Source organism: Prunus mume, linkage group LG6 (genome assembly GCF_029339155.1).
Source record: "Prunus mume cultivar Tortuosa linkage group LG6, ASM2933915v1, whole genome shotgun sequence".
In the NCBI taxonomy this organism is placed as follows: Eukaryota; Viridiplantae; Streptophyta; class Magnoliopsida; order Rosales; family Rosaceae; genus Prunus; species Prunus mume.
In genome coordinates this window covers 16,593,567-16,660,344 of record NC_142703.1, presented here as the reverse complement: position 1 = coordinate 16,660,344, position 66,778 = coordinate 16,593,567, and the positions used below count along the sequence as shown (strand labels likewise).

At 37.0% G+C, this 66,778-nt stretch overlaps 9 protein-coding genes, 1 non-coding gene and 1 pseudogene across 16 annotated transcripts; 5 read left to right on the top strand and 6 right to left on the bottom strand.

The window, feature by feature from the left end:
- Nucleotides 1-8,827: 8,827 nt before the first annotated feature.
- On the bottom strand, nt 8,828-9,693 carry LOC103335998 (uncharacterized protein At2g29880-like; annotated as a pseudogene).
- Nucleotides 9,694-12,105: 2,412 nt separating this feature from the next.
- LOC103335453 (2-oxoglutarate-dependent dioxygenase 19-like) lies at nt 12,106-13,611 on the top strand. The gene is made up of 3 exons (XM_008238457.3): nt 12,106-12,442; nt 12,530-13,096; nt 13,171-13,611. The coding sequence occupies exons 1-3, from the start codon at nt 12,182-12,184 to the stop codon at nt 13,414-13,416; spliced, it is 1,074 nt and encodes a 357-aa protein (XP_008236679.2). The 5' UTR covers nt 12,106-12,181; the 3' UTR covers nt 13,417-13,611.
- Nucleotides 13,612-13,631: 20 nt separating this feature from the next.
- Nucleotides 13,632-32,215, bottom strand: LOC103335454 (uncharacterized). Of its 2 annotated transcripts, none has more exons than XM_089053877.1 (16): nt 31,767-32,215; nt 26,212-31,183; nt 25,918-26,106; nt 25,497-25,611; nt 24,169-25,225; nt 23,057-23,504; nt 22,652-22,705; nt 19,690-22,558; nt 19,480-19,593; nt 19,191-19,321; nt 18,365-18,457; nt 17,954-18,223; nt 17,203-17,854; nt 15,825-15,900; nt 15,020-15,746; nt 13,632-14,889 (listed from the first exon to the last, which is right to left on the bottom strand). In XM_089053877.1, the coding sequence occupies exons 1-15, from the start codon at nt 32,003-32,005 to the stop codon at nt 15,647-15,649; spliced, it is 11,379 nt and encodes a 3,792-aa protein (XP_088910003.1). In that variant the 5' UTR covers nt 32,006-32,215; the 3' UTR covers nt 13,632-14,889; nt 15,020-15,646. The 2 variants fall into 2 exon arrangements, with proteins under 2 accessions (XP_088910003.1, XP_008236680.2); XM_008238458.3 differs by having other exon boundaries at nt 13,632-14,874.
- A 1,475-nt stretch (nt 32,216-33,690) lies between these two features.
- Nucleotides 33,691-36,277, top strand: LOC103335455 (diphthamide biosynthesis protein 3-like). Of its 3 annotated transcripts, XM_089053919.1 has the most exons (3): nt 33,691-33,796; nt 33,897-34,183; nt 36,018-36,277. In XM_089053919.1, exon 2 carries the CDS (start codon nt 33,908-33,910, stop codon nt 34,154-34,156), a length of 249 nt encoding a protein of 82 aa, XP_088910045.1. In that variant the 5' UTR covers nt 33,691-33,796; nt 33,897-33,907; the 3' UTR covers nt 34,157-34,183; nt 36,018-36,277. The 3 variants fall into 3 exon arrangements, with proteins under 3 accessions (XP_088910045.1, XP_008236682.2, XP_008236681.2); XM_008238460.3 differs by having other exon boundaries at nt 33,718-34,164; XM_008238459.3 differs by having other exon boundaries at nt 33,725-34,183.
- Nucleotides 36,278-42,863: 6,586 nt separating this feature from the next.
- On the top strand, nt 42,864-44,208 carry LOC103335457 (transmembrane epididymal protein (DUF716)). The gene has a single exon (XM_008238461.3). It carries the CDS (start codon nt 43,153-43,155, stop codon nt 44,038-44,040), a length of 888 nt encoding a protein of 295 aa, XP_008236683.1. The 5' UTR covers nt 42,864-43,152; the 3' UTR covers nt 44,041-44,208.
- Nucleotides 44,209-44,950: 742 nt separating this feature from the next.
- Nucleotides 44,951-45,772, bottom strand: LOC103335458 (cytochrome b6f complex subunit (petM)). Its single transcript, XM_008238462.3, has 2 exons — nt 45,575-45,772; nt 44,951-45,453 (listed from the first exon to the last, which is right to left on the bottom strand). The coding sequence occupies exon 2, from the start codon at nt 45,442-45,444 to the stop codon at nt 45,064-45,066; it is 381 nt and encodes a 126-aa protein (XP_008236684.2). The 5' UTR covers nt 45,445-45,453; nt 45,575-45,772; the 3' UTR covers nt 44,951-45,063.
- Nucleotides 45,773-46,595: 823 nt separating this feature from the next.
- On the top strand, nt 46,596-46,667 carry TRNAD-GUC (transfer RNA aspartic acid (anticodon GUC)). The gene has a single exon. It is a non-coding gene; the product is annotated as a tRNA-Asp (tRNA).
- Nucleotides 46,668-48,842: 2,175 nt separating this feature from the next.
- Nucleotides 48,843-52,163, bottom strand: LOC103335459 (B3 domain-containing transcription factor VRN1). 4 transcript variants are annotated; one of them, XM_008238468.2, is made up of 5 exons: nt 51,853-52,160; nt 49,888-50,428; nt 49,744-49,800; nt 49,463-49,662; nt 48,843-49,375 (listed from the first exon to the last, which is right to left on the bottom strand). In XM_008238468.2, the coding sequence occupies exons 1-5, from the start codon at nt 51,919-51,921 to the stop codon at nt 49,067-49,069; spliced, it is 1,176 nt and encodes a 391-aa protein (XP_008236690.1). In that variant the 5' UTR covers nt 51,922-52,160; the 3' UTR covers nt 48,843-49,066. The 4 variants fall into 4 exon arrangements, with proteins under 4 accessions (XP_008236690.1, XP_016650771.1, XP_008236689.1 ...); XM_016795285.2 differs by having other exon boundaries at nt 49,463-49,659; nt 51,853-52,159; XM_008238467.2 differs by having other exon boundaries at nt 49,463-49,659; nt 49,744-50,428; nt 51,853-52,163.
- A 3,447-nt stretch (nt 52,164-55,610) lies between these two features.
- Nucleotides 55,611-59,016, bottom strand: LOC103335460 (B3 domain-containing protein Os01g0723500-like). The gene is made up of 5 exons (XM_008238469.2): nt 58,840-59,016; nt 58,241-58,352; nt 57,631-58,093; nt 57,356-57,519; nt 55,611-56,074 (listed from the first exon to the last, which is right to left on the bottom strand). The coding sequence occupies exons 2-5, from the start codon at nt 58,319-58,321 to the stop codon at nt 55,832-55,834; spliced, it is 951 nt and encodes a 316-aa protein (XP_008236691.2). The 5' UTR covers nt 58,322-58,352; nt 58,840-59,016; the 3' UTR covers nt 55,611-55,831.
- A 1,521-nt stretch (nt 59,017-60,537) lies between these two features.
- Nucleotides 60,538-62,760, top strand: LOC103335461 (uncharacterized). The gene is made up of 4 exons (XM_008238470.3): nt 60,538-60,805; nt 61,208-61,545; nt 61,833-61,940; nt 62,040-62,760. Exons 2-4 carry the CDS (start codon nt 61,231-61,233, stop codon nt 62,316-62,318), a joined length of 702 nt encoding a protein of 233 aa, XP_008236692.1. The 5' UTR covers nt 60,538-60,805; nt 61,208-61,230; the 3' UTR covers nt 62,319-62,760.
- Nucleotides 62,761-62,919: 159 nt separating this feature from the next.
- Nucleotides 62,920-66,330, bottom strand: LOC103335481 (uncharacterized). Its single transcript, XM_008238491.3, has 5 exons — nt 65,776-66,330; nt 65,409-65,648; nt 64,180-64,263; nt 63,816-63,945; nt 62,920-63,509 (listed from the first exon to the last, which is right to left on the bottom strand). Exons 1-5 carry the CDS (start codon nt 66,051-66,053, stop codon nt 63,132-63,134), a joined length of 1,110 nt encoding a protein of 369 aa, XP_008236713.3. The 5' UTR covers nt 66,054-66,330; the 3' UTR covers nt 62,920-63,131.
- Nucleotides 66,331-66,778: the final 448 nt, after the last annotated feature.

The window sequence follows — 66,778 nt, the reverse complement described above, 5'->3', positions numbered from 1 at the left end:
AGCTGCAGTCATTCTGTCACAAAAACAAGTTGATGTATTTTGTTTTTGTTTGTTCGTTTGTTAAAAATAGTTTATGGTTTAATGCTCTGTTCTGTTAAGGGAAAGCTTGGTTGCAATAATTAAACTTTTGGTTTATATATAATTTCTTTAAATCCAAATTCAAGAACCATTAATCCAAACTTTTGGTTTATATATAATTAAACTCTTGGTTGCAAGCTAATAGCTTGCAAAAATATGATTCAAATGGAAAAGCAAAAAACAAATACACATCAAATTAATAGTACATTTATATCTATATGCAAGATTAGACTAATATTTAAACATGTTTACAAGGTGTCACCAAGGCACAAAACGGTCCATAAGCAAACAGACTGTGGCCTCTGAAAGCGTAGAGGAATCCAAGTCCTTCTGAATCTGAGCCATTCTGCTGCTCTCTTTTCTTGCTTCTTTCAACACTTGTTGTTCCTCAACCTCATCATCACCCTCTCCTTGTTTGCCCTTTGATGAAAACACCATTCGTCTCTTAGCTCCTACCTTGTCTTTCAGCTTTGCAAACTCGCTCATCCAAACCTCCACCACTGCAGACATACTTGAACTACTTGAAAACTTGAAATTCTTGCTTGGTCTTGACTCTTGAGTTTGTTCAAGGATGATGAGGAGAGCTGGCAATTATGCTTGTTGGGTTATATAGAAGAGAGAGAGAGAGAGAGAGAGAGAGAGAGAGAGAGAGAGGGGCTTGCCCTTCATGTGGTTTGGATTGGATGAAAAGTCACAGCCGTTGGATATAGGCTCGCACACAGGATTTAGTTTTAGGAATATTCGTTGGAGAGAGAGAGAGAGACTAGAAGTGGGGTATGAGTTTTGTGGAGTGAATGAAAAGCTTCCCCGTGGGCACACGGAACTCTCTTCTTTAGATTGTGGGCGACTTGGCATATTACTATTCAACAATAATATTCCATCGCATCTTAGTTTTTCTTTTGTCTGATTCCAACATTGCATTTCTCCGAAAGGCTGTTTGGGGAATTGTATTGGTAAAATTGGGGATCCACAATTTGGTCATTTTTGATGTGAGAATCGAAGGAAGTTGGACCTGCTCAGCTCCAAAATGTTAATTTACCCCTCCTCCACGTGTTTATCATGTGAAAACATCAAATTCCTTTGTTGATTTAAAGAATTGCTTAATTGAAATCTTAAGCAATTTCCAAAATTAACTATTTAAGTCCTTTTTATACAAAACTTAAGTCCTTTGAGTTTTTCTACTCTTGTAATAGTCTTTTGTGATTTGGGTCGAACTCTTTTCTTAATCGTTGGTATGTGTGATACTCTTATTCTAGAGTTTGTCTCAAGTGGTTTTCCTAAGAATGTTCTAATGAAACTACTGTATTCATATCTGTCTTTCTATGCTTTTTAGCTTATGAATGTAATCTTCTTAAAATTTAAAAATAATAATAATAATAATAATAATTAATTAAAAAAAGAAGTTCTTTGGGTACATAAAAGATCTCCAATTTGACAAAAGAGGATATTTTCAATGATATTTTCACTACAATCCAGTGAAATTTTCCTTTGGCTCCCCATACCTGTTCGTGAAAGCTTCTTTAAATAATTTCGCAGTCACCTGGACCAATGTTGACGTCATAAACACATGGTTTTGGGGCCTCTGTATGTGGGGCAAATATTTGGCATATGTGATTGTAAATCAATGGCATTGCTAGCCATCTTGCTCATTCCATAATAGCTTCAAGTGACCTTAGTCGTAGCTTCAAGTTATGAAGAAACTTAGATTATATGCACATTATCATTTACGAGCAATAAAATAAAATAAAAAACTCATCTTGCTCATCTCTTACTCCATAGGTCCACCAGCAATAAGAGATAAGACTAAATATCTTTTGCACCAATAAGAAGTCAAAAGTGTAGAGCAAAGAAAGAACTCTTCAACAACTCCAAGTGTGTGAAATTGAGGGGGATATTTTGAAGCTTAATTGGATATTTAGGAAGATATATAGAAACTTGGTAGGGTCTAAAGACTATATATATAAACAATAAAGTAAAGCAAATAGTGTTGGAAGTTTGAATGAAATACAAGACATCTTTTGTCCTATAATGGTAGAATAGAGAAAGAGATTGGTTCTTATAATTCTGGAATGTCCACACTTGGTAGATGGACAGTAGACCTAAAAGAAGTAATTTGAGCTTCACATTGGGTATGGACTTTAAATATTATGATTAATTATAATTTTTTGTCACTGGGGTTTGCCTCGAAATCAAATTTGGTCACCGTGATTTTAATTTTTCCAATTTGATCACCGTACTTGGAATTTTATTTGGCTTTTGGTTATGGAATGTAATAATATCAATGATACCCATTTGTTATTTAAAATGTTTTATATTTGGGCATTCTAGGGTTCACTCCTCAAGAATTAGAACGGAGCCCCATGTTTTTTGAAAATGCGAAAAACACATGTAAAGTCGTTTTCAATTTTACTACAATTTAACACCTTGTGATGTTTAAAAAAAAAAAATAACAATATCCTGTGTTTTCTAAAGCCAACGCACCAAATAGATATATGCATGCTCTTTTTCTCAGAAAACAAAAAACACATTTGAAAAATGATATGGAACAGGCCCTAATATATCCTTTTTGAATTAGTCTCTTGTAATTGTATTGCATGAAGGTGCCATTATTAGTGCTATTATTAATGGCCTAATAGAAAAATGAATTTATTATAAGATGCGCTTCAAATAAACTGATTTCCAATCAAACTATTGTGCTCTAAGTGACGAACTGGCTCAAATTGGTTCTTTTCTATGCCTCAATACAATTAAGGACTTTATTATTTTCCTAGTACAAAAACTAAAATAAAAAGAAAGCAAAATAAAGCAACAAAAGCGTGCCAAAACAAAGGGATATGGCTGGAATCAAGACTATCACCACTTTAACTCGCCTCAGATCGCCTAGAAGCTCGTCAGAATGCCCGGAAAGTTCAAAGTTGGAGAACTTGATGATAGTTTGTCAGGACTCGAAAGTTAGTCAACAAGATAACTACAATTTGGGCAAGAAATGAAAACAATCACAACTTGAATGTCACGCTAGTTGGAAGTAGCACCACCATTTGGCATAGAAACAAAAATAACATGTGGGAAATTTCCTAGGAGTTGTCAATTCGAGATTTTTAAAAACTACGGGAATCTTTGAAATATTGTAGATGTTGTGTTTAGAGAAAGTTGGTATATCCAGTCAAAGTCGTTGCTCATTGGGTTACTTTCGTTCTGTTTCCAAACACCCACGGGACTAGAACTTGTAGAAGGTGCCAAGTCAATGTTTGTGTTTTTAAAATAGCTAGTTGGGAGCAAAAGGCAGAGCAAAAGGTATAGAAAGCTTGATCAATAGTGTTGGGGAGAAAGGCAGCTAAAGGTAATTTCTGTCTGCTTTTATATTAGGCTTACGTGCTACCGTGTCTCTTGAAATATTGATTAATTTCCATAGTACTCTCTTAAAGTTAAATGACCCACTTTGCTATTTTGACTAATGTTTTGTATCTCGCTATACCCCTCACACTCAAGTCTGTTAAAAATTCCGTTAAAAATATTGATGTGGCACCAATAGGACCCATTATTTTGCTAAACTAAGTGTCATGTGTGAAGAAAAAAATAAACAATACAAAATGGAAAAAGTAAAAATAAAAAATATATCTTCTTTTCCACTCCCTAGAAGCCTTCGTCACTCTCTGTTGCGTCTCTCCCTCTTCATTTCTCCACCATCTGATAGCACCCTATCCCTAGCCCCACCCCTACCCCTAGCCATGACCCACCCCCAACCCATCCCTACCGACAACCCAACACTAGCGCACTGACCCCCTTCATCTCTCTCTCTCTCTCTCCGATTTGGCCTTTCACCTCACCCCACCACAGCCGCTAATCATCCCTCCATCTCACCCCACCACAACCGCTAATCATCCCTCCACCACCATCATAACCTAAAACTAGATATTCTCCAATATACAACTTTGTTCATCAATCGATTTTTAATAACTTGGAGATAGTTATAGATTTTACCGTTCCCAACTTCAAGTTCTGTTTCTCACAAATACCATCAAATAAGCCATAATAAGTGAAAATAAAATAATTGAAATAGGTCTTGGTGGGTGGGCTGGATTGGAGCGATTTTTTTTTTATTTTTTTGCAGATCTATTTTCCATAATATAATAAATTATGAGCAATGTGGTCTTTTGCTTGCACTGAATTTTGGGGCTGGACTTGAGACAGAGAGAGACAGAGAGATAGAGAGATAGGTGGGTGTCTTGGGAAGTTTTGTGGTGAGAGGGTGGTAAGGGTTGGTTGCTGGGTGGTGATATTGGGCAGTGGCTTGTTAGATGGTGGTTATGGTGGGAGGGGGAGGGCACGAGAGTTAAAAAGGAATGAATTTTTTGTTATTTATTATTAGTTTTGTCATTTTGTATTTGTTATTTTAAAAAGAATGAATTTTTTAATTTTTAATTTTTTTTTCTTCACACATGGCACTTAGTTGAGCAAAATAGTGTGTCCCATTCGTGCCAAAACAGCATTTTTAACGGAATTTTTAACATACTTGACGGTGAGGGGCAAAGTGAAATACAAAATATCGGTCGATGGAGAAAGTAGGTCACTTTAACTTTAAGGAGTCTGTGCGAATTGACCAAAATTTCAGGGGGCACCGTTGCAATTAAGCCTTTATATTCTTGCCTCAAAGTTTGATCAATAGCCTTGTTTTCTCAAAGTTGTCATACTAAATAATGAAAGATACAATCCCACGTTCCTCACCCCTTCTTCCCAATAACTAAAATCATCCTCCTTCCCTGCAATATTTTTGAATGATTTTTAGTTGTTGGGCACTAAATTCGTTTTGGGAAGGTAGCAATGATGTCATGTGACTCACTAATTTTTATTGCCCTCCAGCCCATGTGAGGGACCCTGCTAGGCTTAACATTAGCTTTAAGCCCTAATAATTTGGGCCGGCCCATTGATGACTCCTAAATGAATTAATTAATCCAAACCACATCATCATCTACTAGAGAGAGAGAGAAGTAAACACAAGAAAAATGGACATTTGCACCATATTTTATGCTTATTTAGTTATATTTAAATATGTACATGCTCATTGAAAATCTAATATTCTTTACGAATGCCAAACCCTAACCCTAGCCCCATTTCTATCAAAAATTTCTCTTAGGACCGTTGTCATTTTGAGGAGGGAGGAAGTCATTGTTCTTTTTTTCATCTCCTCTATTATTTTCCTCCCTCTATTCTTCCTTCATTTTCAAAGACAAAAGGTTTTCGTCTTCGTTTTGTTATCTCATCGTCGGATCTCCACCTGCACTTCGGCGTGCATCTTTTTTGCTGTTTCTTTATATTCGGAATAAGTCATAGAGACTCTTTGGATTCTCTGTGTAGTTTTCACCTCTCGTTTTGTGAGATCTTTTCATTTCTCTTTTGTGAGACATTTTCATGTTTCCTTTGTAAGAGTTTTATTTGTATTATTATGACTTTGTTTTTTAGTGCTACTATTTCCACCCCAGTGTCCTATTTTTTCACCCACCTTATCTTTTCACCCACCATATAAATTTGAAAAAACATAATCATATCTTGCCACCATTATTCCTAAAATACCCTTTAATTATTAATTTAAACAATTAAAAAATAAAAAATTGAAAAGAAAAAGAACCATCAACCACCGCCCACCAACCCTCCATCTTCCTCTTTGTTTCTCTTCTTTTTCTCTCTCCCTCTCTCTCTCTCTTTAGAAAACAAGGAATGTATAAGTTGATTGTGAATCTACCATAAGTTGACTAAGGTTCAGTTGGACCAGCGATCCATATCCCACCAGAAAGTCTTATTTGCAAATCCCATCCGCTCATATAATTGACGAATTCGTGGTGGGAGGCGTCGACCAGGAGAGGTAGTGATTGGTTCGTGATGGCTGGTGGTTTCTGTACAATCTTTTTTTTTTCTTTTAATTTTGAGGAAGATGGAGATGACCCATATGAAAAGATTGAAGGATTGAGATTAAGATCATGTTGTTGATGTTAGGGAAGAAAAGGACAAAATTTGAAAACGAACAACATATGTTAAATAAGATTGTTCTTTGTGCATGAAAGAGAGATGGAGGAAGGAATAGAAACAAAGAGGGAGGCGGCAACAGCAACCATGAAAGGGAATTTGCCATGGGGGAGGGGGGGTGGGAGGGTTCTTTTTTTTTTTTTTTTTACTTTTCGTTTTTAAAATTTTATTCTAAAGGGGAATTGCCATAAGTTGATGAATGGTGAGTTCATCGCATTGTTCCTTGATGTTGCAGTTGTGCAGGTTTGCATATGCGATTGTTTTCTCCTATCTTGCAAGTTTCCTGAGCGTGCCTTCTTTTCTTTTTTTCCTTTTTTTTTAAAACTAATATATTGTTTGTGAAAAAAATAAATTTACTTTATATGAAGTTTTTAAATTTTTTTTTCAAGTCCTTAGAAGTAATTTTACAAAAGGATAAATTTGTCCTGAAAATTTTGAAAATAAAGTTGGTGGAAAAATAGGACAGGTGGGTGGAAATAGCAACACTCTTGTTTTTTCAAGCTTTTTCTCTTTTTGATTATTTTGTTAGGCCATCTCCAATTTGTTGGCTGCGCAAATCTCATGGTCTGGTGCTCTGGGCCGAGGGGATGTGCGTTAACACGTGACGTCCTTCTTTTGGATGCGGTGCGGTTGTGCGCGGGCATGCTAGCACGGTCTACCATGTGTCGAGATGGTGATGAGCTTAAGGTAGAAGATGGTTAAATGATGCGCCTGTTTTGAGTTCGACTCCTAATCAAACGATTGTGACCGAGAGAGGAACGATATCGGCCGTCAGGTTCACGGCCCTGAGTTATAAGGCCGTTTAGTAGTGGTGTTGGTGACGGGTTTTAGGCGTGCTCCAGCGCGTTGCTCAGAGAGCGACGGTCGTATGATATATGGGGTGAATGAGATGATAACAGAGATGGTGCTCCGGCGCCTTGAAAATCAAGGGTCGTATGATATATTGATGAATAGATTTTCTTTACAATCTACCACTACTCCTAGGAAAGCAAATAAAGGTATTGAAAGTGCATTACAGGAAAATATAATTTGCTCCGTGGAAGGCTTTTGGTTTGGTGTTTGAATCCTTTGAATGTAGTCTTGAGCTTAGTATTTATAAGGGGAGTCCTGGAGGGACAATCGAGGCTGAAAATATCTACGTGGTGGAGCCTGATCGGGGCAAGTGGGTAGTCAAATCAGCATTTGGGATCGTGAAGCATGGTGGTGTGACCCCCATAAATCCCGGTAAATCTCGGCCACCGCCCTGATCGTGGGTTCTGCCCCCTTGGCCGTGGGAACGCATTTAATGCCCTAGTCTGGTGGTTGGTGATCTAACCTCAAGTTGTAAGAATACTTGTGAGAATGTTTGCGCCTAACCACTCTGATTTCCATCACCAAATCCTAACTTCAGTCACTTCCCATCTTCCCTCGTGCATTAAATGCTTCTTGCAACTAGTGGGTTTGCTGCGCTAGTCAGAGGATTTACTTCATTAAATGGGGCGTGGGACCCTGAGGCCACGTGACGATTTGACCACAGTATCTTCGGCCATGTCTTTTACGGCCTTCGGCTTCGGTCTATAATACCGCGGTCGGGAGGCCGAGAGGATTCTGCCTTTGCAGCTTTTTTTTTGTTTTCGAAAGCAAAATGCCTAACGAAATGTGACCGTTTCAGTTCATGAGTAGGTGCTAGGGCCGAGAGGAAGTTCCTTCAGTCAGTTTATGACCGTGATTTATCAGGCACAAACACAGTCATAAGACTAAGGGAGGTGTATTAAATTAAGATTTTAAAAGAGTTAAATGGAGTTCTAAAGTTCATAGAGTTAAACATATTTTAATTGATTTCTACAAACTCCACATAGAGTTTGATTGAATTCCTAAATTGATTTTAATGGTGTTTGTTAGAGTTTTATCATAGATTTTAAAAGAGTTTATTAGAGTTCTAAAATGTTTTTTTCTTTTTTTTCTTTTCCTTTTGGGGCTGTTTTTTGTTTTTCTTCCTCGATTTCTTCATTCCATAGTACTGCATCTACTTCGTCCTACTTCTTCCTACGGTCTTGATCTCTGGTTTATTGGTGATTGCTACACTAATTATTGATTTCTTTGCTGAAATGATGACTAGTTTTTGTCTTAGAGAATGTATTTTGTATCTATGTTATGCTGTTCGTTTGTTTTGATGTGGTTAGAGATAATGCTAGTGAATGAAACGGATGTTTTCAGCCATTGTTAGTACTTTTATTCTGGCCCAAAATTGTAAATAACTATATAGGTTAAAATAAAATACCATTAATGAAAAGACAAAACTGAAAAAGCATAAAGGCACATAAAACACGAGCAATACTCATAAGTAACACACATAAACATAACCCAAATAATTAATTCTAAACCAAAGTTCAACCAATTCCAAACTAATAAAGTCTTAACACTTTTCCAAAATGGTAAATACTTCCAAACCAAAGTCTTAAAAATATACCAACATGATAAAAATAGTTTAAACCAAAGTTTTAACCTAATCTAAAATGGTAAACATAATCTCAAAGAACCACACTCATTCCATATTGTATAGTATCCACTTTGAGCGCTCTTCAAGTAACATTTTCAGGAATGCATTTTTCATTCCCAACTTATGAACCAGCCCAAGTGCTTTGTAACGAGTACGATTATCCAAGTTCGGAGTCTCCTTGATGGCATCCCAAACATTGTTAGTTTTCTCTCTCTCTTTCTCTCTTTTCTCCATTAGGCTATGCATTCCTCAAATTTCAATGGTAATTGCAGCAATTGAATCCATGCCTGCATAAACTTTTTCTACCAGTTCAACTCGAGTTATGGTCTCAACTGAATTATTATTTGCTTTAGACTCAGTTTTAGGTTTCTTTCTTTGAGGGAGCTTTTCTAATGGAGCCTCCAAATTTGTGTCCATAAAATGTGATGAAGTAAAATTACCAGACAACAAAGATTGGTATGATGTTCCATTTTGACTTGGTACAAATGCCTCATTGGAATCCTGCAATCTGGTAGGTTTACTTTCTCCAACTTCATACGCTCTAGCATCAGTATTATCACCAAGGCCAATTGAGTTTTTCCTAGCAGCTGTTCCATTGCCAATTGCAGTTACCAAATCCTCATAGTCTGCAAATGTATCTCTTTGAAGATGCACTTGACTTGGAGGAGACTAGCAAAAACCAATAATAAAATAATAAAAAATAAAAACATGCATAAAGTACGAAAGTGAAAGTTATCATTATAAAGTAATATTTAACAAAATTGAAATCTTACCTTAAAGTAATCTTGCCATACTTCTTCAGTAGTTGTGAATTTCTTTGAGATGGAGTCCCACCCAAATCCAGAACTATGAAGCATAAGCTGAGTAAAACTATGATATCTTGTCTTAAACCATTTCATACGGCTCTAATATTGATGAGAAGTTTTTTGGCATCCAAGTTTTGCATTAAGAACAGGAAGTATCTTGCTTTCTACTATTTGCTTGCTTAGTAAACCATTAGAATCACGCCATTCGCAGTTGGCAGCATCAACCATTAGTTCTAACAGCATATTGCTTTCTTTCGAGGTCCATGGGTTATAAGGTATTTTTTCTTTTCCTTGTTGTGAATCTCCCATTTATAATGTTACTAGATAATACATGAAATCTTTAATTAGTTCATAAGAAAAAAATTATCTAAAAAAATTATATACGAAGATAATTTTTTTCCTTTTTGTTTTGGCATGGACTAGATATACATAGATATTGTACACCAAAAAAAAAAAAAAGGATGAACATAGATCGATGAAGAGGGCTATCATCTATATGATATGATGCATAGAAACAAAAAACAAAAAAAACAGCAACTACAAACAAAAAATTAATAATAACAGCAACCAAAAAAAAAAAATAATAACAGCAAACCTTGACAAGCACACATGTTATATGATGTGCATCGAATACAAGATGTGCAATTGCTTGGATATATAACGGAAAAGTAGAAACAACAATTGCTTGGATATATGACGGTAACAATAACTTTTCAACTATTCATACATGATGTGCATCGAAACAAGCAACATCAATTGCTTGGATATATGATGATGTATAGCAACAACAATTATTCAAGCACTGGAAAGCGTAGAAAGCATAGAAAAAGAGAAGAGATTTTTTTACCTCCACTTGACAAGCACACACGTTCAAGGACTGAAAAGCGTAGAGTACGTTCAAAGTTTTTAGGGTTCACATAAGATTTGTCAAAGCCTTTTGTATTTATATTTACCACTTTATTTTCTAACAAAATTGGGCAACTTATTAATTCCTTCAAAATAAATTACTTTTTGAATACACCTAAATTTTGTTTGACTTTTCAAAAGTCATAATTGAATACACCTAGATTTCGATGTATTTTTTAAATATCAATTGAAATCTGAATTGAATACACCCAAACTTTTAAGAACTCTTTTAAAATATGAATTGAATATACATAGATAATTGAATACCCTAAATGCAGTCTAGGGCTAAAAATTTAACCCTCCAAAATATTTATTTTTTAAAAAATAGTGCATGACTAAATTTTTCTATCTCCAGCCATGCATTGCTATATTTTAGGGTCCTTATTTTATTATTTTGAGAAAAACTATGGTACAACACTCATACATTCCACAACTATGTATTGTTTAATTTAATTAAACTACTATTTAGAGATAATATGTCATATATGACAAGATTTCTGATAAGATTTTGTGTCCATGTGGCACATCTTATCCTGAAGGAGTCTTAATAATTTTTTGGGCTATGATTTTTGAGTGACACGTGTTGAATTTTTTATAATTTTTTCTTAAATAACACGAATTGAAACATTAAAAAATTGAAAACATAATTTTCCGGGCTCCAACAATCATGACCAGTAATTTTTATAATTTTTTCTTAAATAACATGAATTGAAAATATTTAAAAAGGTGACCACACTTTTATAAAAAAATAATAAAAAAAAAAAGATGGGTTTCAATGGTCTGACCTCCAACGTTCATGACCATTAATTTTTTTTATAGATTTTTCTTAAACAACATGAATTGAAAACATTTAATACATATATATATATATATATATATCAAGATAACATCATCGATGACATCAGCACTTTTAATGTTGACTATTGGATATGTATTTGCACGAGATGATTTGTGCTCTTGCCCACACTTGATAATTTATCTTCTTCAATAGCACATGCATGAGGCTCACAAAAAATTTGGCCTAGGCCGAAGTGGGCTACATATGGCTCGGTTGGAGGCTAAAGGGCCAAATGTGGCTTCCAAATTTGACCAAAATTTTGTTTAGCCCATGACTGGAGATGAGTTTTGCATTATTTTAAAGCTATATTTAGCCCATGGCTGGAGATGGCCTTAGTTTATAATGGCTCTTTGTGGCTAGTTTGTATTGATCATTTGTGGCTAATGGCTTTTTTGACTGAATTATGAACTCAATCCTAGAATTTCTCAACAACAAAAAATCTAATATTCTTTTAATGGTGTGTCGAGAATTTTTTAGATTTAAAGAAAAGTTGAAGTAATTAGGAGGACCTTCTAGATGAGGTATTTGGTTGTTGAACCAAAACTTGTTGTACTATCCAAAGCTTGAGAATTAATTCTCTTAAGTCATCTGTGTGCTTCATGTTGAAAACATGAAGTTCATGAACCTTCTATTTCTCCTATTGGGAAGCGATGCCGTGAAAAATTAATTACATTGGTTTAATTTCTTCCAACTGCACCTATAACACTGTTGATCAAGAATTATGTCACTCAGATCGATTCAAAGCGTCTAGATTAATCTAGAAAGATGAAAAAAAAAAAAAAAAAAGGCTTAAGCCACTCATAGCGTGCCAGAGGCCAATGAAAAGAAGGTTTTTCTAGATGGTAGGTAATATTTTGAATGATATCTTTCTACAAGAATGAAGAATTACGTATGAAAATAAGGTTTTTCTCGTCGGCGTTTTTTTCTTTTTTCAAATGTTGGTTGGCTATAAATAAGAACCACTTCTTTCAAATAGAACTCATTACACTCTTGCTTCCCCCTCAATTTATATCTTCTAATTAGTGATCATCATCTTCTTAGTTAAGTTTAGAGATGGCTGAAGTTGCTGCTCCTCAAAGCACGGAGGCATTGAAAGTAACGAGCATCAAATCACTTGCTGAATCATCTGCTCTCAACAATGTTCCTTCTGCATATGGCTTCACCATAAACCCCAACGATGAAGCAGATCCCAACGACCCTGAATTCGCAATTCCCATCGTCGACATGTCTCTTCTCACCTCAGGATCTCCAGAACAACGGTCAAAAATAATCCATGACCTCGTCAAAATTTGTCAAGAGTGGGGCTTCTTCATAGTAAGTAGTGGACATGCAAATATACATGCAGTTATATTATCAACGTATTAAAAAATTAACAACTTATTATAATCATGTGCATTGCAGGCCATTAACCATGGAGTCCCTGAGAGCCTCATGAAGGCGATGATCGAAGCATGCCATGGATTTTTCAGTTTACCAGACGAGGAGAAGAATGAGTTCAAATCGGGGAACGATGTGCTGGAGATGTTCAAGTATGGAACTAGCTATAATCTGGCATTGGATAAATTCCTTCTCTGGAGGGACTTCTTCAAGGTCAGAGTGCATCCCGAATTCTACTCCCTCTACAAGCCGGCTTGCTTCAGTGAGGTCTCAATGGAGTTCAGCAAGAGAGCCCGAGAAGTTGCGTTGGAGATAACAAGAGCAATCTCAGAAAGCTTGGGGTTGGAGCCAAACTACATACACAACGCCATGAACATGGATCGTGGCATACAAATGCTCGCCGCCAACTACTACCCGCCTTGCCCTCAGCCAGAACATGCAATTGGCATACCCCATCACACTGATCATGGCCTTGTCACCCTCCTCATCCAGAATGAGATGAAAGGCCTCCAAGTTGAGCACAACGGCAAATGGCTCACCGTTGATGGCCCTCCCAACGGTTTCTTTGTTAACCTCGCTGACCAGATGCAGGTTTTTAAATTTTTAATTTTTCTCAACTTAACATGTTAACAATAATTTATCTAAACCTGTCTGGTTTCTTGCAGATTCTTACTAATGGTAAATACAAGAGCGTAATGCATCGAGCCACCGTGAACAACAAAGCCACAAGGATATCGATCGCCATACCGCATGGACCATCTGTTGACACAATTGTTGCACCGGCTCCAGAGTTGTTGGAAAAGGAAGGCCAAGCTCCTAAATACCTTGCCATGAACTACAAGGAATATATACAGCTTCAACAAAGTGGCAAGAACTATATGAAGTCTACCTTTGATCACATACGAGTCTAAGCTTTTTACAGTGGGCTAGCATTGTCACGTTTCAACCATATTGAAAGAGCTGCAGCAGCTTCCCTTTTTTTTCTTCTAAATAATGCCATTTCTGTTTTTATTTATTTATTTATTTATAATGATCTAGTAGCCCAAAACTAGAGTTTATGTAATGAAATTTTTTATTTGATAAAATAAAAATATATATTAAATAAACTATTGGCCTTAAGTCATAATTTCAGTGTTGAAAACTGTACAATACTTTTATTGAATACTTAAAGAGAAAATGAAGATAAAGAAACAGAGATGGTGAAGCAACATCCTTCAAGCGCTAAACCAATCAACAAGCATGGAAATTGAAGCCTCAGAATAGCCAGTCAAAAGCGAGTTGGCACCCTCGACTCGGCTGAAAATCGAAGCTAAGACAGTTGAGTTGATCCCTCTTTTTGCTTGCACCTCCTGGCTAGACCCAGCATCAGTTGAGCCCGAGGCATTAGAGGCAAGGATTTGTTCCTTTCGGGTCCGCTTGTTCATCTCACTACTCCACATACTTGCCACTGCAGACATGACTGAATATCTTCAACCTTGAAATGCTTGTGAAATTAGAAAGGGGGAGATTTTGGAGCTTTAGGGGTTGGATAATTTTGAAGCTTTTTGTGTTGGATAATTTTAGGGAACTTGGTAGGTTCTATATATAAGATTGTATATATGTATATTATCTGTGGCTTGTTTTTATAAAAACAAGCACCTACGTTGGTCGGTTTCATTCAACTTTCTTGTCTGGCCTAGGCTAGTCTGGCCACAGGAAGTCCCAAAAACCACGGCAAGCTAGCTAGTGGTATTAGAAAAGAACGATATTGAAATGAAAACATTGGGCATTTACTTATCCTATGGTCCTCATAAGGCTTCCTGTATTTCTTTTTCTGATGGCCCAAAATCGTTAAGAGAAATTCTTTGGTCCGGCAAGTAGAATATATCACCAGTCTGACCACAAATCAGTATTTGAAGAAAAACTTGCACACCATGAGGATAAACACTGTTTTGTTATCCTCAACCAATCACGCTCTAACACATGATAAAGATTCCACTACGGAGCATAATTGGACGTGACATGCAAATCTTTCTCCATATTTGGGTCGCCCTTCAGAGAATGATAATAATAAATACAATTCCCGAGAGTCAAACTGAGTACCAAAATCTGGATCAGATTTTATCAAAAGACGACTGGATTTAGTTTAGTGCATCTTTTTATTGAGAATACCACTTGCTCTGTTTGGTTAGTTTCAACTGTCATTCTTACCATCCTCCCCCAATACAGAAGAAATCTAGAAGAAGAAAAAAAAATGTTAAAAAAGGGAACTCTCAAAAGTTTCCAACTACGAAAGAGGATGGCACTGTCCAAAAACTAAGCATTTCAGGTTGTGTTGTAGTTTTGGTATTCCTGCAGAGATGAAGATCCTGCTCTTTCTGAAACGCAACCTGTGGAAAAATAAACTGATTGCCTATCAAATTGGTAGCAGAAGAACTGGACAACCTGGCTGAGCATATATAAACGCAAAAGAGTAATTCTGGGAAAAAATGCATTTAAATATACAACAGAACAAAAGATTGATGCTGCACTCACATTGGTAAGCAAATTTGCGATACGGAGCTCGTGTTGGTTTTCTAGAGACTGATTTTGGATATACTGAGAATGGAGCAGAGATAAGCAAATGTGATACACCATGCGAGCGAGCTGCCACAAATCCAAAATCCTTTAAATTGCAACTGTGGAAAAACCTTTTCAAACCTCCAACAGTTTTCTACTTTGGATAATAGTGTGTGAGGTTGTCCCGTCTTCATAAAAGGACTAAAGCAGTGCAGGCAGCTAAGCAAGCCCTTGTTTTGTTAGGAAATCGAATTCAGCTTCAAGCTGCAAGACTGGTTCGCATGAAACATTCCTTCATTTCTTCAAGGCACCACATGTCCTCCGCCTAATTAACTGCTGACCGTTATAGGGTGGGCACATGCCTAATGCAGTTATTGGACATTCGTGGCCAGTTTCTTTCCAAAGATAACCATGGCACATTTAATGATCAGGGCCATGAGATTTGAAACGAACAGAAAGCTGGGGTTGCTGAAGTTTGCCATGGATGCAAAAGGTTCCATGCTCAATTGTCTGATTATGCACTGCAAAAATGAACCACCCCAACATTCCTGACACTGTTTTTTGCTCTGTAAACAGACTTGGAAACACATCATCTTCACAAGTTCAAATCCATGGTGTCCAACCTTCATACATGTTGCAAAGATTGTCTACACTAGTGGCCTGCTTAAGTAGATAGTCAACTTGTTCTGAGATGCTAATTTCTCTGAGAATAAAAAAAAGAGCCAATGTCAATACCGATTATCACCAACAACCTACACAGAACTCCAGAAGAAGCAGTTACCTGTTCTCAGCAATATCTCGACCATCTAGTTTCATCTCAACTCGCCTCAAGACCGACATTGCGTAAGGGTTTTTACCTATAAAAAGAACCAAAAGTATATTACTTTTTTTCTCAAGCTATTAAGCACCCAGCAATCGCCAGACAAAAAGTAGTTAGTATTCAGGCACAGTGAATGCAGAGTTGGAGGGTGTGGGTGGGGTGGGGGGGGGGGTCAGATTGACTTACCACATGAAAACATATTAACGACTAAGGGAAGACCAATTTAAGACATATCACCATATTATACATAATTAACATAATAACGCAGAAATGCTGTTGAACCACATGAAAACATTTAGTCTGTTCTTTCACAAAATAAGGTTGCATACTGAGTTCTCCACCTAAATCTTTGGATCAGTTTCATAATTTTATCTTCATACCAAACATATTAACACAGAAATTTATTTTAACCACATCCAAAACTTAGTCAATCCTCTTCCCGCTCTCAATCTCACACCACTTTTTTTTTGTGATTCTGCCCAGCTTTCAAGTCACCTGGATCCCCCTCCCCCTTCCGTCGCACTGCCCATTCCCCTCCCTTGCCCACCTCTTGTCTCTTAACTCTTAAGTGAGAACTTTATACAGTAGTTAAATTGAGCACGGTGAAATACTTGAAGGGAAGAACAATGGAAGTAATAGTGTGGGAGAGAGGGTATAAATTTGTTGTCCATGTTGTAATCTTCAATATGAGAAAAAAGAGAATATTAGCCTACTCTTTTATTGTTGTAAAGCAATAAAAATGGAGTGGAGTTTATATGAAAGCAATATTACTGTTACAGAACTTGTTATCCTAATTTTCCATTTCTACCCCTGAATGGCCGATGGTTAGTGGAACTTTGGAATTCTACCTGTTACCTAGTATTCCCCTCACTCTTTAGGGGGAGCAGAAACCTGGGTCAGAAGACCCTTGAAGGGAGCCTGGTTTCCTTCATTAATGGTTTCTTCTTTATTACCAAACCAACCATTTTGTCTTTTTCCTTCCACTCTAAGTTACTGAGACACATTTTCATCTTGTAATAAGCTTATTAGTTTTAACACTTATCGCCATGCTATAATTATGGAAATAATAATTCCAATATATCAATCTAGTTACTTCTTTTTCATAAATAAAATTTATAAGGAAATAAAAGAAATAACAAAATTATGAACGGCGGGCATTTTCAATGAGAAATGGGATGAGTTGAACTTTCAAATGAAAATCCTGCTCAGACGTTAAACTGTGTAGACTTGATCTGGGAAAGTTAAAAAAGGGATGGAAAGGAAACAGTAGATATACATATTAAAGAGCAGAGAAAAAAGAATACAAGTAGATGATTTTATAGATAGGCATGATACTTACCCCTGCCTACTCGGCTAGAAGCCTGCACAGCATCATGATTTTCATCCTTAATTTTGACCTTGTTTAGTGAAGATATTTCCTCTTTACTCCCAAACTTCTCCTGTGTGTTCTCATCTGAAGGACGTGAAATTTCAGGACCAACAGTTGCAGATTCATCATTTGGTGATGCCACAGCCTGGGGATATTCATTTGGGTCACTAAGTGTTGACTTGAAAGAACCAATATGAATGTTATCAACCTCTGTGTACTTTGATTCAAACTGCGCGGAATCTGTGATTTCTTGGTTATCATTTTGAGAGTAAGGAGCGGTATTTTGATAATCTATAACCTCTCTGCTGCTAGGCCCAAGCAAAAGCTGTTGTCCTATATCTTCTGGATCATTGAAGCTACCTGGAAAACTCTCTTCAGCTAAGGTAATGCCAGATTCTGTACTACTACTGCAGATACTATCTGGCGGAGATAACCATCCTTTAGCTTCCAAAGGAAGTCCAGTAATGCCAAGAAAATCTTTGGTGCTTTCACCATTTGACGTGGAGAGGCTCTCTTTCTCCTCCTTTTCATCAAATCCAGTAGCATCAGCAGCAAGATCTGGCCTCGATACATCAATTACTGGTGATTCTACTTCCTGACTTTCTCCCAGTCCTTCAAGAGCCTATCCAAGATGAGAGAGAGAGAGAGAGAGAGAGAGTTCATATTTATTTAACATGTAGTTATCAAAAAAGTATGATTTATGTAAAGACCGTGACTATACTTTATGAAGATTCCCAGCATGGAGACTTGCAGTTCGTGCAAGCCTAGTCAACATGGAATAGAGCCCCTTCACAGATGATGTAAGGGAGGGCACCAAAGGCTCTATGGCCTGACGAGCCTCCCTAATTCTTAAAGAATAAGACTGGTATATTGCTTGTCCATGAATGGGAGATATTTCCATCTTGTTCTCCCTTTCCCCAGCCATAGCATCAGTCATGGCAGCTACATCCTTGGACAACACTGTTTCCAGTGGAAGAAGAATTGCATTTGCCTGCCCAAGATGTCAACAAACAGCATATGTGGTTATTAACATACTTGAAAACAACCAGATATATTAATATTTTCATACAAAACTCATGGAATAAGTAAACTACACTCAAATATAAAATAATAATTGTGAGACAAGGAAAACCTTTGAGAGCTCTTGTACAAGAGAACAGTGTACTGCAGCAGCCTCCTTTCCAAGACTGTGAACATCATGTAGATCTTCAGTTATTGCAAGAACCTATTCAAAGAAGCAGTATTAGTAACACAATGAAGCCATCCCCCACAAAAGAACAATTAAAAAATGACAAAGGAAATAGAGTGCCAGCTGATGAGATCCTTGAGAAATTCTAATTCCAGAAGGAAAAGAAAGGAAAGAAAAATTCAGTTGACAGGCTGATAACAGGAACATGTAATGGTGTTTCAGTACTCGATCATAAAGTTTATGGGCAATCTATCCATCACCTTTTATATACCGTTTCTACTGAATGTATGACTAACAATTAGAACAAAGCTAAAATTTAAAACATTGCCAATTTATTGGAATGACTTCAGAATTAAACCTCAAATTCAAAGGATTCAAAGGGAATAAAAAGAATAAAATTAAAATCATAAAAAATGAAATTAACTTTTACATAATTGAGTTTTTAGGAAAGTAGTAGGGGCTCAAACACAGTGAAGATTACATGGTAAAATTAAGCATGGATCAATATAAAGGACCCTATAAAAATGCATGCATCTATTGGAAAAAACTAAATCTCAGGGTACAAAAATATTTACAATATTTATTCAAAAACATGATAGCTAATATGGCAATGCCATGCAACGATGAACATATCAGCTGTGCATGTAATATTGGTACACAAGTTTATGGCTATTTGACGAGTATTTCAATACAGTACATAAACGTACAAAGTACATTAAAATATGCTCGAATGGACAAAATTAATTAGCATCAATGTTGTAGCCCATACCTCTTCGAGCATGGAACCACATTCAGAAGTCAAAGCAGAATGACGATTTGACACACGGGCATATGCACTCAGTGCGACACTGGCTTCACATGCACAGTCACTCATTGCAAGCACAGTGCTTTGTAAATCACCTGTAAATGACAAAAACCAGCAGGTCTCGCATGATTTGTAGATATACGTATTGCACAGATGGGATTGTGTGGTATTTACTTATTTCTTTTCTAATAAATATTAACTAGTATAAAGTGAAAAATGTATCTATTAGTATATGTGGAAAAGTAGGCATCACCTGAAGCTGACTTTGCTCTAAGAGAGGCAACACTAAGTTCGTTGGTTGCAGAAGACAATCCACTGCAAGCAGTTTCCATGGTCCTTTCTGCAACCTTCCATTCTTGTTCAGTGCCTAATACCAGAAACAACAAACTGCACATTTAGGACTCATATGGATGAGAAAGAAGTACCAGAAACAAGTTGATCACCAAAAAAATTAGAAACTCACGAGCAAAAGAGTGGTAAGTAATATCCAATCTTTTTAGTGCATTCAAGTAAGCTTGCTGCCATGTTCGACCATCTGCACCAGTCCTGAATGGATAGATCTCTCCAGGAGAATGGAAAATACCGTCTCTTGATGCTTCAAACTCCAATATAGACACGCAAATTTTTATAACATCTGATGCCTTTTCTCTAGCTTGCCTTAGTAGTTTCCTTCGCCTCATTAGATGGTCATGAAATTCGGGAGGAATTCCAGAAGTCTTGCTTGAATTATTTCCCGTTGCACTGGAGTTTGGGCCACCACAGGCCCACCCCATTGCTCTCTCAAGCTGCCCTTCAGCTGCAAGAGAAGTTCGTTCACAAGCTTGCAGTGACTCCATAGACCTAGCTATCTTTGACACAGCAGATTGTAAACTTTCCAACACGTTAGGTCTGCTCAGTTTTAAGACAATAGGGTATAAACTATCATCACCAGAAAGAAATTTCTGAAACATGACCCTGCTACTCTGAGAAGGGTTCAAAGTAGCATCATGCATCCATTCCAACTGAACAATCTCTAGGCCAGTCTTCCAAAGAGTCTCTCTGAGCTCATTCACTTGCTTTTTCATTAGAGATGCAGCTACCCTTGCTGCTCTGGCAGTTTCATGTGCATTGCAGAATTCCTCAAGCATAAGCTGAACCCTTTTCAGAGCCCCAACATCTCTTTTAACTTGATCAAGAGAAACTTCCTTTGTAGCCTCTGTCAGTTGCTTCAAACGCTCATTTTCTTTATCTATGCTAGCCAATAAACTAGGGCCAACTCGTTCTTTCAGGTATCGACCAAGATGTTCTTGAAGTTGCATTTCAAGCTTTCTCTTAACAACATTGTAGAGCTGGTCAAACCCTAAAGTTTGATCCACAGATGAAGCTACGTCATTTAGGCAGGAATCAAGAAAAGAATCAATAACCCCTAATTTCCAAACAAAGAAAGAATGATGATTCAATGAGCTGCCAAACTTCCAAACATATTCAGATATTGGGTACCCTGAACTCATCAAATCTGCTAAATTAGAAATCTCATTTGAGTGAGAAGTGAATCCAAATGAAGAAAACACTTTATCAATTGATTCCAAATCAGTAAAGGGCTTAACAAGCATCGACAATAGCACTTTGCTTTTTGAGACATGCAGCTCTCTTTCCTCTTTGACACCAACTAGAGAGTGAAAATGGTGGGCAGAAGTAGCCAGGGCATTCTTTATATCTGATTCTCTCTTTATGAGAGAGGAAGTGCGCAAATCCCTTTGGTTCCAAGCTTGATGGAGTTGGTCCAGCTGTGCCCTACAAGCTTCTTCTTGGGATGCAAGCTCCTCTGCCTCTTCCCATGAAAGATGATCTCTACCTTTCATGGCAGCTTCTTCAAGAGACAACTGCTGCTCAGTAATGAGACCAACCTTAAAAAAGTAGTTCTGTTCCAGTTCAACTAAAGATGCCCTCTCCATCTCTACCTCTATAAATTGCTCAAGTACTGTATCAATAGTACCACGAATTTGTGAGATTAGTCCAAATGCATCCATGATTTCAGAATTCAGTGAAACTGCAGATCTTATAACATCTGGAAGAACAGCTTCAGTCATTTGCCCAATCAAGCTCTTGCAGGAGAGTAAAATGGTTTTAAAAATGGAGGCCCAATTTCTATTAGAGTAATATCCTGAATGGTCTTTATCTGTGTCACCACCACTAGGTCCATCTCTACCAATCAGTTGCTGAAGTTCATTAACAAACCCTGCTAGAAGTACACACTTCTCTACTTGCTCTTCAAACCCACAGAAAATAGTTTCAAATTCATATTGTAACTGGTTGTTTGCATTTCTCCGTTTATTTGAGTCATTGAATATATTGAGCACCTTATGCTTGATTTCATTGTACAAATAACTGGCTGCTGAGTTCAGAACAAACAAAACCTTTTCCTTTTTCTCATTTAGCTCCCCACGCAATTTAGCATCCTTTGTCCCATTCCCATCATATTTAGATTGCCCAAATTGAATGGAAAGAATAGCATCTTCCTTCTTTGCAAGACCAGCAGATTGCATGTACTTCATAAAAGCAGACAAAAGCCGATCCTTAGCCTTTGATTCAGTCTCCGAGCCAATAGAGTTCACTAGTTCAGCACACTCCTCTTCAAGCTTCTCTATCTCTAGAGCATACTTTTTCACTTTAAGACACATATCATCATGACTGTGTTTGATAGAATCAGTATTATCCCCATGTACTTTGGAAATAAGTTCAGCACCCTGTCTTCTAGCTAGAGAAAGGATATCAGAGGAAAGAGCACTTGCAGATAGCTGCAGAGCCTGTGCCCAGCCATGAACTGCACTCGTTGTAATGTAATTCAATGGTAAAATTCTTTGCAAAGCCAAAGAATACACTTGAAGTGCATTTATCGCAGAAGAGAGTCCATCGTCCAATTCAGATACTAGTTGAGAGACTTCCCTATCTATATCATAGCATTGTGCTTGTGTAGGCTCAGGAACAATGGTCAATGGAACCCCAGCCACCAGGACGGCAGACGTAAGAGACAAGATTTCCTGCATACTACTCAGCTTTACAAAGGCATTTATTTCTTGAAGCAAATTGCTTCGTAAAGCATCGAGGATGCTTCCATGTTGTTCCATCCAGGTTGCTGCCTCTTGAGATTTCTCAGCAACCAAGGCCTTCGCCTGAGCAAATTCTCGAGCCTGAATTTCAAACGAAGCACGAATTTTCTCTGAATTGCTAGTTGCTTCAGCAACCATTGACTTCGCAGATGTCTCGTGCAGAATTAGGTTAGATCTCTCTTGATCAGCTCGATAAAAGAGTGCAGATGTAAGTTCATATTGGTTTAGAACATCAGCAAACCTCTGGTACAACATTTCCCAAAAGTCAAAAACAAATTTCAGCCGCACAAAAGTACATAATAATAATAATAATAATAATAAAAGGGAGTTACCCACCTCAAGAGCAGATTCAACAGCTGGTAGAGTAGCCAATAAAAGATCATGGTGCTCCTGGTCACAATAAAGGACATCAAAGTGCCATTCACATGATCAAACAAGTTCCACTATGGGCATATAAATATATTGATTGAAACATATATTCATGCACACACATAACCAAGGATAGATTTAGATACAATAGGCATAATGTGCCAATGCAAAGACCAGAACTTCAGGACATTTGCAGATATATAATAAAATCACAAGAGTCACATACAATGCGCTAGGTTGAAATTGAATTCTATGTATGTTCAAGATTGTTTTCAGCCATCAGGATAAATGAAATAATAGAAGGCAGTGACTAAGAACAACCCACATATTCACCACAAAGGCATTTACAAGCTTCGGCTTCAGAATGAGTACCTGTAAGGGAACACGAATTTCCTGCACACGAGATGCAAATAAACTCAGACTGACAGCCAACTCCATGCCCTTCCTTTCTTCACCAGCAATTGCAGCATCATCGTGAAAATCTCCCCGTGTCCATTCCACAAGAGGATCCCAAACAAACACTTCAAGTAACATCAAGAGTATGTCTTTGTTCTTCCTCAAAACACCAATAACTGTTTCACAGTTTGACCTGAAGGTACCTTCTATCCCAGTCATCCCTAACGCTGCTTCAATGATCTGTGTAAGGCGGAAGGGAACAATTTCTGGAATTTTTAATCTTTGCCCTTTATCAAAACAAACATTGTAATCAATATGTACTATATCACCACTACAGAAATCCATTAGAATATTATCCAAGTGTCTATCCCCAAGGCCAAGAATATGGCCCACCATGCTCATGGCAGCAACACTTCCTGAAAACCTACAAAGTGAAGAACACATTAAACACTAAATGGTTTACAACATAGCGTCTACTTTTTTTATGAAACAATAGTATCTGATTGCTCAAAAACAAACTAATAGCCAAATACTACAATATATCAGAATGCAAAAAGATTATACTCTACCACAAAAAGGGGGGATAAAAGGAAACTGATCCTATAATGGATTAATATTTCAATGTACCTTACCTCACCTATCAAATTAAAATGTTGATTCTGCTCCACAAATTATAGTGCCAAACCCAGTACAATATTCACACGTCAACAATATTTACATAACATAAATATACGCATTCCCATCTCCTTGCAACTCCATGAGCAGTTATACCTACTAAAGGTATATGCAATTTGAGAGAAGTGGAATTTATTTATTTTTATTTTTAATTTCAACCACCTATTCACCTTACCTGGGAGTTATTTGGAAAGCCTAAAGTGGACACCATGAGAGGAATTGCCTTTGATTAATAGTATATATGCTATAATAAGAATGCTATAAAGCATGATGACTAGGTTGAGGAACTGGAAGCTCCACTGACAGTGAAATTAATAGATCCCAAGCAGGTTGTTAAAGCTTAGGTAATTATATAAATCAATGCAATACAGATTGTTAGCACCGTAAAGAGTGTTTTCAGGAGTGTCAGTTACCTCTTCTGTTTTGAACTGAACGCTTTGAATCCTTCACTAGCACACCAAAGTTCTTGATAAAGAAGCTGTCTAGGAGTCTCCTTCATTAGTTCCAGAAGAACTTTACGCTTCACCTCATGAGGCCAGTCTCTTCGAGAAATTACTCTCCTTATACCTTTCTCTTTGAGCGCTGGTATGATTTTACCATAGAACATATCACTGGGTCGGGGAACAGCTGGAGGAACAGAACTTTTTGAACTGCTGCCACCCACTGCTGACAGCTGAGCTAATTGGATGCGGTTTTGCCAGGACTTAAAGACACTGTATATACTAATTACATTGTCCACCCACTGGATGAGGCCAGCCCGGCCACTAATTGGAGTCACAGAATAATAGCGAACACCAAGAAAGTGACTATGAGTTGCAAGAGATGTATGCAGAAAACCATTTATAGCTTGCAAGAGCTGCATGATTCTGGCATCAAGGCGGAGATCTTCCCTGCCCTTCAGGAGATATGTGTACTTTTGACCATCTGAACCAAGAATAACTAGTTTCTTAGGTTTAGTCTTGGTTGATATGATAGCCACCTCCTCAGAGAACGAAGCAATGGTGACAATTCCCTGAAGATTAGCACTGAGACCTCTGTCAGCTTCAGAGACTGTGTCTTGCTTCTCAAGACCAGGCATTGGAACATCAGACGATGATAGTAGAGCCAGTTGTGGTGCAACTTCCCTTAAAGGAATTGATAACTTCCTCTGATAAGATCCCAAGGATGCAGCAATGTTATCAAATGGACGCCATGCATCACCAAGTGCTGCAGCAGATGCTGGAGGGGTCTTGAAGGCCATGATGGCTGATTTCAACCGATCTTTATACTCCTCATGGAACCATACTTCATGAGGAGTTTCAGGTTTCCGAGATGTAGAAGCTAGACGACGTTCCAAGGCCACAACAATAGGAGCCATCATAGCTGAATATTTAGCAGCATTTATCTTGTTTTTCTCACTCTGGCTAAGAGTAACATTTTCTGCAATTCGTGCAGCTTCCTCTTTCAGCACATTTATGCGCCTCATGACATCTGAAACAAAAATTAATAAAATAAATTGGTCAGATTGAAAACAGTACACCAATTTTTATGTCTGGCGCACACATATATTCAGGTCCCAGTGTGCAGTAGTTCATTTGTGATTAAAGCATGCACTGGCATATAGTTTCATATCCAAGTTATATACGACTGAAAAGAGAACACTTACATCCCACAGAATTTTTGGCATCTAAAAAACAAATGCATATTCAAATAAACGGCATCAGAAACAACAAAAGCCTCGTTTAAGCAAGGTCAAACATACCTGTGTGAATATCTTGAAGTGTGCTGAGCCATAGCTCCTCCCAAAGAACAGTAACGTTTCCCAGCTCATTTATCACAAGCTGAACATCCTGAATCAATCTTGGATATAGTTCACTCTGCATGTAACATGATTATGCTTAATTCAGTGGCGTACAAGCAAGTTATAATACAAAATCTCAAATTAATAAAGATTAGGATAGTTAGCACCATTTGCAAGATATAACCTTTATTAATACATAAAAGCTAGTAATTAGCAGTTTTGTTATTATTACAAAATGCAAACTTGTCATGTTACTGTGCTTTTCATTGTTATTAATGATAACCTCGCACTCCAGAATTTGGAGTCTAATTGTATTGCACTAAATGCACAGCACCCTGAAAAAAAAGAGTTAAAATAAAACTATTGAAAGAAATTTCCTTACCAAACAACCAAGTATGTGCTGAAGCTCCTCTGAGGGCTTCTCTTCATAAGCATCCACGTCAACTAGTGTTGGGTAGACAATGGACCAAGGAGATTGCTTGGCCAGCATCATCAGTAAGCCCTCCAACTGCTTCCGAACCACTTGCTCGGGATGAGAACTTAACCGAGCAAACAATTGAGGAGTTACTTCCTAGAAGTGGAGATTGTAATCAGAATCAAATCAAGTCATCCATACTAATAAAATAAAAATAAAAAAATTAGCATGTAGGAAACAAACCAAGGAAGAGCCCCTTACCTGCCAGGGTGACAAAGGAACAGTTGAAAGAGCAGGTTCAAGTATATCTTTCAACTCCGCTCCATATTTGAGAAGAATATGTAGGACATACAATGTAGCCCTCAGAGTATAGCTGCCGGCTTTTTGCTTCAGAGGCTCAAAATCAGAGTCAGCCAAGCCACCATTGCAAATTTTAGCGGATGAATACGAAAGATACTTTATAAAGCCATGAGCTGCATGCCCAAAGAGTGACACTCTTCTCCTCCTCAAAGACCACCAAACAACAACTAAATCATCAACTACAGAAATTATATCGGTTTCATTTAGGCCAAAATTTGCACGAAGAAAGCAGATCTTCAACTGAGAAGCTAGAGTAGCAGAAAAGCAATCGTCACTACAATCTTCTGCACCAGGTCCCCCAGAAACAGCTTCAATGATACTCACTACTTGCTGCACCAAAGCCATCACAGGGTTGGTATTTCTCAGTTCAGCAGAATCAAGAGAGTAGTTCGAATCTCCCTGTTCAGCTCTAAAACCCTTGTCATCCTTATTCTGAACGAGCTGAAAAATCAAAGATTCCACTTTTATGATCTCATCTTCAGTTAGCTTGAATCTCTCAGGCAGAACTTCATGAACAAGGATGGGAGAAAATGAGCATGAGTGAAGGGTATTTTCATTTGGGGTTAAGAGAGAGTCCTGGGCCATACTAAAACACCAAGAGGCATAAGAAATCCAGGATTTTCCCATAGTGGGACAGAGACGAGTAGACAATTTTGTAGCTGTACCCACAATTTCCTCAATGATAGGACCCAAAGGTGGTTTAGAGCTTAAGATCTCATCGCCAAATGAGGGCCTACCCCTTCCAGGAGAAGAGGAATCAGCCATCTCAAAGTCTGACCACATATTAAGAACAATGTCATCTAACCTCAAATCTGAATAGTTCTGTTTAAGCCAATTCGAGAGTTTCAAGCATGCCTTGGCCTTCAGAATACTATTGTCAGCATCAGAAACTATAGACAGTGAAGAAACCACGCAAGGACGCACAAAAGACCAAAGGTTCGTCAAAGCATCTTCAAACTTGTTTTCAGCATGCATTAGCAGGATGCCCTCATACTGCAAATTTGAGGTGAGAAAGTCATGGTGCCTTTCCCTGGAGCAACTCAATATGTGATCTTTGAGATAATTGTTCAGACGGTTTGCCAACAGTAGGTTTTGTTGTTTGCGGGCCAAGCTCAACAAATTCATAGAAAGCTTTAGAGTAGCAGGAGAAATTGGGGAAATGGTTTGATAAACTCGCAGAACTTTTAACCAAGGGTTACAATCTTGATAGACTCTACCCATTTGTGGATGCATAAGTTGGACATATGAACTTAATATTGACTGAAGTTGCCTGGGTTTATCTTGGTTGTCTTTAATCTTGTAAAATTCTTCAAATGCAATGATGCAGTGCAACTGGGTAGCATATGCTGCTGCTTCTTCTAATCCATCAAGCGGCAGAATAGACAATGTTTCCTCCAGCATTGACCTGGCCTTCTGTAATTCATGTGGCATCTTATCTTCCTTTCCCTCATTCTGAAGAAGCATTGCCTGTAAAAGCATCTGCTCACTTCTTTGCAAGGCCAATTTCGGATCAAGGGTGAGCTCACTGCTACTTTTAGGTGTCAAACCAAGGCATGCCCATGCTGCTTGAAATTCATCCTCATCATACCGTGCCAAGGCATGGATTGCATTAATTTCATTGCCCGTCGTTGTGAGAGCACCACAATAACTCTTCCCAGCATGCTTAGCACGAAGTGTTTGCAATTCTGATAACCAGGATTCTAAAGATTTCCAATCACAAACAGAAGTATAACACTCAATGATGCGTGCAATGACAAACTGTACACCATCAGAACCCAAGGAACTCAACAACTCCTCAGCCTGTAGCAAGTGAATAAAGTGCGCAGCAGCCTTTTCATATTTACCTTCTGCCTGATATACAAGCCCAGTGACCCATGTAAAGTGTCCCAACACCCTACTGTTACTGAGGGACTGGTTTTCCTCCACAAGAAAGGGAGCGAGTGTCATCGAAACCCATTTTTCCAGGCCATGTAAAGCCTCTGATTCATGAGTCTTACACAGAGCCAATGCCATGTGCCGTACAACCCTCAAGATGTCTGCAGAAAATCTGCCCCTAATATTATGGAGGTTCTCAGTTACTTGTGACCTAGACTTTTCATTCAAAGCTGAAGCCACAAGATTCCTCAGTTCCTGTAAACGTAGAGCACAATACTGAATTGTAGCATCATGGCATTGGAGAGCTAATCCAGCATTCATCATTGGCTCACAAATACGAGAAAACCACTCCTCACAGACTTTCTTGTTAGCTCGAAAGAATAAGGAACTAGAGCGAGTAGCAGACGGTAAAACAGCAGATCCCTCATATGCATTATATACATTTTTCTTCAGCGCCTCAACAAAATCGAATAGTAACCTCATTGGTAACAAATGAGCACCAGATGACCCTATCATACTTAAATTCCCATCATTTTGCTCACTGTCAAGCATTAGCAGGTGTGCAACGTCCAAAAGCATTCGCTCTAATGCTGCAAAGGTCTGGGTTGGCCCACCAAGGTTAGTCCGAAGGCGTGTGGCAATACAATATCTAGCAGCTTCATGAACAGCCCACCAGGCACCAGCCAGATTATTAACTGAGCAATGCTTTTCAAGAAAGTCTTCCTCCATTTTTATGTCCAACCACACACCAATGGCACCAAAATTTCCTGTTTCCTCAAGTTGAATTGGAAGGTCTTTTGAACTCCGACAACTATGAATAAGCCGTTGGATCCAAGAGGAAAGAGGCACCTTCCACCTTTGGGATATGTAACTCAATATGGTAACAAGTTGTTGCGAGTGAAGTTGCTGAGGGAGCTGCTTCAAGGCAAATCCTTGCTTCCATTGCAAGTTAGAACTATTGCCTAATCGAAGAGCAACAGCCCTAGAAGAAGTAGATGTCCCATAATCATTAAGCCCACATGCATACAATGTAGTAGGCACAACAATAGCAAGCAACCGAACGAATGCATTTTTTATATCACTATCTGGATCACCAAGTTTTCCTAGGACCACTTCAGCCAAACAATAAAAGTAGCGAGGATGTATAATCCTTGCCTGCAGTAACAACTCCAATACTAATGCAACATGTGACCTCACATTTGGTTCCCTGTCAGATGCAGCATCCAAAATTGAGAAAAGCATATTCCCAATAATCTTAATATTGCCATACACTTCATAGAAATCAGTTTCTGTGTTTGATTTCTTGTTAATAGCAATAACATTCTCACCAAAACTTTGAACCCAATCTAGCGCAACTGTTTTAACTGCAAGCGGAGAAGAAACATGGAGTGCTTTCACAAAGAACATACTGTACTTCCTCAGATTCTCAACAACCACAACTGATAGTTCATTTGTCAAATAATTGCCATAAAGTAATTTATCAGCAGTCACAACTGGTGATGATTTCCCACTACTCTGATATGTTATAGAGCACTTGCTTAAGAATTTAACTGTTGTTAGCCTGTCTAATGTCTTGATAACATTGACTTGCAAATCCACATATGCCATAATAGGTAAGTCAAAAGGATTAAATTTCTCTATGATAAAATCCAACAATTTTTCTGACCTCATAAGATATAGGGTTGCAATGTCTAGTTGACAAGTCAAACTGTTCTCCCCACCCCAGAAAACAGATGTCAACAAAACTTTCAAATCAAATTTAATCAATGCAAACAATTCAAGTTTTGAATACAATTTAGAGCATCCAACAACCTCATCTCCAAGACCCGTGGCTTTCTCTAACATGCCCTTCAACAACTCCAGCTCCTCTGTTAAAGATGTCAGTACTTGTTCAACAACTTCATTATTCCCGTGTTGAAGCAAGAAAATATAAGTGGCAGCCGAACTACCAGTTACTAGGTGATTAGGATGCAAACGCAGCTGAGATATTGGAGCATTAAATTGCAATATTTTCTGCACAGATGATTGGAGAAGGCCAAACTTTTGCAAGGATAATAATTGGAGATTAGTTTTTAAAACTCCATGAACTTGAAAGGAGGTAATTCTTCCACTTCCCATTGGTTGGGTAGTATTGTCCACTTCCAAACTTTGAAATAAAATATCAAATGCAAGGGGATAAAAGGTGGAAAACCTTTCACAAAATATTTCTGCCAACAGAGTCAAACACTTCCATAAATCCCCAATCCATTCCAACCACCCAAATTTCCTTCCAACCATAGATAAACATCCCAATAAACGAGGAACAATTCTGTTAAGGGGTTCAGTGATTTGTTCAAGTAAATTCATTTCCAGCAACCCAGAAGCAGTGGACTGCAAAATTGTTGAAAAACAAGAAAGCAATGCAAGCAACCTTCGAAATTGTTGTGGGGTTCCATGACTTACATCCTGAAGCAAAACATCCATGTCACCTAGAAACTTCGACAGCAGTCCAACAGAAAACTGCAAATTACCCACCCAATGATTCTGAAATTGCAAAAAACTATCCATTATTATTCGTCTATCCGATTCAGCAAGGTCTGGTACCAAAGCCCACCCGAGAAGAAGATCAACAATGTCAAGAAAATGAGGCTGGAAGCATCTAGAAAACTTTAAAGAAATCAATGTTAAAACACCGAGAAGCAGATGTAACAGACTCAAGGAGGTTCTCTCATCCTCGAGAAGTACTTGACATGCTTTGAGAATTGACAAAGCATATCTCTCAACCCCACCAACATCCCCAACATTAAGAAACTCCCGTAGGCTATCCAATGCCAATTCCATGGTCCCTTCTCCAGCGCCGCCATTGCTAAGCAACGGCAACGCCCAACCAATGAACCGGTCAACCAAGCTTCCCAGCATAACATGGTTTTGCCTTCCATTTGACGTTATAGGGATCGAAGAAACCACGGCACAAAGAGCCCCATAAGCTACAGCTGCCCCTTGCCTCACCGCATACGATCTACAGTGCAATTTCCAGAGATATTCCATAAACATATGTACTTTCAAGGAGAATAGATAATTTCCGACATTTTCACAACGCAAAACCCTTCTACCCAATATAATTTTTCACGATTTGATTAAAAAATATTGCCATTTTAAGTGGTGGTCCATAAATTTTAATTACCCATAGTAAGTTAGAACATCCACTGTGATCTACGCATCACAAACCTTAATAACACAAGCTTCATAGTTCCACATTCCAATCCTTTAATTATCCTACACTTTCTCAGCAAACAAACACAACCAGCAGAACTTGTATAAAACTAAAACAACTTCAGAATGCAAAATACTCGAAAGTTGTACTTCAGTAGAAAATTGAACTAAAAAGAAAGTAAGAAAAGCGAAATATCAACTAAAATTCCAGAGGCTTTACTTGTCTAATCCCTTAATCTGTAACCAAACAGAACAAGCAGGATTTGTCTAAACAATGCGAAATGCAACGCAAATTCCAATTTAATGGATAATTAAACCAAAAATTAGTAAGAAAAAAAAGTTTAATTTTAAAGAAAGAAAAAGTGAAAGTGAAATTGAGGAGGCTTTACTTGTCGGAGAGAAGCTGCGAAAAGCCCTGGGCGAGAAAAGTGGCGGAGTGAGTGACGAGGAGTGAGTTGGGCGGGTAAAGAACGGCGCGGTGAAGCGAGTTGATGGCGGCGAGTCGAGCCGAGTCGTCGTCCTCCGAGTTAGAGGATGGGGCCGAGGCGGAAGCCGAATCGTCCTTGGGAAGCGCGACGGACAGAAGCGCCGCGAGTTGCTGCTGTTGGTGATGAAGACCCTGCATCATTCTCTTGCTGCTGCTTCTGTAGTTTTAGCATCTCTCATTCGCACTCGACTGAGTCGACTTTCTAAACTCTGGCTCGAGCTTTCTATTGGCTTTGTTTGTTGTTGCTGCTCTGCTCTGGTTTCTCTCTCTCTCTCTCTCTCTTTCGGCTTCAACGTTGTCTTCTGCTTTCTTCTGTTTTCCGAAGTCTTTCTTTTGTTTTTGGGTTTTATTTGTTGGTTTTCCGGTGATGAAAATTGAAGGGGCGAATGACTAATTTTCTTTACTTTTTTAATCCATGTACAGTAAAATCCTATATTAACCACCGTGAAAGAAAATATCTTATAAAATAAATATTGTAATCTAAAATAAATGAGATGACAATTATTTTAGGAAATTAACGAAAAAGACATAAGATATTTTCATTTTAGGCAAAAAGTCATTTTTTATCCTTATAGTTTGCCACTTTTATCACTTTAATTCTTGTCATTTTAATTTGATCAATTTTGTCCATTTAGTTTCAATTTAATCTATTCAAGGACAAATTATAATTTCTGTCAAAATGGGTAACTTCAGTTAGTTGTTGAGGGGCATTTTGGTCCAAAATTACAATTTCTCTAATGTTTAAATTAATTTAAAAAATTAAAATCAGATAAACACAAGAATTAAATAACAAAAAAATTTGAAAAATAACCAAAAACAAACAAACCTATATCACCCAAACCACACCCCCCCCGCCCCCTCTCTGCGTGCACCCCCATCTCATCCTCCTCCATCTCGTAACCCAGCCTCCTAACACCTACCAACAACACAACCCAGAGGGAGGCAAGAGGACTGATGGGATGGATGTGGTTTGGGGATGGGGTGAGGGAGGTTGCGGGGTTGGGTTGGTATGGGGGGAGGATGATAGGGGCAGGTGGGGTTTGTGTAATTAGAGTTTCTTTTTATATATATATATATATAAAAATTTGTTATTTTATTCTTGGTTAATTTTTTGGGGGTTTTGATTACTTTTTTGGTTACCTTTATTTTTGGACCGAAATGTCCCTCAACAACTAACGATAGTTACTCTATTTTGATAGAAATTAGAATTTATCCTTGAATTGCTTAAATTGAAAACTACATGAACCAAATTGATCAAATTGAAACAACAGGGACCAAAGTGGTAAAAATAACAAACTATTAGGACAAAAAATGATTTGTATTTATAAATTGATATTCTACTATTGTAATGCTATGAGAATATACATTCTTTGTTCTAGTCTTTTCGGAATTTGGAGCCTTTCTCAGGAAAATATTTTCCTTTTTTTTTCATATAAATAAATTTTATATATATATATATATATATATCTTCTATTGAGGATCCTCAATAATATTTGAGGACACCCTTTAGGGTACCCTACAATTTTTTTTCCAATGATCAAAACAATCTATTTTTTAGGTCTTCATTCATAGATCATCCTTACAAAAAATTAGACAATTTGAAAACCGTTTCGACATCCAATTGTGTCCTACAAAATCAATGAACACTGCTTCAAGAAAGTATTAAAATTTCAATAACTCAATTGAATGCTCAAATGATATCGGATTCAAGTGATTTTTGTAGAGATGATCTTTGAATGTGTATGTACAAAATAGACGGTTTGGATTAGTGAAATACAATCCGAAGTGAGCGCTGTCTCAAATGTTTTAATCAAGAATCCTCAATATATATATATATATATATATATATATATATATATATATATATAGCCGCATAGATTGCCAAACACCTGATCTTCAGTTTAAGTCATATCGACGGCTGAATTTTTCCAGGTGACTTGAAGGAATTTTCCAATTAGGGTTTTGGATCTTTCAATTCAAGTTAGGGCTTTTGCGAGGTTTCAAGAATTAACGAACCCTAATCCAAACTCAGGAGCCAAAACGATGTCGTACGACGATGTGGAGATCGAAGATATGGAGTGGAACAATGAGCTCCAGGCGTACACATACCCCTGTCCATGCGGGGACTTGTTTCAGATCACCAAGGAGGACCTGAAGTTGGGCGAAGAGATCGCTCGGTGCCCTAGTTGCTCCCTCTACATCACCGTCGTTTACAACGTCGAAGATTTCTTAGATAAGAAAAGTAACAAACCCATCGAGCCCTCTAAGCAGCAACCCATTACTGTCGCTTAAAATTTCGGGTAAAATTTGATATGAAAGGTCCGTAATTTAATATTTTCATATATGTTAGCGATTGAATGTTCCTTTCCAGTGAAATTTATTTATTTATTTATGAATTATTGTTGTTTGACACGTTCATCAAATTGGCCTTGGATATTTGCTATTGCTAAAATGGATTTTTGTCTCCCATGCCAACTGTTGCTCAATCTTCAAAATTTGTTGTGTACCTGTTTTGTTTCTAGAAAATAGAAGATAAAAAATATAGTTTTTAGTTTTCTATGGTGCTTAATTCTTACTGTCATTTAGTCATTTCAGTTTCTAGCTTGTTTCTCATTTTCTGGGAAAACCCATCTAATGTTGAAGCTGGGGCGGATGGATAAAATTCAAGGATTTGGTGTTCCATGAGTTTTCTGATTGTTTTAAATGGGCTATATACCCTTTGAAAAAGAAAAAAAAAAAACACATTATGAGAAGCTCCTTACTTGTTTCTTATCTTCTATGACAAGTGTGATTTGGAAGTAGTGCTTCTAACGAAATTAACTTCCGTATAGCTTTTTAATACTTGAATTGAAATGCAGTTTGGAATTATTATTATTTTTAAATTGTCAGAGGTTATTAGCTCTTGAATGGAAACTCAACTATACACTTTTAGACAGTATAATTCTTTTAGGAAAGATGGTGCCTGAAGTTTTGGCACTTTCAAGTGTGGCAACTTAATGTGGTAGTGCAATAGTTGTCGGTAGACTGAGGATGGAGGTGTCCTGACGAACTTCCATCGTACTAGAAAGTTTGGATTTTCTGCTAATTTGGAAATTAGAATAAGTCTGGACTCTTTACTTGGAGTTGAAATTTGCTTTGGAGGAGGAATGCTTCAAATTCAGGGTTGAGACTGATACACTGCTACCGTCAGTTTGCTGCAGCAAAATACTAGAGATTGTCACCCTTTGGAAACCTTATTACTTGGTTGTAAGATTCTAATGGGGAAGGGTCTTCTTGTCTTTCTCATGTCTGTAGGGAGAGCAAAACAGTAGCTGTAGCTGATAGCATGGCAAGATTTCAGTTCTCACTGGAAGTAGGCTGCACATTGTTATGCCCATCCAACTCAAGTCAAGGATGTCTATTTTCTCACCTGGTTGGGTTCACTAGACCTTGATTGATTTATTTGCAGTTTGTTATCCTCTCTGGCCTGTAGTCATTGTTACAAAACCTTAGTTTGGAGCAGTTTCACTTTCTTCAAATATTTTTCCCAAATTGTGTTGCTTTGCTGACTTGGGGGATACTATGGGTATTCCTTTTAATTGCAGTACTTCATTTCTGCCAGTCGAATACCCCAAAAATAAAAAGGTGGATGATATAGTTGTATTGTTTAGATCAGTGAAGAGTAAAAACTAAGAACAGTTTGGTGAGATGGGATGTTCTGTCTCAAACCAAAGGAAAAGGAGGTTCAGGGATGGGTAATTTAGCAAAGCATCTGTTTTGTAGCTCTTTGGAATTCTGTTCTTGTTTTGATGTTTTCCCCAAGGATTGAGGTGTCGATGCAGTTTGCATGTTTAGTTTTTTTTTTTTTTTTTTTTAAAGAGTTGACTCCTTGTTTACTTTTGTTGTACTGTTTATTTTTAATAAAGTGTCACGTTTCTTATATATGATAAAAATCTAATGTAATTTGTGCTTTTAAAAAAACTTTTATAATTTGTATACCTGTTTGAGCACAGCAGCACTGCAACTAGCTCATACGGATGAAACTTAAATTGGAAGTTGTTGTTTTCAAAATAGAAAATTATGAGTGCACTTCTCAAGGGTTTTCATGCTCTTTTAAATAGCTTCATTTTGGTGTAGTTTGCAATCACTCTAATGCTTCTACTCTTTCTTGCAGATGGCCTGATCTGGAGATGTCAAAGTGGTGGAAGGATTCTTCCCAAGTTTTGTTAGAAATATAACTAGGTATGAAGTGTGCAAGTAAGGAGTGAGGAAACTTTTTGTATTCAACCTGCAATGGAAAAGTAGAATTTGATAAGGCAATTGTTATTGAGCGATTTTATAACTTATTGTTTGTCATTTATATGTAGGGCTAAACACATGTAATCTGATACCAGTAAAATAAAAAAGAGAAATCAGCTTGGTCATTTGAAACTATCCGAAAATGTGTTTCGATCTCTATGTATTATTACCCCATCTGATGGGGGGGCTCTGTGACCCTGGTGTTGCTTGAATTGAAAGGAGCTGATTAACTGACTAACTCCATGTAATCAATTATTAACAAATTGGGTTTTTGGTCATTCATCTGGTTCTTCTGGTAATCCCCAATTTGGTAAAACTGGTTTTTGATTCATCAAATTGGGTGGAGTTTGGTACTCAACAAAACCAAACCAAACCAATTTTCAGTGATATTTTTCAGTTTGAGGGCATGAAGAAAGATGGATTCAGCAAACTCTTGGAACCAGACGATGCTCAGTTTGTGTTAGGTTAATGAAGTTTCATATTCACCAACTTTATTACAAATTTAAGGGGGGTATTCAATTGAGATTTTAAAATACTATTTTGAGATAAATAAGTTATGTGGTATTTTCAAATAATCTAAATAAGTCTTGTCGTATTCCATTAAAACTATTAGGATTTTTAAAATACAGTCACCAAATCTATTGGTATTCAATTAAGACTTTAGACAAGTAACAAAAAGTCTTATGGTATTCAAAAACTTACTAATTTCGCAAGGTTTTTTAAAATGTGGGCTTGTGTGGGAGTTTTTAATGGGAAGTATAAATATCAAGCCTTATCTCAAATCTCACCCTAACCCATCAGACTCTTCATATGAGATTTTTTAATTTTGTTTCCTCACCTTGACCTCCATCCAAGTAGTTGTGCATTGGGTATAAGCCATGGCGACCAAACCACCAATGAAGACCACTAAGTATAAGTAATAATGTTCTTCCCTCACATGATGACCAAACCACCAATACCCAAAAGCGATGCACTGTATATAAATAGTTAGTTTATGTTGTTTGGGCACAATCGGGTTTGCAAGGCAAGTGTTTGATGAAATGATTGTTAGAGATATGGTTTCTTGGAGCTCTATGATTGCAAGATATGTAGCTTGGTGTGCGCCTTGTTTGTTCAAATTGTTTACCCTTTTTTTCTTTTTAAATTTGTTTCATCAGTGCGCAATTTGGATCATGTAGTTTCTGCCCTCTCATGCACCAGTTATTACTTAAAAGATGTTTTATGGCAGTACATAGAACCAAATGTTAACTAGTTAGTCATTCTTTAGAGCTCTACTAAAACAACTTTTCCTAAACACATGTATATTATTACTCATATTCGTTTCCTTCTTTTGTGATGCTTTTAAGGTTTTCAAGATAAGAAACTAGCGAATGAAAATCCAAATTCATTCACTTTGGTAAGCATGCTTTCTGCTTGTTCCTGTCTACTTGATTTTAGAGTAGGGAGAGTCCATTCATTAAAAAATCTTGATTATAGAAATCAATAAATAAAATCCTATAAGTCATTATATTCTGCTTAAATTCACTAGACTTTTTTTTAATCCCAAATAGTCTTCTAAAATCTCAATTGAATACACTAGATGCTATTTTTGTTGTTGGTCAAAGGTAGATGCTTAACATGTTAAATTGTTTGGTAAAATAACATTATATATTGGCAAAAAGTCACTTTTCATCCCTATAGCTTGACGAAATTTCCACTTTAGTCTCCATGGTCTTAATTTTGACAATTTGAACCATGTACCTTGATTTTATTGCAATTTAAAGACATGTCCAATTTCTTGACGAAATAAACACATGTCCCTTACGTGGGGAGTATTTTGGATGAAAATTCAGATGTGTCCTTGAATTGCAATAGAATCAAACTACATAGGTTAAATTGATAAAATCAAAACTACATGAACTAAAGTGAAAAGACCGACAAACTAAAGGACCCAAAGTGACTTTTTCCATATATATGATTACTTGAAACTTGGGCGTACGCCATAAGTTTTTTCAGCAACCAAAGCCTACCCCTCTCTCCCCAAAAAACTCCCAGCCGCTTTACAAGTAGAAAAAAAATTACGTCGATACTGTATTTCGTACCAATTACAATGGTAGAAGAAAAATGGACTCAATTGCAAAACTACCAAGCTTCAAACTGTTTTTCTTTCCTAGGTTCTGAGAAGACTTCTCCCAACACTCATTCTGTGGCAAGGTAATAGGGTATCCAGGAATCTTACAATCGTTGGTGTGACTTGTGGATATTGATTTACTTTCCTTACACACCAAGAATTCCTATTATAATTATAATTGATTTACTTTAATTATTGATTTCCTATTGTAAATAGATTTAGGAATTTATTATTTACTTGCTTATTCAGGTTTCGTTGTATTATAAATATGACCTCCTACAAGGAGAAGAATACATAGAAAATTCCCACAAACAAATATTCTCTCATAGTTTTCATATTTTAGCATGGTATCAGAGCGGCGATCTTGGAATTGTTGACTCTAGTTTCAAACCCCCGTCGCCGCTATGGGGGTTGATGATTTTTTCAACCCTCATTAAGGTAGCACCACCGACTCATTCTCTCCTTCTCAACCAACCTATAGTCAAGTTGAGTGCCCAAATGGCTCAACTCCTACAGATGCAGACTTTGGCCCCGAATTTGATCCTGAATCAGGATCCTATTTTGATGACCCCGAACCCGATCCGAAATCAGGATCTTATTTTGACGACCTCAACCTCGACTATGACGACCAAGACGACCCGACTCCGATGACGACCCGACTCCAAGGATGACCACGACCCGAATTTGTCTATGATTCGCACTCGATCCCGATTTCGACTCCGACTCACCCGACTCAGCTCGATCCCGATCCAAATTCCTACTCAACCTGTATCCTATGCATCTTCCGCTGCATAGATTATGACTTCTCAACTAACAACCCCGACACATGGACTAGATTGCTCATATTGTGGTGATCTGAGACACTCGTGAGACTTGTTTTAAATTGCATGGCTACCCCGATTGGTGGGCTACTCTTAAAGATCGAGGACAATGCAATACGACCAGTAATGGTATTGGTTATGGATTCCATACTTCTGATAAGATTGATTCCATGAGTTGGATAATTGATTCCGGTGCAACTGATCATATGACGTTTGATGCTGATGATTTTCTGAATACTACACAACCTCGATGAACCTGTATTGCAAATGCCAATGACGTTACTTATCTTGTGACAGGGGCTAGCACTGTTGCACTTTCATCATCTCTCACACTGTCTAATACTTTACTTGTTCCATCTTTATTCACTATCTTTATCCACTAAATTGTTGTCCGTTAGTCAGCTTACTGAACAATTGAATTGTTGTGTACTCATTTACCCGAGTTTTTGTTTGCTTCAGGATATTCACACTGAGGAGATTCTTGGTCGTGGTACTAAGAGAGGGGGGCTATATTATGTCGATGACTTCACCTGGCATGGCTAAACAGGACGATCCTTTTGATAGCAAACAAAAGCAAATCTGGTTGTGAGTACGAACAAGTGTACTACTCCATTTACGTTAATTCACTCTAATGTCCGGGACCTTCACCTATCATTGCTCCTTCTGGTGTTCGATGGTTTGTCACATTCATAGATGATTGTACACGGATGACATGGCTTTATTTGCTGAAGAATAAAAACGAAGTGTTTTCCCGCTTTCACCTTCCACAAACAGATGGAAAATCAGTTTAATGCTCAAATCCAGATTCTTCGCTCCGACAATGGTGGAGAATTTGTCAATCATGACTTTCAGACTTACTTCCAACAACATAGAATTATCCATGAGACGACTTGTCATCAGACACCGCAACAAAATGGTGTTGTTGAACGAAAGAATCGACATATTCTTGAAACCGCCCGAGCACTTCTGATTGGCGCTCATGTTCCTCGCCATCACTGGGATGATGCTATTGTCACCGCAGTTCACCTAATCAACCGCATGTCTTCGTGTATTGACCTTTAAAACTCCCTTACAGGTGCTTGCGCAACATAGACCTCGCCTCTGCTTTGGTACTCACACTCGAATCTTTGGATGTGTGGCTTTCGTTCATCTCCACAAAAATCAACGTAGCAAACTTGATCCATGTGCGCTTCGTTGTGTTTTTGTGGGTTATGCCACTCATCAGAAAGGTCACCGTTGTTATCACCCTCCTACCGACGTACCTATGTTACTTTGGATGTGACCTTTCTGGAATCTAAGCTGTTCTTCCATGACCCATCATCTAATTCTACGCTTCATGGGGAGACAAAGTGAAGAGCAGAATTGGAGCAACTTGGAAAACGAAGAAATTCTCCTATGTACAGAAATGATTGATCATCCCGAGTCTGGAGCACAAGATTACTCTTGGCCGAAAAGCGACCAATCGCCTATTCATAGCGATCAATTATCTGACCCACCTGATCCATACGAAGATATTTCTAATCCGAGTCTCACACCTACAGATAATACATAATAACAAGATGAAGACCCCCCTTCTAACTCAACAGTACCAACAGACCAATCTCCTGAGAATATCCTTGAGGTAACTACTCATACTAGACTTGTGCATTTAGAGGATAAAACTATTGGATATCAATTACCTTTCAGGCAAAATCGTGGGAAGCCACCAAACCGCTATTCACCTGATATTGGCAAGACATCCAAGTATCCAATTGCAAATCATGTATCCACTGAGAAGCTGTCTGAACCACTCAAGGCTTTTGTGCATCAGTTGTTTGTTATCCATATTCCAACCAAGGTCTCTGAAGCATTGAAAGATCCTAAGTGGGTCCAAACTATAAAAGAGGAGATGAAAGCTCTTGAGAAAAATCAGACTTGGACATTGGAGACTATACCACAAGGAAAAAAGACTATCGGATGTATATGAGCGTTTACTATAAAACATAATGTAGATGGATCTATCGAGCGATACAAGGCAAGACTTGTGTCAAAAGGGTACACACAAACTTATGATATAGACTATGAAGAAACCTTTGCTCCAGTTGCAAAGTTAAACACCATCAGAGTCTTATTATCCCTTGCAACTAATTTGGATTGGTCACTACACCAGTTTAATGTAAAGAATGCTTTTCTACATGGCGAACTCACGGAGGATGTGTACATAGACATTCCTCCTTGTTATAATACTACTCAGACTGGAACAGTTTGCAGGTTACGAAAAGCATTGTATGGGTTGAAATAAGTCACCACGTGCATGGTTTGGACGGTTCACCATGGCAATGAAGAACAATGGTTTCAAACAGGTAACTCGATCATACTGCTGTTCTTGAAACATCGGAAAGGGAAGTAACAACATTAATAATTTATGTTGATGATATGATTATTACTAGGAATGATAAACAGGAAATATCACAGCTACAAGACTATCTGGCTACAAGAGTTTGAGATGAAGGATCTAGGTGGACTCAAGTATTTCTTAGGAATTGAGGTGGCTCGATCGCAGCAAGGCATATTTCTCTCTCAAAGGAAATATGTCTTGGACTTGTTGACAGACACAAGAATGCTAGATTGCAAACCTGCGGACACTCCTATTGTTCAGAATCATCATCTTGGAGAATATCCGGATCAAGTTCCAACTGACAAAGAAAGATACCAAAGGTTAGTGGGAAGATTGATCTATTTGTCACATACTCGACCAGACATTGCTTATGAGCGTTGTCAGTCAATTTATGCACTCTCCAAGTGAAGACCACATGAATGCAGTTCTTCGGATACTTAGATATTTGAAGTCTGCACCTGAAAAGGATTTATGTTCTCAAAGCATGGTCATCTAAATATTGATGGTTATTTAGATGCAGATTGAGCAGGTAATGTAATAGATAGAAAATCCACATCGGGTTACTTCACATTCGTGGGAGGTAATTTGGTGACATGGAGGAGCAAGAAACAGAATGTAGTAGCTTTATCCAGTGAGTTCAGAGGCATGACTAAAGGGATTTGTGAACTTCTTTGGTTAAGAAAGTTGCTTACTGAACTTGGGTATAAACCTACATCTACAATGAATCTCTTTGTGACAACAAGGCTGCTATAGCCATTGTACAGTAATCCGTTCAGCATGATCGTACTAAACATGTTGAGGTGGATCGACACTTCATCAAACAGTAAGCTTGAGGCTAAAGTGTTTCAGCTTTCCTTTTGTGAAATCCGAGGATCAATTGGCGGATATTTTGACAAAGGCGATTTCCAGAAAGCATTCTACAATTCACTGGATCAGTTGGGCATTGTCGACATCTATGCACCAACGTGAGGGGGAGTGTTGGCGTGACTTGTGGATATTGACTTACTTTTCTTACACAAGAATTCCTATTATAATTATAATTGATTTACTTTAATTCTTGATTTCCTATTGTAAATAGATTTATGAATTTATTATTTACTTGCTCATTCATGTTTTGTTGTATTATAAATATGACCTCCTACAAGGAGAAGAATACATAGAAAATTCTCACAAACAAATATTTCTCATAGTTTTCATATTTTAGCATCTTCTACCGTTATTATTGTACAATTCCTTAGTTGCATAAGGACCACAAAATAAATATCTTGAACAAGTGGAAACACCTTTTTTCCCACACACACTATATTGAAACCACTTCACTCTCCACTACCTGTACATGGACTAATAGGCAACAAATTAAAGTAATCATCTTGTAATCTTAATCTAAAGCAACTTTCATGGTCATGAAGTAACCCTTAATCTTCTTCAAGGGGTGACACTTCCATTTCGGATATCCATTTTCTTCAGCTTTTTGGAGTGTCACACTAGGCTGGCTGTCGTTTTGTGAAATTTTGTTTGTGGAAACACATGCATCATGCACCAAATGCTCGGAAAAATTACCACGATGGACTTTTGTTGCTTTTAGTATTCTCTACCACTGCAATGGCTTCATGTATTTAAGGTCTGTATTGAGATTGTGAGTTAAGCTCTGTCTGCTACAGATCATGCACTGAAAACCCTGATCTGTGAAGACAAGCTTTCGATGGGCACGTTTGTTGGACACATAGTTCCCGGGTTTGCACTCACCCTCCTTGGTTTATGGCACACCATCAACACTATCAGATCTTATTTTCTCAGGGGCCCTAGTAACTTTAGAGTAAGGTTTTGGCACCCATTCAATTCCCCTCTTTCCAAACTCAAACACTTGGAGCTCATTTTCATCTTATCTTTCTCTGTATTGGCAATTTTCATGCAAGTTTTAGACTTCCCTTTTCTTCAACTCTCTTTCAAGCTCCACAACTTGGAGCATGCAACTATGTTCCTCCACCTAGTCGTATTTGCAGGATTTACGCTTTGTGCTGAGTTGATTCATCCGTTTCAGACCCTATCTGGGGTTGTTGGAATGCTGGTAGCATCTGTTTTCTGTCAAGAGCTTTTCCTACTTCATTTCCACTCTGCTGACCATGTTGGTCTTGAAGGGTATTACCATTGGCTGCTGCAGCTCATAGTGTTTGTTTCTGTCATGGCAGCTTTGGCAGCAACTTGTTGTCAAACCAGTCTTCCTGCAGCACTTGTTCTTTCAATTTCAGTGGTATTTCAAGGTTGCTGGTTTATGAACATGGGGTTTTTTCTCTGGGTTCCTAGGTTTGTTCCAAAGGGTTGTGTTGTCCATTATGTAGAGGGCACCAATGATACCATGCTTGGAGCCGTAACTTGTCAGTCAAGTGAGGCTGATTTTAGGGCAAGAGCATTGGCCAACTTGCAATTTAGTTGGATACTTTCTGGAATTTTGATATTCACAGGTTGTACATGCCTGAAATTTGCTGTCAAATGCATTCCAAGGGACCTGCCAATAGAGTATGAGCAACTCCATTGCAGAGGAGCAGATGTCCCTATAGTCATAAATGATTTCAAAGATGCTCATCCATAGAATTTTTAGTAGTAAATAGGAGCAAGTCCAATGTCATTTGCAAGGACAACATATATGACACTTGATTTCTGGGATCAATAATGTATCAAAATTGGGCTGGAATAGCTCTTTGATATTTGTTTCCACAATTTCAAATTATATATCTTGATATTATGAGATTTTCTTATTTATGCTGAGAGAACTGAAAAGGTAACATTGAACCCCCATGTACTCTGGTTGGGCATGTATAGCCATTTTCTATGAGAAATCATTTATATTGTTGCCCTAACATTTTTAAATAATCTAGGGCCTAATTTTGTCTCTAGAGCATCTCCACCCGATATGTCAAATTATCGTGTGCACATGAAATGGTAAAAATTGAAAGAAAAGAAGATTACTTCAACCAAGTTGGAGATAAAAATAAATAATCACATGAGCTCCATTTGTGCTTAAAGATATAATAAAATAATATAGTTTATGATATTTCAGGTAGAGAAAAAAAAAATTACAAAGTGCCAGATTGGAACCTAATTCATCAACTAGATCAGTGTCACTCTCAAATGCTTAAACAATTAAATTTGTCCTAACTTGGCCAACTAATGCCACTAAAATTTCAATGCATGGATTATCATCTGACCTGACCAGTAAAAGAAATAAAAAAATTCCAAAACTGTCTACAAGAAAAAGGGGATGCCCCCAGTCCTTTTAGAGATTCAGAAAGATTTTACTCTTTTTGTTATAGTTTGTTTTCAATCATGTGGGAGATGAACTACTTTGTTGGTAAAGCTGGTGCACAGTAAGATGCAAGTATATATACAAGAATGAAAAAACTTGGTCCAGATCCTATTTCTTGAACTGGTTTATTTATCCAGTGGAAACTTTAGATTGGATGCCTGTTGCTAGTTTGGCTTAGATTAGATATCCAACTCAATGCACCAGAAAATGAAAATATATAAATCATTGCTACATACATCAAATGAAGTATTTAAAGAGAGATACAATGTAAATATTTAGCAAAACACAGAACCAACCATCACATAATTCTTACTCAGCCTCAGCTGCCTCCTCCACGGATGCTTCGATTCGAAGAAGAACAAACCCTACTGCAACTCCAACAAGTGTAAGCCCATTCATGATTGCTGCAATCTTGAAAATCTCCCCAACAGCATTGCAGGTAGAGGAGAGTGCCCCTCCTCCACCTCTGCCTTTGCCCTGTGAAGGGGCTCTCAAGGAGCTCACGATCTTTGCAAAGGACTGCTCAGTGCCCTGTGGAAGGCCAAGAGAGGCCACACTGCTGTGAGCTTTCAGCCCAGAAAATGAATTGAGCCCTGTTATGTAATTCACATTGTTTGCTGCCCTCCTTGGCTTGGCCACTGTGGTTGTGGTGAACATTGCTGGAGACACAGTAGCTGAGGCTGTTGCCATTGTGGAAAACTTCCGCAAAAGAGAGAGAAAAAAAAATGGTACAAAGATTTAGACAAGATTAACTACAAACAGATTTTGCTGGTAATGAAATAGAAGGAACCCTTGGTGTAGGGAAGGAGTATATTGTCACCTTTTTTTCTTTTCTGCGGTGGTGCTTGAAGTTTTTCAGGCTTCTGCAAGTACAAAGATGATGGGAAAAGCAAATGAGTGACTTTGTATTGGCATGAGATAAAAGATGAATGGATAAGGTGAGGAAGGGGATGGTTGGTGGACAACAAGATTTGGATGAGCTTAGTTTCTAGAGAAAGATTGTGCAACTTTAAATGGTGGCCAAGGAAAAACATAAAACCATGGCTTGACAATAAAGAACAAAGATTGACTACAATCCTTGTTTTCTTTGAGGCTGGGTCTTTTTTTCCATGTTGGAATAATATGGGCCGAAACTATCACCTACAAAATTTAACCATTGGGTCTTCTCCATGAGCTAAATCCACTTTCAACATTACAACAACATCGAAATGAATGAGATCAAACTCTCCAAAACCAATTAGAAAAGTATTATTTTGTCAAATACAATCGATATTATATTTGAATTTAATATGAAAAATTAATGGAGACATCCTTTTGGCCCAAATATTGAACAAAAATCATTTCCAGAAAAATAACTATAAATAAATAAGAAGGAGTGAACAGGAGAGTCCTGCAGAGTGAGGAATATCAGAATTCGCTCTAGCCAACCTAAGATAGATAATATGTATTTTTTACACAACGAACCTTTTCTCATCTAGCAAAGTAAATGAATGTTTTATATAAGATTAGACATTGATATTTATTTTATATAGTTTGTATTAAATAAATTGTTAAAGTCCTCAAACAAGAAAAGAACTTAAGATATTCTCACACAAATTCACAATCTTTAAAAGCAGACCACATAATTCGCACACCAAAGAACTTGTTGAATAGTTGGAGGCTTAAACCAAAACGGGTGAACAATAAGATTAGACTATAGTTTGTTATTTGTTTTAAAAGCAGACCACAAAAATTGAATAGTTGGCTTAAAGCGAAAGGTTATTGGAACGGAAGGGGAAAAAAAAGTAAATAATAAAAATGAAACGTATTTATAATAAAACATATAAAGAACTAACAACAGAGTCGTTGTAGTATAGTGGTAAGTATTCCCGCCTGTCACGCGGGTGACCCGGGTTCGATCCCCGGCAACGGCGATTTATTTTTTAAGTTCAACGTTCCAAACTCTCTGTTTACCTTTTTCTCCATTTCTCACTAACCAATCATCAAAATAGTTAATGAACCCATTCCAAACTCTCTCTCTCTTTTTCCTTTTCTTTCTCTCTTTATATTCTCAGCAACCAATCACTAAAAAAAGCACTAATGAACCCATCAGATTCCAGAAGTAGAACATGGCCCTTTAGTTTCTTTTTTCTTTTCTTTTTTTCTTTTTCCTGCTGGTGGGAAATTATAAATGTTAATGATTTTTTGGAATTATATGACCATAGCGACAAATCGATTACATGCTTACAGAATGTCAAGCTCAAAACTTATGAATATGATGACCCTTAAACTCAAACAAATGCAACTTACAACTACACACAAACACATCCACAGAGAGAGAGAGAGAGAGAGAGAGAGAGAGAGAGCACTGGCCTTAAAGAACACAAAGTAAAAGAAGAACAGCTGAGCCCAAAGATAAAAAATAAAAGAAGATCATTCAAAGTTTAAAGCGAAGAAAAGGAGAACCCATTACGCATCCGAAGCCCCCACAAGCCAAACCACATTAAAGCAAAACATCAAACTAAAATAAAACAAATTATATTCATAAAAAAAAAGGTCAGAAATCTTCCCATGAACTTAAGCTCAAGATATAAAATGGAAATTTGCCATCTACTTCTGAGAGAGATACGATTAATAAATATGATGCAAATAGATTTATTATTTTGTTTTGATTTTAAAAGAAGACTTGCATGTGAATTATCTTAAGCCCAGGCTCCTAGCCTACTAACTTTTTTTAATATATATTTTTTTGCCTTGGCCTCAGCCTACCACCTTTTCAAAAAGCACAGCTTGCTTTCGGACATAAAATAGTATAAATCTTGTAGTTTTCTATTTCTCAACTTTTCAAAACTTCCAAATCGAGTATTAGGTAGTCTTGTCTATCTTTTTAAAATGAAGATACAAAAATATTTATATATTTGACCTAATGTGGAATCAATCAACATATTCTCTTATTAGGTAATAATAATTAAATTTTTATAGATACGACGTTTGAAATTAACAATTTAAAAACATAACATGTTAAATTGTTTAATATCCGTAAACACTAAGAAGCGATAAAGAATGAAGCAAAAACCCCCAAAAGGTCATGGCAAATTACAACCTAGTTGAAATTTTCATGTATTTTTTAGCTGGTCAAAAGAAGAAAGGAAATATTCCCACGATCCAAACAATCCCATGGCAAATCTCCCCATGGCAAATCTTTTGGCTTTTTCGCGAGTCCTTCACGAAATGTGGACAAGCCACCTCTTGGCCAACCCCCACTCTCCCACTTGAAAAAATAAAAAATTATACAAATATTATAAAGAAAAAGAATAAGCCGTATGAAGTAAAAGACAAAAAATTATTTGTTACAAGCAGCATCTTGAGCTGACTCAGCTTAAGATGCGACCCTTCCCCTTTTCGACAGCTTAATTTTCGGCAACCAAACAGAACTATGACTTCTTGGATAGTAGAGGATGTATAGCATTAACTTGTGGAAGAGGCCAGCTCTTTTTGGTGTACTAACTTGATTGATCCCTTGGTTTGATATGAACGAATTTGTGTTCGTTCGTACGAGAGTTGATGTGTTAATTAACAGTTGATTATGATCAGTAATGTGCTTAGCTAATGATCAAAAATGTTATTTTTATTGCAAACAGGTGTCATGTTGTGAATTTTTCAGTTGCAGCTGCCCAACTCATCAAATACCAACCCATGAAAGTCATCAACCACTTCCGTTGATCTCTATAAAATTCTGGAAAAGGTTGCCACAAAAAGAAAGAACTGAGCCGAAAGTATAATATAATGAGGCTTTTCCTTTTGGACATTTAGAATGAGAATAGTGACTTTGAGTGAGTGAGGCCTCTCTTTTTTACCCCCTTTTTTTCTTTTCTTTATTAAAAAAATTATAAAGACAACCTAAAAATATGGTTTTCAAGGAGATTCTGAATTCTTTTCTTTTTGACCATATTTCTAAACCCTGTGCTCTCTCCACCTGAGCTTACGAACGTCTAGCGTCTGAAGATCAGAGGAAATGTCACATAAAAAAAAAACTCTGTACAAATGCAAATGAGAATGAAGGATGGTCGAGCACAAACAAATGCTTTGAACAAAAGTTAACACCACCATGAAAAAGAAAATTGAGAAGATTAGGATCCTAGTATTGCACAATCTATTTACAGTGCTTGTCAAGACACAAAAAATTGTATTGAAACTCCTAAACAAAGAAAAAAGTTTCCACTATGTCATCCTGAAAAGTTCCACTAAGTCCACATGAACAACTCAGATCACTACCCAAAGAGGAGATTCTTTGATACAGTTTAGACATCCAAATTTACCAGCCAGGTAGCCGCTAATTTCTAATCATTTTAGCTTGGCTGGCATTTTGCTGTGGAGGTTGGTTCACAAATCCTGCAGCTTCGACGACACAAAATACAGTAACTTTCAGCACAACCTCCTTCATCTTGAGCAACTCAAAGACACAAACATCTCCCTCTCCCAAATTGTTCTCCAGCGTAAACTCATACCATCCCTGGCTTAATTTTGCTCTACCTCCTCTGTAAAGGCATCGAACCGGCCACTGTCTACCATCAGAGGATTGAAGTTTGATGAATCCTGAAACTCCATTTAAATTCTTTTCGGCAAAGCAGGATGGCAAATACTGCACTAGGAAAAAGACACTTTAAGCCAAGATGTAACAATTTGAAATCGACAAACAAGCTATAGCACATCTTATTGAACGACTCACCATTATGCAACCTCTATATAGATAGGATGGTCGAAGGACAACCCTGCAAAAAGGATTAACTGGCTCAAACGTTTTGGCTGCATTAATAGCCCTTTCTCTTTCTTCAGCTGTCACAGTTCTCTTCCTTGCAGATGCACTTTCATAAAATCTAAAGCGTATTTCAACTTCTTTTTCATGTTGAGAAGAAGACTCCTGCACTGCTGCACTTCCGTAGAATTAATAGTGAGATTCAAATTTCCCATCAACAGACTATGACAATCAATATGAGTTAGAGAACTTACTAGGATCAAGTTTTCGTTTTTTTCTCATAGTCTTCTTCATGCTTCGTATATCTTCACCTGAACTACGCAATTTAACTTCATCCACAGTCTTTTTAAGCTCTGTTACATTAAATTGAACACCTATCTCTCGACTAGATTGGTTACCTGCTTGTAGACCAGAACCCTTTGATGGATGCGGGTTCCCTGCATCAGGCCAATTCGTGCAATTCTTAGGTTTGGAGCCATTAAACAAATTCTGCAGAGCTGGAGGATTATAATCTTTTCCAGGGATCGGTTGATTAGCACAGTCGCCAAAGAGCTTGTCTCTCAATGAATCAGTAACAATGGATTTAGGGGTGGAACCCAAGATTTCGACAGAGTCATCGTCTTCCATTTCTTCAAATACTTGATGTCTGTAAACAGACCCTCCAGTACTACTGAGAGCATTAGGTTGATAGTTAATCTCAGCAGTGGTCAAATTAAATATATGAACAGTGAAAGACGAACGTCCTTCATATCGGAAGGTTAAAAAGTATCCGACACGGATTGAATAACGTTCAATGAATTCCTGCCAGCCATCATGAAACCAAAACTTGTTGTCAGCCTGCTTTATTAATACACGCCAAACATTACCATCTGGAACACTCAGCGTAGCAACAGTGGATAGATCGTCTCTGAATTTCTTGACAAAATTTTCTGGGATCATCTACAATTACAAAAATAAAGCAAGGCTTTTTAGCGAGAATAAAATGACCACCATGTTAAGTTGTAAATGAACTCTTGTTTTTTTTTTTTTGTTGCCATTGTATAATATGCTATATCAGTAAATTTGCATAAACATAACCTGAACAGTGCAAACTTATCACCTAAAATGATAGCATTCCAGAAAAGAAATCAGAATTACTGACAGTGGCACAAATATAATACCAAAAGTAAAATTATTTTCCCCACTATATCATATTCATCAAATTTTAAGTTTCAGGTCCAAGAAAGTGACTCTGGATCCAATTAGATAATTACATGAACATAAACTGTGTTACTTGTATGAAACAAATTCATATTGTTTCAGAGGCCTTCCAAAGGAATGCAGGAAGTCAACCATATTTTTCAGAGACAAACATGACTAGAAAAATAGCAGAGGCGACCATTCAGAAGCAGATCACTTTAAGATATGCTCCTAAACAATCACACTTGAGGGACCCAAAATAAAGTAAGATCAATGCTACCAAACGGGGAGTTATTTATACAGGTAAAATCCAATTACAACTTATTTATTGGCTCCAATGCAACTCTTTTTTTCAATAAGACATGTTAGAAGGCTGGCAGAGCATTATAACTCTTTTTTTCAATGAATGGCAGAAGATTAACAAAAATAGTTGAAAAGGCTCAAGCACCAGTTTTGTCAATAAGTAAAATTTAGTATAAATTACATTTCCAGTTATACAGTTATTTGTCAATAAGCAATTGGTCCCAGAAGGTTTATAATCTCAGAATAACTTTCTTTCTAACCAAACAGAGCAAAACTGGTATAAACATTTAATGTATTTTCATCCTTTCAGTCCAGTAAGACATAAATTTAGCAGCCTAATTGAGTTTTGATCCTTATAAATATCAAGAACGAAATTCATTTTTAAAAAAAATTAAAAACAAACAAACTTAGTTTTATAATTCAAATTTCGTTTCCAAAAAAAATCAACTAACCATTCCTTATGTAAACAAACAAGTTCTGAAGTTCTGGGATTTCTATTAGAACATCCTGTGACTAAAATTGAAAGAAAATATCTAAACAACCTTGATTAGCTATTCATCATCTTTGGGTTTACTAATCTCAGCATACAAGCAAAACAAAGTTTCACCCTTTAGGTTTTGACCCACCCACAAAAAAAAAAAAACCCCAAGAGTAGGAATTTGAAGGATTCACTTTCCTCTCCTAAGTGGGTCTGCAAAGTCTTCAAGAAAGAGAAGAAAAGTTTACAATTTGCCATCTGGTTTTCACACACCCAATTTCCTCAGTGACCAAAGCAAAACAAGCACCAAACTACAATCAAGAACAATTAAAGAAAAACAAAATACCCATAAAAACCCACAATTTTTTTTTTTTTAAATATTAAAGAGAGAGAAAGAGGGTACCAGCTGTTTGGCTTGGAGAGTAGAGGAAAGAATCAGCTTGTGAAAACAAGGGCGTATCATGTTTTTCATTTTTGTTGGGTTTTTTGGGTTTGAGGTTTGTAGCAAGAATTAAATTTTGGGGTTAGAAGAAAGGCATTGAAACTCTGTAACTTTTGCAGGGTGAGATTGGCTGAGAAAGGCTGTCTGTGTGTCTGCTTTCAGATCTGAGTTTTAACCCTACAACAGGCTAGAGGCCTACACAAACACTTAACTGGTTTTTAGAGTCAAACAATCGGTTTAAAAAACCTAACCTTGTACAAATACATCTACTCTCTCTAATCTCTACTTGACCTAAAAGTTGAACAAGTCGAAGCTGGGTCCATCTTTTGTCCACATATCTGCTTGAGTCCATTGGGTATACGGGTCGGGTTCCTCACGACAATTGACCCACTATTCGATTTTCTTGTTTTACTTTGTTTTTTAAAAGCAAAGTGTATAAACCACAAGATGTGATGCAGTTAGCAAACTGTCACTTCTTGCTGGTGAGCTACCGTGTCTCGATGACAAGGGTTCGAAATTCTTTGAAAACACTTTGTGACTTTACGCAGTTGAATTCGAACGGAGATTAATCCTACCCTTCGAGTGTAGGGATAACTTGTAGTATTTACCCCAAAAAAAAAGAAAAAGGAAAGTGTAGACATATATCTTACTTGTTAAATACGGTATTTTCTAGCACTATTTAAACATAGATACAGTTGTGGATGTAATTTTTTATACTGTTTGATCGACCAACAACAACAGGACTGATACACCGCCTGTGCGAACAATATGTACGCACAATGCTCACGCCCGCACTAGAAAATCTCTTCAAACATACTACAAAAATAATAGATACTTTAAAAAAGTTGCCTCTATTTAAACTCCACAAACTTTATCTAATAAATGCTTTAAAAACTCTGAAATCAAAAACTGCTTCCTCTTTCCTTCCTCCTTCTCTCTCCTCACTCTTGGTTTTGACTAGAGGCGGCTCTAGGCAACAAAGATGATGAGGGAATGGTATTGGAACCTCTCAAAGTATGTAACCAAATTTTCCAGCAATGAAATTTCATTGGTACCTCAAAAAAATTATTATGAATTCTTCGATATAAAAATATAAGGAGAATTCAACTTGGAAGAGTGCATGATGACTTTTTTGGAACATCTATAATTGTAAGAATACTTTTCCAACCTTGGATTTAGAAAATGAAATCAGAACTCCCGACTCGGACACAATAGACCCAAAATCTTAGACTTAAGACCTTGGGTTTTTTTAATTTTTTTAATATAAATAATTTTATAAATTTATAAATTTACTGTTTGATGAATAAAATATAGGATTTTGATGGATTTATTGGTGGCCTATTATTTAGAGGGCCATTTCAATGCAAGCTTATGCTAAAGGTAGTGGTTATAATAATCTCCAAAGCAACCTTCTAACGTATGAAATCAAATAGTATACTTTCTTGGTTAGCAACCAGCAATATTTAAAATAATAATAATAATAATAATAATAATAAATTTCAATGTTGATATTCTTTAGTTTTGCATCATAATCCAATCAATACCAAATGAAATTAGTTTTGCAATACTGACCCAACAAAGCACAAATATTTTTTTAAAAAAATACATACCATTTCTTTTTGCAACAAGTTGTACTTTAATAATGTACACGTGTCAAATCAGGGTGGGCTGCCATATGCATTCTTGCATTCGACTTGCAATATGAGGAGGCAAACACTGTTTATTCTAGTTGGACTACAGAGAATTCAAGAGAATGTTTTTTCATTGAATTTTTACAAAAATTGAGAAGAAAAAAAAAAGTGTATCCTCAAATATCCAAAGAGGCTCATTTCTATTTTCCTTGGAGAGAATTATTTCGTATTGGAGTCTTTTCAATTGACTTCATAGATTTTGCACTAGGGTGCTTACTGGTTAGAATTATTTATTAGTATTGGACTCTTTTCAATTAACCTGATAGATTTTGCACCAGGGTGCTTACTGGTTAGTGCTACTTATTATGGGAGCATATACAGTCATTGGGAACTATCACTAACTAGATATTAAACTTATCACAAATATATATCGTCCTTGTCATTCAAGACTAGATATCAAACTCATCACTAATATATATCGTACGTCCTTATCATTTATGTGAGTCGAACCTAAAACCTCCTCAAATCAAACGGAGATAAATATCACTAAACAGGACTGTTGGTTATGTCATCATGTTATATATCCAAATGAAATAAGTACTATACATGTGGATAGGATAGACACTAAATGAAAGGGTAATAAGGAAAAGTGACAATTGTTCACTGGTATAAACTTAGATGGACTTCCACTTCTATCAAGTAGAGGATTAATTACTTATTGTTAGTGTTCACCAGAGTAAGCAAAAGACACAATCAACTACTGCTGCTTTTTATGCTACGCACGCAGGGTAGGTGTAGGCATTCATGATTGAACATGATAGCCATAGTTTTTTTATATTTATATAAAAGGAATTAGTGATTTATTATAGCATATGTTGGTAATTTTTATTATTTATTTATTTTCATTTTCACTATTTAATCAATCAAGAAGTCAATAATCATTGTATTGTAGGCATGGGGAAAGAAATAATATTTATTGTACACCTTTTCATATGGAAGCAGATCATTAGATGGAAAAGAAATAATGGAGAGTTAGAAACCAGAGCTCTCAACCAAAATACCATCAAACCCCCACTTCCGGAAAATGCCTCAACTATGCAAAGTATGGCCGGGCTTGATTTGGTTAGCTTTTTGCAAAAGCAAATCCACCCTGCAGAAAAGAAGTGAGTTCCACTGGCAGAGACAACCTTCACTTCCCATCTCCCATGTCAACAAGTTCTTGTTTAGTATGTACTTCAAAGGGAACTTCGTTTGAGGCCGGCACCACACCTCTCTCAAAGGAGATAGACTTTTATGAAACATGGATGATATTATTTTGCTATTTTTGGCCAATAATGCTATAACACACGTGATAATACTTCCACATGTCATAACATTATTGATCGAAGATAACAAAACAATGTTATCTCCGCAATAATTTTTCTCCTCTCAAAGAATAGCTAATTAATGATCTCAAGTAAAGATCAAAAGCAAAAATGCACTCGAATCTTGATGCAAGAGAATGTGATGTTTACACACATCAGCGTTTGTTTTTCTCACATCCTAAAATTGATAACAAGAAGAACAAGGCATGTTTATTGTGCTCATTCATTTGGATATATAATATATATGGCATGTTTTTCTCGCTATCCAAATGAAATATTCAAAGAAACAAACTACCAGAATAATAAAAAGAAAAAAAAAATTACATTTGCAATAATTATGGGCACTGCAGTAGGGTTGGTAAATTCTTTAATAAAACATTCACATTGCTATTAACTGCTGTACAAATCATAGTCAATGCAATTTGACTGGAAAAAAAATAAGAAAGAGTCCATGATCATATTGGGTTGGCAGGTAATTGAAAAAAGGAAGCAAATCACTTTTTTTTATTGGTTGTGTGAAAAAGAAACACACTGACTGCACCATCTCCTACTTCATGGAGTCTCAAATCAAATTTTAAGGGATTTAGCTATTTAGAATAATGGCGGATGAGAAGAGAATGTTCGTAACTTTTATAATTTAATGTGGCGTAGAAATATAAGATAAGTGTAAAAATAACACAACTCTTTCAATAAATTTTCTGCCAAATGATCACCAACTTCAACTGATGGAATATTTTGTTGAACTTCCAACTATGTAAAGGATTATATAGAAATAGATTTGAGGTCACAAATAATCCAGAACTGATTAAGTTTCTAACTATTAAACATAAAAAAATTAGTAGACTTGCACCAACATCCAACTTCTTAATCCGAAATATAACTAACTATTTGCCATACAACATTAAGCAGTAACAAAGGCCATTAAAATTAGCTTAAGTTCCCACATTATCTCTTCCTCAAAATGTGAACCATTATCTGGTACCGGCTCAAAAGCTCAAATATGCAAGTGTCGCCGATACGGATTTGGTTAGCAGATGCAAATTTATACCACCCTGCAGAAAAGTTGTGTGACTGAGGGGAATTAGGGATACAATTCACGGTCCATTTTCCCCCCTCTGCATTTTTCAGGATAGCCTTAAAACCTTTGCCTTGAGGAAAATGCTCCCTAGAGAAGGCTGTGGGGATGAACTGCATGAGCGAAATCCAATTAGTCAATTGAGAATTTGACAAGTGAGGAGGGAGAAGTGTGTGTGTGTGTGTGTGTGAGAGAGAGAGAGAGAGAGAGGACCAAAAGTTGAAACAGCACCAATCAGCAGAGTAAGAAACTGAGATAAACATTCATAAGATTTTTATTCTAGTTTTCTACATGGTAATATAGTCTACTGTGGGAGCAGATATTTTCGTCTCCAATCACAGCGCGCCACGTGGAAAAGAAGATTATCTCTTTTAATTAATTAATTGAACCAGTTTATCTGGCCAATTAATTAATTGGGATAAATATCTTAATTAACATGATATTATCTTTATTTAATAAGATAATATCATTAATTAAGATATTATCCTAATAAAGAGAAGATAATGTCATTATCTCATATATTATCTCCATAAAAAGAGATAATATCATTTAATTAGATATTATCTCAGTCCGACTCGATCCCTACGAATTTGGGTAGAGAATAAACTCAGCATATTCTCTACGAAACCCTAGCCCCGAGGCTCCTATAAATAGATGACTTCATTCATCATTCAAGGTACATCTAAACCATACTCCTTATACCCGAGAAAAATACCCGAAGCTCTTTCTCCCTCTTCACTCTCCATATTTTCTCCACACGGCTCCGGCCGCCCGGTTCACACCCTACATAAACACTACTCCATACCCTTTGCTTAGCTATTGTTTTTCTACAAACACTCGAACTAACTTAGGCATCGGAGGGCCTTTGGCCAACACCCCCCGGGTGTGGTCTATTTACTCCAATCTGTTTTACAGGAAAGGAGGAAGAGAGAGAAGGAAGATCGAAGGTTGAAGGATCTAGAAGCGAATATTCTCCCGTGAGATTATTTGCACAAACATCTACAAATACAAATTGATGGCCTTAAACATTCAAATTGATATTTCCCAAGCTTAATAACAATATGTTAAAACCTGCAGTTAATCATTTAAATATAATTATAACTGTCGCTTCTTGTGAATCAAGTTATTAGAAGCCTAAACCGTGAACATTCTCGTTTCCTTAACAAGTTAACATATACTTTATGTAAATGCAAGTTACTGCTGCCAACGGCAGTGATATTTTATCTTTTATATATATCCTTTCTCTAACTGCATATATGAGAAATTTCATTTCTTGGATGCTTGTTAAGCATGTTAAGTCTACTGCACAAAGAGGACTGATAGTGAGGAACAAAATTGGTGCCCTAAAGCTAAACTAAAGGAATAAAAACAAAGTTAAAGGTTGCCTTGCTTACCTGACATTTAGTTTGTCTGATGATGCCTTCAAAATAAGGGAAGTTAGATTTGAAAGCTTCAGGCTCAACACCTTCCAAATCCTCAGATGTGCTGTCTTCAGAATCTTCCTCCTCTTCTTTGATATCATTGAGCTCAATGGATTCAGAACTTGAAAGTTCTTCACCTGCAGTTTCACATCCAAAATGAAACATAGCAAGCAGAGATATAAGATATATGGGTTCCGCTAGTGATATATGCACATGATATATAGGTACAGCAACATCTTATCACATACCCGATTCAACTTTGCAAGACTTCGATGGACGAGGCTTCGAAGAACTCACAGGGTATTTTCTTGGTCTACCACGAGGCCTTTTAGTAGTATTTTTAGCAAGGGAGTTGTGAAGTGATCCAATCTTGGTAAAATCAGCTTCCAAATCCTCCGATGTGTTGTCTTCAGAATCTTCCTCCTCTTCCTCGGAACTTGAAAGTTCTTCAGTTCTCTCAATCCCATTCTTGCCAAAAATCCTTACGCTGAAATGCATCTTTCCCTCATAGAAAATTTGTAGCATCTCATTGTCAGTGCCCAAGGAGTTATCCTTTATAAACTCCTCCCAGCCATTCTTGAAATACACAGCACCTTCTCTTGTCTTATTCACTGTAACAGTCCATGAGGAATCTGACGAATCCTTCAGTTTCAATATTGCTCTCGCCGACAAGTCCTTCAACATATGTTTCAAGAACTTTTGTGGGATACGCTTGACAAAAAACAAAGATAAAGAAATTTCAGAATATATGCACTTGGTAAAGAATTTAAACAGACACCTACTGCAAAATTACAACATTCCAAGATGAAGTGCAGGACATTAAATACACAACACTAGTTGAAAATTGAAATTAATTACCACACAGTCAGTGTTGAAACCAGCGAGAAGCTTGAAAAATGACTGCTTCTCCTCTTCATTCTTGGATATTTTTCTCACCATTTTCTCCTCTGTTTGAGCTGATAATGATGCTCTGTACAGTCAATATTATTGGTAAGTAAAGGAAGAATCTTTAAACAGAAAAAGAAGAGATAAATGGTGAAATCGCAACCGAAGAAGCACAAACAAACCACCAAACTAACATGAAGTTCAGCTTCTGATAAGAAACAGTGTTAGAGTTCACCCAAAAACAAAGATAACCAGGAATTCACTACAAAAACAACATGATTTCATCCATTGATGGGGACAATACAACTAAAGAAATAATATTTTATGCTGAAAAAAGGAGTTACGGGAAGAAAAAAACCCAACACCCAGAACACAAACAAACTACCGCAGCTAACATGAAATTAAAAAAGCAAAATAACAAGGAACACAAACCAGCAGACGAAGTGGAAGCAAAGATGCAACTAGGAAGAGAAACAAGCAAGAAGAAACACTTAACAAAAAATAAAAATGAACAGATAAATACAGGGAACAGATCTGTAACTCTAAGCTGAAAAGGCAACCCAGTTGATAACCTGTGTTTTTTAGGATTTTGTTGAGAAGTAACTGCTGCTGCTGACTGAGTGGACTGAGAAGCCAAGAAGATGGAGAGAGAAGAAAACTGAGGACTGAGAAACGAAGATGGGAGAGTGAAGAAAGAAGCTCGCTCGCTCCAGCACACTTGAGACTTCGAATATTGGATGGGGGTTGTTTTAAGCCCTTCTGTACTGTACGGAATTAAGGAAAAAAAGACAATCGCATTTTTCAGTTCCCGTTAGGACACGTGGCACGTCACATCTGTGGTCTGTTGTTTAACAGTGTTTAAGTAAATAGTTTTCTTAAATAAAGAAAACATTAATTTCAAAAGACAATCCCATTTTTGAGTTGGCATCTGGACACGTGGCACATCACATCTGTCTGAAAAAACATTCCTTTCGTTGTGCGAGGAAGGACTAAATAAATAAACAGTAATTAAGGATAAATAAGGATTTTATCACGATTCTAATCAAAAGATCGCTCTATTCATTGTGCATCTGCTTCCCTTCCCCTCCTCCCCTACATTTACTGATTCATCTACCTCTGTCTCCCAACCAACAGCCATTAATAACTATGTTTGATTCCCAAATACCTCGGATCCTAGGCCCTTATTATTCTGTTCAAGGGGAGTTCCTTAATGGCCCATTATCGTATCAACCTACCAGAACAACACCAAATCGCAACCACCTCATTAATGTTCCTCTCTGCTCTGATATATATTGGCCTAGTAAAAAAGAAATCTCACATGTTGATGGTTAAAAAAAGGGAACAATAATACCTGATGAGGGGTAAAAAGGGCAACTAAAAGAGTGAGTAGCTATAGTATTTAATGAGTGAGTTAGGGTATATAAGGGTTTAACAAATTAGAGGAAATTTTGGGTTGAAATCGAAATTGTGAGGTATAAGGTCATGAATTGATGTTACGTTGAAGCCTGAATCGATTGAGTGAGAACCGTATTGTGATAGAACACCAAAATATATTGGTAAGTTGTTGATTTCATTTTAATTTGGTTTGCCTTTTTTATTTTCCTTATACCTCACAATTTCGATTTCAACCAAAGATTTCCCCAATTTGTTAAACCCTAATAGCACAATATACCTTGACTCGTGGAGTTAGAGGAAGAAGATTGAAGACACTTCCTTTAAAAAAAAAAAAATTGCACTTAACGGAAGATAATAGAATGTCAATAAATTGTAAACTTTAGGAAACACAGTGACCAATTTGGCTAAATTTTTTTCTTAGTGACCAAATTGAATTTTCATATAGCACCCATTGAATTTAACCTATTATTAATTACTAGCCTCTTGGAGCTTGCGAGAGGCTTTTTTTTAAATAAATTTAAATTTATTTTAGAATTAAAAAATATAACGAGTTGTTGTAGTTCATAAAAATAGAATCAATTATCTAATTTTTCTTTTAATTTTAATATTTTTTTAATATGAAAAAGTGTGAATTTACCATATTATCCTCATTTAATTAATAATTTCAATTCTTAATATTTGCATTAATCAAGAGGATTTTTTAAATATTTTATCATTATCTGTATTTTGCTTCATATATATAGATATTGAAGAGAAAAAAAAAATTAATGATCTTTGTTTCTTACAAAATTTGCCACGTGAAGAGCACCAACTTCCATAACCGTTTCCTAAACTCTTAGACAAGATCCAGCCAGTCTGCCGAGATAACCGTTTGGCGTGTATCGGATGAAAACAATTCCAAGGAACACAAAACCCCAAAAGAAAACCTCATATCACTCTAATAATTTTATTACAAAGAAAATTTTAATTAACCAGTCGTCCAATGTTCTTTAAGAAATCCATTAACCCATTTGCCTGGCTCTTTATTTCCCACGTTTAATTGCTTAATCACTGATTAAATCCACATAGAATTCATAGAAACTTGTTGCAGCAACACCTTTGTGAGCATTGGAGGAAGAACATTCATTACCATTTTGGATATTGGTACGTTTTGGTCATTATTTTTTTTTTAAAATAATTTTATTTCCTATATGGATTAGTTTGCTGATTAATTTTGAGACTAGGGTCCTTCTTGTGGATTAATTCTGTATAATTTTGTGTTTTTTTTTCTGTTTTCCTTTTTGTTTTTGTGTATATATTTTATAAAAATTCTATGTTAGTTTCTGCTGTTGAGATTCTAGGCTTTCTATTTTGTCTTTTTCTTCTTGGATTTTTGAGTTATCAATGTTATGGCTTAGGAGCATTGTATTATAAGACAGCAAAGGCACATTGTATTTACCACAGGAAAAGTTCTACTAATTCTTTTGAATCAACCTCACCAACATTTCTTTTTCTATACAAAATTGTTGCTGGGTTTTTCATCTTGTTTGAGTTGGATTGGTGCAGAAGGTGATCAAGACCTGTTCATCATGGAAACAACAACAATGGTGAAGATCAAGATGATCATGGCCATGCTGTTGATGGTGATGATGGTTTTTGTTGGAGATGCAGCTGATACAAATAGTGTATATGATCCTTGCTCAGATGCAAAAATCCGGAGATTGGATGGTTTTACTTTTGGTCTTGCATTTTCAAAGAAAGACTCGTTCTCATTCAACCAGACTCAGCTTTCACCCTGTGATAGTCGTCTAAACCTCGCAGGAAACAATGCACAACTTGCTGTGTTTAGGCCAAAGGTTGATGAGATGTCTCTCCTAACTATCAACAGCAGCACCTTCAGCCCGGTACGATATTGAAGCACACTTGGCTTATTTGGATGGAATTAAGATTCTTCTGTCCCTTGTCCCATATCTATCAGCTCATACTTTTTAATTTGTTCCTGATTTGGTAGATTTAGTTGGGTTTCAGAATTTGAGTAATTAAATTGATCAAGGGTGTGATGAGACTCAAAACCCAATGTATTTATAATAGCTTCTAATGTCAAATGATAGTTTTTATCTCCTACTATATTTACACATACATTACAAGATTAAGAGTAAAAGTTGGTGATCATATCTCATGAATTTTTCAGATTAAGGCTGGTGGCTATATGGTAGCGTTCGCGGGACGCAAGTATGCGGCAAGATCACTCCCAACATTGGTTGCTGATGATTCAAACACCATAACTAGTTTCACCTTGGTACACCCATTTAACCATGCACAACTCTCTCTCTCTCTCTCTCTCTCTCTCTCTCTCATAGCAGCATTGAGTTGAACTTGTATTTTATTTGTTCAACAGGTACTTGAATTCCAAAGAGGCACTCTTCAAAACTTGTATTGGAAGAAATTTGGGTGCAAGGCATGCTCCGGGGACTATTCTGTTTGCCTCAACAACGAAGATTGTGCTGTGCCAAACTCAAAGTGCAAAAGCAGTGGGGGATCTTTTGACTGCAATTTAAGCATACAGTTGGCATTCTCAGGAACAGACAAGCATCTTCAAGTGCTCAACTCCTGGTATGAGGTGACAAATCTTCGAAGCTACTCGCTGTATGGCCTATTCTCCAAGCTTCTGCAATGATCATGCAACAACTGGAACAGCTCTTTAGAATATGCTCTGATGGATTGGTCTCCAAACTCACAAGCTCGAATATATGGTTATTGTATTCAACCTGGTCTTGATTTTTAGGCGCCCAAAGTCTTCCCGGGAACGAAAAGCTTTCGCAGCTATGCCTATGAATATGTAGAAGTTATATGCACCAGTCAGGGCATCAGGGTGAGCACAGAGAAAAATTATAGAGTAAAATACTTATTAGGGGTTTGCTTTGTGGGCTAACTAGAGACACTGCAAATAAATTGAATCAATGTTGATATGTGAACGTCGTGTAATTTGCAAAACAGCTCGGTTTTCTTTTCCACCTATTTGTTAGTTTTTTTTTCTTTTTCTTTTCATCTTTTTAATCATTCAAGTCCCAAAATTAAGATGTAAAAGGTGGTTCCAACGTGAAATAGACCCGTATACTTTTCTGCCTCATTGGTTTTTGTAGAACTCCTTTGAAATTATAGAAATGCTGTTCCATAATGGAACTTCTATTGTTGTTTTTTTCTTCTAATTTTCTGTCACAGTTTGGAAAATGTCTTAAATCCGAAAATCGTGTTGGGTCACCACTGAACAGCTCTCCGACCATGAAAAAGATAGTTAATATATTAGAGTAAAATCAGTAACTCCACAAAAAATTACAGCTGTGGCATTCTTTTAGTTGTCTTGCTAACAAAGAGGAATATTTGTGCTCAAAAAGAGTTTGGTGACTCCCTACCCAACCTTTCACCAGTTGATCCAGGACTAGTTAGTATTAAGAACACCTTCATGTCAGACAATCTAATCCTGAAATATTTAGTTCCTGCTCACCCTTGTCCTCCTTGGCTTTTCCTTTGCCTCACCATCAACAGTATCACCAGCAGCAACAGCATCTAGCTTACCCACATCATCGACATCAACATGCTTGATGCCCATGAAGTGCACCTCTCCCATTTCTTCTTCTGCAGTGAAGTAACCCTCTCCCATATCATCATGCTTTAAGTCCACGGGTTGATGTATTGTGCTATTATCGAGGCTTTTGGCTGTTTCCAGAGATTCATCATGTGAAGAGGGCTCTGCTGAGGGAATTGATCCCTCTTCAGCAACCTCTGCACCTGAGGTTTCTGATTTTATCTGGGAACGGCGGGTTTGAATAAGATAATGCGCAACCGACTTGTAACCCAGTTTTGAGACCTGATAAATTAACAAAATTTAGCAATTGGTTAGCCATGTTAATTTGTGAACTTGCTCACTATGTACCAAAATCACAGTGCCCGAACTATGTAGTGATTCTAATGAGTGAATGCCTGTATGCATACCCTTTCTCTTTTTTTTCTTTTTCTTTTTTTCAAACAGATGATAGGACCTCACTAAGTCTGACATGCAAGGACCTAAGATTATCAACTGAGAAACCGTGGGGTGCTGGAAGAGAAGAATATTACACCAAATTATATAATAATCACAGATGCATGCAGGATGAATAAGGTTGATAGGGTTAACCTTCCTATACAGATTACCAGTGGGTTCCCACCCTTTTGCTTTACGGCAAAGACTGCAGTTGCAGATGCCCCGACAAGCAGGGCAAACCCAATCAGGATTTTGGTTGGCTTCAATCACATTCTCTCCATATCTGTTGAAGACGGTAAAGTTTAATGTATAGGACCATCAGGGTTCATTACAAAGATATAAGATTGCAAGTTCTTTGAATAAACATTAAGCTAATGACATGCTTCTGAGGTCTTGTCAGTTGTTCTCAAGGTACATGTACAACCTTTCATTCATTACATGTTTTTGGTAAGAATTGAAGCATTAAAATAATAACAAAAAAAGTTACTTTGAACAGGTAACTTAAGAAAGAACTTACCTCGTGTATAGGCAATCTCCACACAACTGCCCTTGGACCAAGTCACATTTGCAGCAATGTGTATGCTGGCCAAGAGTTTTCTGCCTGCAAGGAAGTATGTCATCTCTAAGCATACTTTACCAAGTGAAAGGACACCTTTAATTAACAAGTAAAAAGTGAAAGGACACCTTTAATTAACAAGTAAAAAGTAAGCTCAAATAACGCATGATGAATGTATTGTGAGATTAAACAATGAACCCAGTATAACAGTAAATTTAGGCACTTTTTCTATACTCTTGAGAAGGTACCATCTTTCATTCAGTTATAAATCATATGTATGACCTACGTCAATCATCATTAACCCTTTAAATAATTTTCCATTTTAGATTCAGAAAACAAATTACTTTGAGTATAAAAGATTAATACATGCACGAATAAAAATGCTGCAACAACGAACCAATGCACTGCAAAACTCAAGGAAGAATAGGAAGCAACAACAATTTATATCAGTTCGAAACTTGAAGGAATTCTTTTAAGGACAATTATTCAAATGTCAAACAAGCCACGTGAAATTTTACAGTGTAAACATGAATGGGCTAAGCTTGCGGACTTAAGAGTTAAATTGCATCTAAAATCTTAGAATGTTCTGCATAAGTTATGTTAAAATCTGACAATGCTGTTAGGAACATCATTATCAGCTAGTCAATTAAAGCTGGTTCAACGAATCTGTTTAAAGTATGAAATTAATACATGCACAAATAAGAATGCTGCAACAACCAACCAATGCATTGCAAAACTCAAGGAAGAATAGGAAGGAATCAAAAGGCAACACAACATTTTATATCAGTTTGAAAATTGACGAACTCTGGTGCTCAGAGAATCCTTTTCAGGACAATGATTCAAATGTCAAACAAGCCACATGACTTTTTTCTGTGTAACATGAATGGGCTAAGCTTGTGGACTTACAGTTAAATTGTATTTTAAATCTTAGAATGTTCTGCATAACTGACATGTTAAGAACATCTTTATCAGCTAGTCCATTAAAGCCGGTTCAACTAATATGTATAAAGTATGAAATCTTTTCACAGTTCAAATCATAACTTTACTGAATAAAAATCTGAAATAATATTTGTCGCAAGTTTACAACAATGCAAAAATATCGACAGTTCCAGGGATTACAACAAACACAGTAAGTCATCTTCAGTGGTTACTAGAAAAGCAAGAAACCCATCACATGAGTCATGAACTACCTGCATTGGTGGCAAGTTTCTCCCTTAACCCCATCATATATGCGTTTTCTATCTTCCCCATAGCCATCCACACCCATAGTCCAGCTTGTCATGCAATCCCCCAACAGCTTCTCATGTTCCTCTGTATAAATCTCTGGCTGTGAACCCTCCTTGATACAAATATTAACACTCCCTGAGGTCTCTCTCTTCCCTTTAGGCTTACTAATTTCCACATAACTTACTGGAGCCAGAGTCTTCAACCTAACAAAAAAAACAATTTTTAAAATGAAATTCCTTTTAAGTTTTAACCTTTCCTACCATTTTCTTTTGCATTTTCCTGGAACCCAAACAAGAGGGTCAAAAACGAAAGAGGATACAAGTGGGTTACCTAGAAGAGCGCCTTGGCGGGGACCCAGAGTTGTGGATTTTGGTCTGAACAGAAGGGTCTCTCTGACTCTGGGAACGTTTTGGAGGGGCAGCTTTCGGCTTGAGCTTCAGCGAGAAGTCCAAAAGACCCAGCTTCTGCAATCTCTCCTTGTTCTCTTTGATCCTTTGGTCCCTGAACTGCTCGTACCCTGAAACCCCTGCAGTTCCATTCTCTCCGGTTCCTTCACCACTGTTCACTTCCGAGTTGCCTCCTCGGCCTCGATTTCTCTGAACCACCATTAAAAACAGGGGGCAGTGGAGATTGATGGAGTTTCCTCTGTAAACGAAAGTGATATATTAAAACCTATTTGCCTGTGCCTGTATATTTTTTATTATAAGAAATTGATGTTTTAGAGAGAGAGAGAGAGAGAGAGGCGCCAATACACAATACGAAACGAATGGTGGCGCCAATACACAAAACGAAACGAATGGTGGAAATTCTATTGGGAACCCACTAATGCTTTCTACACCCAAGTTGTGTGTAATCAATTAATTTAATTTAAAATGCATCCATATGATATTTTTGAACAAAATTATAAGTTTTTAATCTCAATGCCAGAGTTTCTTCGATCTTGCTTGATCATTAGTGGAGACGTATCATATTGCCTTAATTTTGATATTAGACCGCTCCGTTATTGTAATGGGCATTTTGTGGCTAGTTTTTGCATTGGCCTTTTGTGGCTAATGACTTTTTTGGCTGAATTATGAATGCAATTATATAATTTTTCAAAAAAAAGAGCAAAAGATTAAAGGACTCGAATAAACAACTAGTAGCTCAAAAGATTAAAAACAATTATTCTGCACGAGGTCTTATATTCGGATGTCTCATCTTTTAATATCATTTGTACGAATTAAAAAAGTCAAAATTGAATTTTTAATCAGACAAGAAAACAAAAAAGAAATAGGCCGGTAAATGTTCAAACTATTATTAGGTAGTAACAGTAGAGATTTTGGCACACATAATG

Coding starts and splice junctions, on each gene's coding strand:
- LOC103335454 (XM_089053877.1), bottom strand. CDS start 32,005: ATGATGCAGGGTCTTCATCACCAACAGCAGCAACTCGCGGCGCTTCTG. Junction 26,107..26,211: donor TTCCTTTGTCACCCTGGCAG/GTAAGGGGCTCT, acceptor CTCCACTTCTAG/GAAGTAACTCCTCAATTGTT. Junction 18,224..18,364: donor TTGTACAAGAGCTCTCAAAG/GTTTTCCTTGTC, acceptor CATCTTGGGCAG/GCAAATGCAATTCTTCTTCC.
- LOC103335459 (XM_008238466.2), bottom strand. CDS start 51,921: ATGAAAAACATGATACGCCCTTGTTTTCACAAGCTGATTCTTTCCTCT. Junction 50,429..51,852: donor CTCTCCAAGCCAAACAGCTG/GTACCCTCTTTC, acceptor TTGTAATTGTAG/ATGATCCCAGAAAATTTTGT. Junction 49,376..49,462: donor TATATAGAGGTTGCATAATG/GTGAGTCGTTCA, acceptor TTCCTAGTGCAG/TATTTGCCATCCTGCTTTGC.
- LOC103335458 (XM_008238462.3), bottom strand. CDS start 45,444: ATGGCAACAGCCTCAGCTACTGTGTCTCCAGCAATGTTCACCACAACC.
- LOC103335453 (XM_008238457.3), top strand. CDS start 12,182: ATGGCTGAAGTTGCTGCTCCTCAAAGCACGGAGGCATTGAAAGTAACG. Junction 12,443..12,529: donor AAGAGTGGGGCTTCTTCATA/GTAAGTAGTGGA, acceptor TGTGCATTGCAG/GCCATTAACCATGGAGTCCC. Junction 13,097..13,170: donor ACCTCGCTGACCAGATGCAG/GTTTTTAAATTT, acceptor GGTTTCTTGCAG/ATTCTTACTAATGGTAAATA.
- LOC103335461 (XM_008238470.3), top strand. CDS start 61,231: ATGGAAACAACAACAATGGTGAAGATCAAGATGATCATGGCCATGCTG. Junction 61,546..61,832: donor ACAGCAGCACCTTCAGCCCG/GTACGATATTGA, acceptor TGAATTTTTCAG/ATTAAGGCTGGTGGCTATAT. Junction 61,941..62,039: donor CCATAACTAGTTTCACCTTG/GTACACCCATTT, acceptor TTTGTTCAACAG/GTACTTGAATTCCAAAGAGG.
- LOC103335457 (XM_008238461.3), top strand. CDS start 43,153: ATGGGCACGTTTGTTGGACACATAGTTCCCGGGTTTGCACTCACCCTC.
- LOC103335455 (XM_089053919.1), top strand. CDS start 33,908: ATGTCGTACGACGATGTGGAGATCGAAGATATGGAGTGGAACAATGAG.
- LOC103335481 (XM_008238491.3), bottom strand. CDS start 66,053: ATGGTGGTTCAGAGAAATCGAGGCCGAGGAGGCAACTCGGAAGTGAAC. Junction 64,264..65,408: donor GAAACTTGCCACCAATGCAG/GTAGTTCATGAC, acceptor ACTTCCTTGCAG/GCAGAAAACTCTTGGCCAGC. Junction 63,510..63,815: donor CTGGTAATCTGTATAGGAAG/GTTAACCCTATC, acceptor TTAATTTATCAG/GTCTCAAAACTGGGTTACAA.
- LOC103335460 (XM_008238469.2), bottom strand. CDS start 58,321: ATGGTGAGAAAAATATCCAAGAATGAAGAGGAGAAGCAGTCATTTTTC. Junction 58,094..58,240: donor GTTTCAACACTGACTGTGTG/GTAATTAATTTC, acceptor TTTTTTGTCAAG/CGTATCCCACAAAAGTTCTT. Junction 56,075..57,355: donor TCAGACAAACTAAATGTCAG/GTAAGCAAGGCA, acceptor TCGCTCATGCAG/TTCATCCCCACAGCCTTCTC.